Here is a 71,809-nt window from a genome sequence, read left to right as displayed (position 1 = left end):
GGGCCGACTATTGAACCTTCATACTGATAATGAGGATTGATACAAATGGGGAACTTTGGTTCTAATCACTGCATTGGCAGGAGGCCACACCTAGTGCAAACCACACACACACACACACACACACACACACACACACACACACACACACACACACACACACACACACACACACACACACACACACAGCTTAGTGTGAAGGGCATGGGGAGAGAGGATGAGAGAGAGGGAGAGAGAAAACTATAAATTGTGAAGAGAGATCCGTAAATAGTGATGAAATGTGTTTAAACCCTAAAACCTGTGTTTTTGAATATAGGGTCGACCCCCAATGAGAGGATACAATGCCTTGGCGATTGCTGCTACAGTGCAGTGACAGACCAAGAAGATACTATGGCCAAAAGAAACTATTCAGGACCAATTTTGTGCTTAGAATAGCACAAAGACCCAAATAATGAAACTCGGCCTTAATATTGTATGGGATACAAGGAATAATACTCAACCAATGTCAATGGAACCATATGCCATGTAGCTGTTGCGCTATCATGAACAGCCAACAGGAGGTAGAGAAACCGCTGAGTTTCCCTGATCATTTCTATTCATGCCCGTCACAACAGCAAAAACCAGAGGGTAAGAAAAGCACCTGTGATGGCTATACTATGTGGCAAGGCTTGCACGGAGACACCCACACCCACACACACACACACGGTTCATTCCAGGAAGTGTGCTCTGCTCACTTTAGGCAAAGACCATTTTACCATCACTGTCACCCTGTAACCCCGATTTGATCAGACAATTACCTGGAGACAGCGGATGTTATTATATAACTAGTCCTCATCTCCGGTTCCTCCCATTTCTAATTCCATTTTATGTCTATCCTTCGGATGCACACTCTTCTGCCTTCCACTTGCTCGCTCACTCACCCGCTCACTATGGCAAATATCCTTGCATTGAATTGCCTCTCCCATCATGTCCCCGCCTCCCTTTTATCTAATTTAAATCAATGTTTCCAGCTTAAACTTCTGCTTACCTTGATGTGCCTCTCCTGGTACAGACTACCAGCCCAGGGGGCTCTGCCCTGCTCTCCACCACAAAGAGACATGTTCTGGTAGCCGATTAAAGCTGCGATAGGTAATTTGAAAAAAAAAAAAAACAGCCAGGGCAAACTAGATTTTACTTGAAGTATCCAACCAAAAAACCCACCCCTCGCTCCAGGCCTCCCTCAAAAGCCACTTCCCCAAAACATGTGACTAGCTCGCTAGCCCTAGCAATAGGCAAAGCTAGCGGATATTCAATAGGTAAGCCTTGTGAAGCCTTGATCCGACAGCTAAAGAGCATTCGACTATTTTGTTTGCTGTCAGGATGTAAATACAATTTCAACAAATATGATAAAAACTGGTGTTTGACTGGTGTTTGGATAGTGTCCATTGTTCTTCAGCATCAGAGAGCCAAATGGACCATCAGCCCTCAGTAGAGAAACATGGCCCACAAACTGATTCCGGTCTCCTTGAGAATGCATTAACACGCACGCACAAACTCATGTGTGCTTAGTTGACTGGTGCACACACCCTTTGTGTGTGTTACTGCTCGTCAATCGTGAGGAACAAAGAACAAGCAAAATCAACGGGGGATGGAGGGGGGGGGGGGGGGGGGGGCGGATGTGTGTCAACATGGCAGAAACAAACCAGGACAACGCCTCCTGCTGCCATCATCATCCATCCAATAATGAGCACTGCTGATCACAGGGACTCGGATCAAAGAGCAGCTCCTCTCCCTTCTCCTCACCCTTACCCCATGCCTCTCACTGTTTTATTGTGTCATGGACAGGCACACAGACAGACAGACAGACAGACAGATAATCTGCAGGACTCCTATATAACATGCCGGGGCTTGCCACAGATTTTTTTGCAATTCGCCATATGAATAAATATTTAGAAAATAAAATGTTTTTTTACAAAAAATGACCACAAGCTACACTTAAGTGTGAATACAGGCTAATTGATATTGCTCATTCATTCATCATATTGGGATTATGATAATGAAATGAACCATTATTTTCTTCATTTTTTTTCAGCTTGGACTATAGTTTCATTCGTACTCATTGTCAGCTCCAGGAGTGTTCCTATATAATACCATAACTGGTTATCCTACCGAATAAACTCTTTCTACAGTAGCCAGTCTACACAGTGTTGATTTGAAACATTTATAGACATGTTTTTACGGTACTGCTGGCCAGATTTGTGTTAGCCAATTACGCGACTAGAGATCCTTGCCTCCAGCAACATGATTGGTCGAAACAATATGAAGGGAAACAAAGGTAAACGACCCGTTCCCCTGACATCAGAATCAAGATATTGATCTAAAGTCTGATTTCTGAGAATACATCTCTATAAGCCCATTCCTTGCTACAGCAGTGCGATCAGAAAGCACTCGAATGTTTCGCTCTATATCATATCGCTTTGCTGTGCCTTTTATATTTGAGTTTTCTTTATTGACAGTGGATATGGCTCAGAGGAGCTGGGCATGTTTCAGCACTGCACTGCTTCTGCAACACTTCAGTGGCTACGCCTCTGAGCTGAGGCGAAGGCTGAGAGAGAGAGAGAGAGAGAGAGAGAGAGAGAGAGAGAGAGAGAGAGAGAGAGAGAGAGAGAGAGAGAGAGAGAGAGAGAGAGAGAGAGAGAGAGAGAGAGAGACTCAACTCCAGCTCAGCCGCAGCGGGGGGCAGGGCGAGAGAAGCCCAGTCTCACTGCTCTCTCCCCCTCCACCTCTCTCGCGGGTCTGTCATCAGCCCATGTATTCCATCTTTCACACTTTGTATCTTGATGCTTTTGCACCATTCTCTTATCTCTTTCTCCCCACATCCACCTCTATATTCATCTCTCTTGCCAGATAACAAAAGCCCACTCGACGACGACACAGTGTGTGGAGTGTATAAATAAACTTTGTGCAGCAGGTTGTGACCGTGTACAATCAGTGCCGTATGTTTAACCACAGCACACACCGTATGACATGGCTGGATGCAGCGTATGTGTGTGCATGCCTGCATGTGTGATCAGTGTGTGTGTATTTGTTGCTGAGTGTTTGTGCTCATGCGTGCATGTGTCCCTGCGTGTGTGCTCATTCGTGTGCATGTGTGTGTGTGTGTGTGTGTGTGTGCGTGCATGTATGCATGTGTGTGCGGAGGAGGGGGCTGGAGGCTCCACGGTGACAGGCTGTTGCTCAGAGAGACGGCAGCAGACGGACTGTTAATTACGCGGGCTAATAGAGCAGCTACTGATTCACAGCAGGGGGTGGGGGGGGCCCAGACAGCACTCAGCGATGTAGAACGACAGACACAGACCAGACCCTTGCGGGAGAGCTCAGAAATATAAGTAAAATGGAGGACAAAAGTAACTAAATGTGTATTTTGGCTGCAATGTCTGATCTGCAGCTGCAGGATTGTGGTCACCCTCACTCTATCCCCCTTTTCAAGAAGTTTGATGACATTTTTTTCAAACATATTGGCATTTTAATTACAAAACGCATGACGACACATGAAAATAGTCATTGAAAAAATTCCAACTCATGGCATAGGTATCTTGGAGTACCTATCCAGTTAGAGACAAAGCATAGTTGCATTGTGAGTGATTTGTGTGTGACCCCAGGTACAGGCTGGACATCCAGACCATGGGGCCCTTCTTCGCTCCTATGTCAATAGCAATGCTGTATGCTGCATGGCCCCAGCGGTTGTGCAATAGATTGTATGTTTTTCTGTGTATATTAGTCCCTGGGGGTACAGTAAAGTATGATACCTACATGATATCACCATTGTTTTTGACGTGGCCCACATGACACATTGTGTAGACTTAAATTTAAGACAGTTAATCAAGTGAGACTTTATATACACAAAACACATTGTGCTGAAGAGTGAGGGTTCCCATTTTGCCTTTGCGTGTACGCCAGCTCTACAAATCACAGGGTGGGTAAAACAGCCATAGAGGCCGATAAAGAGGACAGTGATATATTCAGAGCCTGCAACATCGTTTTGTACCCCATTTTGAAAGCTGGAGCTGAAGGTGGTGTTATTTCTTCTTACAACGTTCGGTTTTCATAAAGGAAAAAGCTACTTTAGATACTGAATCTGTCATGAAAAATTAATTTGGACGATTACTACTCTAAGAACTGTAATCGGTTCCTTCTTGAAGTAACAACGTGATTTCAACTGCACAGGGCCTATAAAGCTCTGGTGATGGAAAGAAAAGTACGGCAAGTATTTTAAGCCCTACAGTACCCCGTCACAAGTTGTTCTTAGGGCTGTATGCATTTGTTTATTTCTTGTTTCTTTTATATCACATGACACAATGGGATGACAACAGGACACTGTATAAACATGGTTTCATTCTGCCTGACATAAATTAACACTATTTCAAAAAACAGCATTTCCACCTGGTGACAGATTTCTTGCTGATCTCAGATTATACCAACTTCTAATGGCTGTTTTCTGTATTTCTGCTGAGTCACACTTTAGAAAGGATTACATAAACGGTTGTAATTAAGAACTGTGTTACTGTGCACTGTCAGCTACAAAGCAGTGTGCACCAACTTACGTAGTTGATGCAATAAAGGGAATTCCCGCATGTACGAACCACGTGAATACCAGTTCTATGCATTACAAACAGGGTCACCAAGCTTCGTGCTGCTGGCAATTCAACTGAAAGCTAGGATTGCACAGCAGCAGGTAACAACAAAACAAGCTATGTATGTGTATGTAATAAAGTGGGTGGGTGAGTGAGTGGGGTCTGAACATGTGGTTGTTTGCATGGATGTTTGTACATATGAATTCAAGCTTGTGTGTAGTTCTTTGCATGTGTGCATATTTGCTTGTGTATGTGTGTTTGTGTGTGTGTTTTCGGAATGCATGCGAGCTAGAGAGGTTCAGCCACATGCTGTCTGTCCTATGGCAATGATGCATCCCCCCTCGTCCCCCTACTACAACACACTATAGGGCCTTCTCTTTCTGACATGATGCACAAAGCCAAGATACAACAATAAGTTGCACGAATGAAAGGATCATTTGGAAGATTGGCAGAGATAAACATAAGCATTTAGAGTGGCGAATGTAGATTCATTTGGAGTAGAAGAAGAATACGGGCAAATAATACAGCGAGTTCAACAATCCCAGTCACTGTGTAGAGGGTCTCCTCCCAGCGGATGAGCATGTGTAAAGAAAAACGATGTTCAGTGTGTGAGAGGGCGAGAGCGGAAATGTGGCCAGCAGAGGGCGCTCCTTGCTCAGTCGACTGGCGCTTAACACAACCAAACCCAAATTGAAGCACACACACACACACACACACACGCACGCACGCACGCACGCGCGGTGATCGTATCACAGCAGAGACTATCTTGATTTGTATTTGTCACACTCCATTCATAACTATCTGCCTCAGACTCTCTCTACTTTTAGCGACGGTACTGTTATCTCTGTCTTAGATTCGTGTGTTAAACAGTACATCTCGACGCTCCGCTCCTTACCAACGAGCCGCCATGTCCGATACTGCTGAGGAACTAGGCCATCTGTTTATAAATGCAAATACAGCCCCACGTCTTCCAATCAGGCCCATCGTGATTAAAACAACGGGAGAACATAGACTTCCAAATCACCTCACCCAGCATGGCGGGCACTTGTTGTCAGGGCAACAGGATGCCAAGGCAGTCATTGCAAAATTCAGAATTGTGGGGGCACCAAGGCCGTGCGTTCCAGAACAGCAGCTCGGATAGAAGGCGAGGCAGCGAGATACGGGCTGAAGCGCAGCACAAGGGTGGCCCTGCTGACTGCGACTGGGCCCGGTGACCGGTGATGGATGGAGCGACTGGTAGCAGTTGTTTGGTTTATGGAGTCAGTGGGCTGGTTCACACACTGAGGCTCCAGTACTGAAGAGAGGCGTCACAGTGATGTGTCTTCCTGACAGCACCATCTATCAGCGGAACGCAGGCAGACATTTTTTTGGGCGGGAGGGGGCAGGGAAAATAAAATGTTATCCTGAAGCGAGTGCATGGACGACCAAGGTTGTCATCGCAACATGCTGGTGGGCTCAGAAGTCCGGACAAAGAAGTTAAGTCCATTTGGGCACGCACACACACGCACGCGCACACACAAAAATCACAGAAAAGTTTACGATGCATCCTTCCGTCGTCTCACATCCATTTTCATAAGGTCGCTGTTTTGTGTGTGTCCTTTTAATATCTGTCTACTCTCCAATTCTGTTCCTATTCCGAGACCCCCCTCAGGCCCGCTACATCACAGCACACCATTTAACTAAGCCCACACAACCCTCAATCAATCCTGCACGTCATCGGTCACCTTATTTAGCACCGTGGCCTCGTTTAATGATCTGTACTGACCCAAAACAAGGGACGCCAATTTGAAAGTGGATTACAATACGGCACAAAGACCCCTCGACACTAAACCTAAATGTATTGACGTCGCTTATTTTCCCCTCCTACACGCACCGTATCTGGCCTTCACACTTCACACACCTTCACCCCGTCAAGCATCAAGCTCACAGCGGGTGGTGCCTCGCAGCCATCACTTCGATGACTGGGAGTTTCCTCCCCCCCCTGCTTCAGATGGACAAAGCTCATTACAAGTTTCTGCTCGGCCGTAGCCCCCGCAAGGTCGCCACGGCCTTGCTGATCTCCAGACTGGAGTGTCCAGATGGAACGCAGACAGCGCGCCTCGCCCGCCACACGCCACGACCGGCCCAAGGACAGACTTGTATGAAATGCTGTTTATTTTATTTCATGTGCACCAATAAAATCATATTGTGGAGGGGGGCCGGGTCGGGGGTCGAAGGATTGTGTTCTTGTGACAGAAGTGGATTTATTACTAAACGGATGATTTGTTTGAAAAGCAAGAGCCTGGGCCGGTGTATAATGCAGCCAATGCTGAGTAGGAGACGTTAGTGGAGGGATGGATGGTGGTTTCAGCCTGCATGCATGGCCTCTCATTGAAACTAAAAAAAAAGGTGGGCTCGCCTCAAGTTTGACGCGGCGCAGAATGGAAAGGAGGACGAAAGAGACGACCGAAAGGATTCTCAGTATTTGCAGTGATTACGGTCGGGTACCTGAGTATATCTCTCTGCTCTTCAATTTCATCAGCCACCTCTTGACACCTGCAATGACGTAAGGAAGCCCATCAACGTCACACTCACACCGCGCCCCGCACGGAGCACCCCGTCCGTCCGTCTGACGCGTCGAGGCGGCCACAGATGCAGGGGACAGATGCACACGCACTGCGCTATGATCGCCTCATGCTAAAATATGGTGTCATAAAACGTTGTGGCACGATTGCATGCAAAATCAAAAGCACACATGCTCATTTAAAGAAGAAGAAGCCCGCATGTCCGAGTGGTAACAAAGGCCGCCACCACCACACCATACCACCCATCCGCCTTTTCTATGAGCCTAACGAATGGGCCTCCTGCCTCACTTTTTCAGCAGTCCTTTGGCTGTGGTTGGCCCCTCTGCTGGGCTGAAAGCAGCTCACTTACCTGTGTTCCTGTCTGGTATGATACAGCAATGCTTCTGCAGTATGCCTGGCAACACCTTGGAAGAGGGAGAACGAGCAGGAGGGAAAGAGAGACATTGAGACAGGGACAGAGAGAGACATGATGACAGTGAGAGACAATGAGAGAGAGAGAGAGAGAGAGAGAGAGAGAGAGAGAGAGAGAGAGAGAGACACACAGAGTGAGAGAGAGAGAGAGAGAGAGAGACACAGAGTGAGAAAGAGTGTGAAAGAGTGAGAGAAATTGAGACAGAAACAGAGATTAAGGGAGAAAGGGATCAGGGAGAGGCAAACAGAGAGAGAAAGAGAAAGACATTAACATTAGGGACAGCATGACAGAAAGAAAAATAAGCTGGAGCTCACGGGAGAAGCATCGAGCCAAGCAGTGCGGCCCGCAACCACAGAGCAGCGGTCACACACACACACACACCCAAGCCAAATGTTAATCTTGAATCAACAGAATCAACCTTGTCTCCATGTCTCTCTCTCACACACACACACACACACACACACACACACACACACACACACACACACACACACACACACACACACACACACACACACACACACACACACACACACACACACACACACACACACACACACACTTGTATCAAGCATATTAGCCATCCAGCAGAGCACTTTCTCCTACACCCTTGAGATGACTCTATGATGGTCTTGGTCCGGACATGAATGTGAGTGCAGTGTGAGCGAGGTGAAGTGTTGAGCTGCGTCTCTCAGATAGCAAGGCACTCAGTGTGTGTGTGTGTGTGTGTGTGTGTGTGTGCACGTGCACGCCTGTGTATGTGTGCGCGTGCATGTGCGTGTCTGTGTGTGTGTGTGTGCCTGTGTGTGTGTGCGTGCGTGCGTGTACCGACTAACTTCTCAGACTACACGCCGCCCCGCCGCCCCGCCACTCCGTCGGCGCGTGACCAGGGTTGTGTCGACACGGCAGTAAAGTTCTACTTGGCAGAGGATCTGCTGTGAGCGGGACATTTCAGCGCCTGCTCTCCAGTGCTCAATCAGTGGCCCAGGGTCTCTGCCGGGAAGTTGAGGCAGTGCGGGCAACAGCCAATTAGTGCCGCCGCCAAATCCCCCCGGTTCGGAAACGATAATCATTAGCTAATGCACGGTCATGGTATCAGCTGGTAGGGGAGGCTCTCTCTGAAGACCGTGGAGCCACGAGAGAGCCGGGCAGAGTGCGATTGGCTGTGTTGATGATTACATGACCTCATCTGACTCGTGATGTTGTTCCGATTGCTCATTGCTCTTCCCGTAAGCGCGCATTCATTGTTCCACAGGAAGTACGGCGATCGCTGAGATGGTTCCTGGATCGCTTCCAAACCTTTGTTTGACTACTACCGCTCCAAGGGAAACTCTTTACAGGTAACCACATGCACAAGTGCAGGACATTTCTGTGTCCAATAAGAAGCCCCCTGGAAGGCTCACTAAAGAGGAAGGTGGGGAGTGAGGAGCAGGGATACAGAGGTTGCTCAGTGGGTGCCATCTGCAGTCTGACTGATGCAGACTGCATGGACAAACAGGCTAACCTATGGCAAACCAAGAGGATTATGCTGATCCATCCAATGTTGAACACAGTGATAATCAGCTCCTCCCTCTTGGAGGAGATTCAGAGTCACTTGTTGCAGATTAATTAGATACAAAAATGTATGTATCCCTGTGTTGATAAAACCTATAAAATGCGGCAGGTTGGACACTGGAGGACGTTTGTTTTTGCAGATTCAGTATTTTTATTTGTTTTAACATTTTGTTTTTCTTCCTGTTTGTATGTAGTTGCTTTTAGGAACCTTGGTTTTAGGAATGTATTTATTCCCTTAAATCTTTGTTTTTTTTTCTCTATGTGGAATTTGGAATCTTTTACAGCTGCAGCATTGGTGAAAGCCCAAGCCAAATGTTAATCTTGAATCAACAGAATCAACCTTGTCTCCATGTCTCTCTCTCACACACACACACACACACACACACACACACACACACACACACACACACACACACACACACACACACACACACACACACACACACACACACACACACACACACACACACACACACACACACACTCGCGTGTGCATCTTCAAAGTGACTGGACACACTCCCGTTTGCTTTGTTTGACCCTTCGACATTTTTACCTTCCATCTGGTCTCCCCAGTTATTTTTAAACTCCTAATTTCAACATCTCATGGACTGATAAGGTCTCTCTGATACACATCTTTTTAATTACAGCCTAGGGGGGAGGTATATCAATTAACTGGGGCTCGTATTTCACTCCTGTTAATATGTTAATTGGCCTAACTCTGTATTTTACTGTTTCTGCAAAGAAGGACAATGTTTGGTTTCAGTCATTGAATATTGGTCCGTCATGAAACATTAACATTAATATTATAATGAATAATAATATTTATTTATAATAGATACATTGATAAAATTGCCCTGGAAAGTATCCAAATTGCCCCAGAAACATGCTACATGGCGGCAAATAAAAAAGTAATTGTTCAAAAAGTGTATTTCCACACCAGGTATGTGTGTATAGGTTTTAAAAGGTAATCATCACCCTGGTATGTGTGTATAAGTCGAAAAAAGTGATCATTGGTTTTTATGTTTGAGAAAATGAATTCTCTGGTATCTGAAATCCTGGTGACTAACCAAAAATTAGTAAAAAAATGGTGATGATGGATGAAAACTTGACCAGGGCATAGTCATACTGACAAGAATCCCTTAACAGCGACCAATCATCGCAGTCTTTCCTTTATACACTTCATGGACGTCACTTATTTACGAGGTCTCCCAACGCCAGTAGCTTCTGAAACACTTGAATGAGTCAATACTTAAAACTACATGCTTACAGTGCATTAACAACACACCATAACCTTCATACCACTGAAGAAGTAATGCTCTTGTTTGAACCAAACAACCTTTTGTCCTGGTAAATCATTAAACAGTAATTTACCCGCATCATGAGCTCATCAGTGTGGCCCTGCCATGCGTCATCGCCTCCGGGTGTATTTGTCAATCGTTGTCAACGGAGGTGTACCCACCCGACACCTACAATAAGCAAACACCCACTCACTATGGAACACAATGGCCAGAGATAGCCGGTTAGTGCTGGACATGGAGCTGAGAATGATGGACAGAGTTTGATTGACATTGCCGGGGCAGTTGCCTCATTGGCAGACAGGAGTATGTCAAGAGTAAAAGGTCAGAAAAAAATGACTACTTTGAAAACGTTTATCGAACATAAAAAAGTGATTTGGGGGATGCAAGTTTGGGATTTAGTGCATCGGTGAACTGGTCTTGGTTTTGTCATTTCAGGCACTATCTCTAAGATAAGAATAAGAGGGGATAGATGTCCTCGTGTTTGGCTGGGAAACACTTACTCAGCGTCAGTGCGGTGAGCGATGATGCGTATACACACACCGATACACTTTGATTAAATGAGACGGACGGAAAAAACGTGACAGGTTAGATATTTAGTTCCCGGGGGAGTGGATTACAATTTTGGATGCCGGATTTGGGCTGCTTGCTGTCGCAAGCTTCAATAGGACAGAGTAATTTAAAATCTGCCTTTGAATCAATCAAATGAATCTTGTCCCAACTATACATCCACTATATATCAGCAATATCTAAATTGAATCAGCTTCATCAAAACCACAAGCCAAGAATACATTTAAATTAGTTACTATGTTACTTTAGTTACTATGCAACAAATAGCTGGAATAAACTCCCTGAGGATTTAAGACTTGCCCCAACTCCGACAGCTTTTAAAACAAGACTGAAGACTTTTATGTTTGCTTTAGCTTTCTGCTAAATCTTAAATCTACAATGCTTCTATTTTTTATTTTATTACTAACTTTGCCTTTATTTTCTCACTTTCTAAAATGTTTTTTTTTAACTTTGCCTTTCTAAAATGTTTCTAAAATGTTATTTTTCTTTTATTGTATGACAATGTTTATATGTGAAGCACTTTGAGTCTGCCTTGTGTATGAAAAGTGCTATATAAATAAAGTTGCCTTGCCTTGCCTTAAATCCCTAATAAGTGGCATAAGATCCCAGTCTATTTCACTCTGGAAAGTGGTATCCATAAAACCTAATGAAATGAGTTCCACCAGAGGGGTTGCTTAAAAGGGGATTCTCTGGAGACCTCCAGAGCAATCTCCCAATCCTGTGACTGAGACTCCCAATCCATGCTAAACTGACACAGCAGATAGATAGGCTCTATTTAGCACAAGTATTATTCAAAACCGACTGGTCTTACTTTGACCTGAGGGATATCAATGTTGAGAATGTAGAGAATCTGGGGAGATGTGAGTGCATCGTCTTTGCTTCCTTTCCCATAATGCCTCGCTCAACTAAAAGCTACTAACAGCTACCACCATCTACAACCTTCAATGAGGGTGGGCCTCATTAGGGGGAAATGAGCCCGCAGGGCCTATGGGTTTTGAATAGACCACAGATTAAGATAATGACTCCATTAGGAATGGCTCAATGTCGCCGCAATGACGGTGTGCACATCTCTGTGTCAGATCACAACATTTTAATGATCGTTTAATACAAGACGTCCGTCATCATTATGCATGGTGTGGTACAAACAGGAGAATAAACGAATGACACAACTAGAAAACACTGCATCATTTCTTTTTGATCAAGTGAAGTTGCCATTTCTATCTTTCCGTAGCATTAAGCAGGTTGAATTGCTTACGTTCAGCTGAGGTGTTAATAAGTAAGTAATAATGTGGCCTCAAACAAGTTTACATCTTTATAAAACATCTATTGCTGTTGTACAACGCACCATAGGTCCTATTTTTCCGATGTGTATAATATTTTACTTATTCATTATTTGCAATTTGTCACTGGCTGTTGTCTCACTGCTCCTGCCATCTGTGTTTTTTTCCTACTGCCCACTCTCAACATCAGGAGGCAACATTCTCTAAATTGAACATTTATAAATTGAATAAAATTAATCAACTGTATTATAATGCTATGACGTATAAGAGAATTAATACAATTAATACAATTAATATTAATATAAAAGAGCCTTTTATATTAATTGTGACAGCTAGCTAGACAGTATGGTATGATACAAAATGCCACACGGGCAATCAAATTTTAACCATGCTTTAGAGATCAGCGTCCCGTGGGTTAGAGAGCTGATGACTTGGCTGTGAGAGCTAGGCTGGCAATGCTAACTATAACTCTAACTTTAACTAGCGGTGCATTCTAAAACACTCAATGGCAGTTTTTTCGCTGCTGGATTTCAATCCGGTAACCCTTGCTTTTGGGGGAAAAGTTTATACTAAATGACAGCATGGTGAAACTTTGATGCATCGGCCATGATCTGGACATCTTCGAAAGAGGCCATGCCCCAAGCCCCCCCAAGTGCATTCTGGATTCAAGAGGCTGCTGGTGCATCAACAATGTGTGTCCACTTACTAAATCACTGATTACACGACATCGGAACATTGCAAAAATGTAATATGCAGTGATTCTGAGATTCTGACAGTTCTGGTCATATGGGAACTAATGTCTGATACTTTTGGTTGATGCTGCAGCGAGTTGAAGACATACTGGATTAAACCCCACCGAAATCGAGTTTAGCTGTGGCAAGGTAAAATACTACATAAAACAGTCAAATGTGGCATGGGGTGCATTGTGTATCACAAATAGACGTTTTATTATGATGAAGTCTTAAGTGTTTTATGCTGCATTATTCCTCTAGAGAACCACAACCACACTCACAACCCACAAAAAAAAACACAATAAAACTGTCAAAATAGAGCGGCCTAAAAAGTCGAATAATAAAAGGGTCTCACAAACGTCTATTAGAACTATTAGAGTGAGTAGTTTGACAGGAGAGAGCAGAGGTTTAAATACTTGATTCCAGCGGTCAGGCTGTGTAGCGGAGTGTCAACCACAAACTGGTTTTAACTGACAAGAGAGAAAGATTTAGAGAGATTTAGAGAAGGGGGGGATAAGGAGAGGGGAGGATAAAAGATGCATCCCAAATGCACACCCATTAGTTAAAGTGAAACAGCAAATGGCCCACCATAGTTGGGCCACCCGCCCACCCACACACACACACACACACACGCACACTTCAGGCGTTGGGCAGAAAGGAATTGGAACTGATAACGGTTCTCTGAAAATGACTGCTTGGATACAAAGTACTGATTACTCAAACCCTGAAAGTCCATTTGTCAGGGAGATTGCTTTTATCCACCAGCGGAGAAGGAAACCCTGCCTCGGGAGATGAATGCAACGGCCTCGCAAACAAACAGAGAGTTTGCGCAGCGCCTACCAACCGGGGCCCATTAACGTGCACAGCAACGCCTCGGCATCAAAGGCTCTCCTGAACCAAATCAGTATTCATTCAAGTGGTTCTCATCATGGGAACTTCTAATGTATGAGCCAGACCCCGGTGGTGGTGGTGTTGTCCTCCATCCCCCACCTCCACCCCACTCCCTGGTGTAATGAGTTCACACATCACACCATGTCCTGCTAGTTTAGCTGCTGCTCAGCCCCCCCCACCCCCCACCGGGCCCCAGCGCACTGCGCCTCATTTAACGCTTGGCTGCCGTTGTCTGTGGTCAGGGGGGTCGGGGGCAGTCGAGGGGAACGTGTCTCGTCCCGGTGAACTCCAGAGATACGAATACATGAAGTCACACACACACACACACACACCGCCCAAATGTACAGGTATGTACAATTGCAAATATTTGTTTTCTTTCATAACGTTAATCAATATAAAATGAGAACATTTCTATTTTTGCGTTGCTGAAACACTTCACATATAATAAAATTAGCTTAAGCTCCCTCCTGAATTTCACACAGACAAAACACTAACACATTATAGAGGAAAGGGACTGGAATATATTGCAATTCTGTCAATATCGCGATTCTGAAAATACTGTGGTACGAAATTCAGGTCTTTCGTGTGGTTTTATGTTTTATGTGGTTTAATGTTTAGGTTTAACTCTTATGTTCTGGTTCTACAGGTCTGTCGGAGTCCGTGGCTGAACATTTGACACATGTTGACCATTGGAAAATGCTCTATAGCGCCATCTGAAGGAATGTAGCTGTAGCTACTCACAGTAGCTGTGAGTGGAGCTGTTTTGGGTTGCACTGGCAGCCTCCATCAGTACACTGTGCAGCCCCTCTGTTATATATTATTGATTTATTTTTTGGCCCAGTCAGCTTTTCAAATACAATGGTGTGCAGACTGAATGGGAAATGAGCTGTAACATGCCCTGGCTGTAACACTTGCCAAGGCAGCGGTTAGGGTACAAACACAGCACAGTAAGGACATCGGACCCTCCGGGTAAACATACTTGTACACGTTCACAGTGAATGGCAGTGAACAGTTGGGATTTATGGATTAGAAATGTTAGTTGTTTTTTTGTATGCGTGTGTCAGCAGAGCCCAAAGGTGCCGTGCAATGCATTGCGGACCGAGAGGCAGTCGGCGCATCAGATCAGCACCATGGAGAGCAGCCATTAGTCAAGTTTCAACACTCCAGTGGTGGTCAGCCTCTAAAACGCAGTATGCTTTAGCACAGTGATGGACGACAGGATCTTAAAGCGTGAAATAACCATCGCAGAGAGATGTATCCACTAAACACCCACTGACCATCTTAAAAAGTATATTGTCAAAAAGTATATGAATGTACAATTCAAATCCATCAGCCGGGTGCGCGTGTGTGTGTGTGTGTGTGTTTCATTAACAGAATGCAGTGTTACCCATACTGTGTCCTCTATTATTATGCAAGTACATCAAAGCGAAATTCCCACAATCATAATTGAGGCACCAACTATAGAACGGAGCGATGAAAAGTAATCAAATAGCAGTCAGCTTGATTCCCTACCCCTCCCACCCCCCTCTCACCCCCACTTTCTCGAGCGGATAGGAAGCCTTTTCGGTCTACTGCGCCAATCAAGCTCCCAGTCCATAAAATACACTTCCCACGGCAGAGACAAGGGCAGTTTTCTCACGCCGCTCTATTAATCTCTCTACTGAGTGTTCTCTGGCCAGCCCGCCAGACTCGTAAGCCAGGGAACGGATCTTTATGTAGGAAAACTACACACTGCCGCAATCCCATTTTACATCACGTGGAGGCTGTCGGATGTCGGGTTGGATGGCAGGAACATGCGCGCTATTAGAGCTTTTAGTGCTGGAACAATGGAGACAGGAAGAAATTAGGCTGCCTTGGATACAGAGCAGTCGCTTCCAACAGGCTTCAGGAAACGAGGGTGATCGAAGAACAAAGAAAGAAAACGTGACAAAATGTAAAAGACTTTATGAGTGATTCATTGAAGTGGTCTATTTTAGGAAGACTGTATACAGAGGCTCACTGGTTGTTGGTTTGACAAACAAGGAGGAGATTAGAACAGGATTGGGCCCATTTCTCCGGGAAGATTTAGAAAGGACATCATGAACCGATGTGACGTTTTCACAGTGCTCATGAGAATCACATTTTGTAGCCGGCTACTTCTAACTTCTAACAGCTCAGCTAACAGCTCCTCAAATGCAAAGCCAATGTGATTTCACCTCGACTCCTTCCCCTGAGTCAGAGAAACAGGCCGCCGAAACCGCTCAGCGTATACCGGTACGTTGCATTGTGAAACCGTGACCTGGCGGGCTGAAGTAGACGGGTCGCTGCTGATTTCCAACAGTGCGGCGTTGTGATCAAAGCCCTCATATTAATGGCTGTGCAATTAGGAATTAATAGATTGCCACAGATGGAGGCAGCAGCTTGCTAATTGAGCCTGTAATGAGTCAGATTAAACCTGAGGCTAGGTGGCAGCTAGCGCTGCTAATGCATAAGGCCAGAAGGAGACGTGAAGTTTGCCTGCCGGAAGCATGTGCCCTACCTCAACGGATGAATGAATGAGCTGGGCAAACACTCCGATCTCACCACACCCAGCCCACACCCGCCTGTTTTAACAAAGACACATGCACACACACACACTCATTGAATGATAACATGCATAATAGAAGACCACTCTATCTATCTGCTCAATTTCGTCCACAGGCCTGTGATGAAGGGAAATTATTTTAGAGGCAGAATGGTTTCGGAAAGTATGATAAGTATGAAAGTCAGGAGCGATAGGAATAGCGGGAACCAAGCAAGAAGGTGTGTTATACTGGAGGATTACGGGGAAAATGAATGACCAGGAAGCATCAGAAACACATTTTATCTACACCATGCTTGATTTGTTTAAACAGTGTGGGCGCGTCGGTGTAGAAATAAAGCAAGTCTCCCAGAAAGAGGGGGGTATGGAGGGTAACATTTCACACTGCTTGTGCTAAATGCATCTTCACAGATGTGGCGTTTGACAATGTTTTATCAAACCAATGATGAAAAGCTGCAACATGTAAAAGGATGGCAGGATTTGTTATGTTGTATGAGGCAAAACCTAGAAAGATTACATTTTAATTGTACTTACTATATGATCCTATAAAGACTTGGATGGATAGATGGTCTAGATTAGAAGTTATCTAGTCAGACCGCAGTTAACTTCATGTTCACAGTCTATATAACCAATGGCCAATAGGTCTATATACTGTTGGTTATTACTATAAAGCTATGAATAATAGGATAAAAATTAAATGACCATTAATCATCATACCTTATCCCCTAATATTAATCAGTATAATTAGGGGGAAAGCCTAAAACATATTTCTAACAAAGGTTTATGGAGGATTTCATTGTGAGGAAGGGCCTTGTGCATATGTAGGGCTTCGTTCTGCTCCTCTGCATCGCTGCTGTTTAATAAAGCTGATTCAGGAAAGGCTGAACAAGCTGCAGCACATCGTAGATGGCTGTAGAGACGCAGCGGCACAGTGACTGGATTTGATGAATTGTTGGACAAAGATGGAAGTTTACAGCAAGAGTAAATAAAAGTTAAGTGTTGGTTTGCTGACATGTCATGTCAAGTGTGTGTGTGTGTGTGTGTGTGTGTGTGTGTGTGTGTGTGTGTGTGTGTGTGTGTGTGTGTGTGTGTGTGTGTGTGGCCTTCCATCCATAGACAGTTATTGCCCACATTTATCAAACAAAACCAACCCATTTTCAACTCATTGAAGATTTTAAGAAAATCACCATCTAGCAAGAATCATCAACCATCATATGCGGCTTAATCAGCCATCTGGTTAGAGGCGGCGGGTAGGCGTGAGGCATCGCTTAAGGCCGAGAAAGAGCACACCCGTCACCGGCCCACATACAATACCAGACCTATTTGACCAGACCAGTCAAATATGATCTGTTCGTTGGTAATAATTTGATCGTGTAATCAACTAGGAATTCAAAATAGCTTTAGTAGGGTAAAAGCCACCGGAATGACGATGGAAGGAAAAAAAATTCAAGAATTATTTCCAGGAATTTGAAATCACGCCGGACTTCTATTCACTTCTATTATATGAAAAGATGCTGATATACACAATTTATAATTTGAACAAACATGAAACTGGAACATGCCCACACCACCACTACTCACAAACTCTCTGACCCAAGAAGCACTTCTTCACCTCCATTTGACCAGCGTTCCACAGTAGGAAAAACACAGATGTAGCTCATTAATAATGTGTCCATTCTCTAAACGCTGAAAGTGCACCAGTGCACCATGGACTCAACTCAATATGTCAACAATGTATTTCTAACAGGAATTTCCTTTACCCTACTATTTCTAATCACTGAAAAGTGTCCATTGTGATACTGCCTTGCGATTACCTAGCCCAACTGCCACCATGCTATGGCTCAGCTCAAAGCACCTACATAATAAATGAACAGGAAATCCTGGCCACTAAACTAAGTCCCATGGCTAGGAAATGCAGTTTTCATGTTTGGTTTTCTGTACTGCAGCAAAGCACTCGCTGATCCAGAGTCGCGATGAAGGCACTAGAAAACTCACCCACGCAGCTGGTTGTCATTTAAGAAAACGACGGGCTCTCTCAGTGACAAGAGACTAAAAATAGGCCTTTTATGTTGTTATTGGCTTTATTCTTCAAGATTACGTCTAGGAGGATACAGGCACAAGCTAGAGATGTTTTGGAGGGAGGAGGGGGGTGGAGCGTATATCTGTGTTTATATGTAAACGGAGGAAGGGGGGGGGGGGGGGGGGGGGTGTTTGAGTGTGTGAATGTTTTGGGGGGGAGGGGGGGGGCCCAGAAATAACTAAATTGATCTTTTCAGACATCACAATGAAAGTTATATTTTTAGCACCTCTGCAATTTTGATTTTGATGTTCCACCATGTGAAAGCTGGCAGCCGGCACTTTGTCATTCATTCTGTGTACGCTTTGGAGAGCTGTGTGTTTGTGGGTGAAGTAGCTAGGCGTTTGATTTCACACAACTTCTATTCTGCTTTTTGTTCCTACTCAATCAGAACCACTAAGGGACGACATCAACACTTCATGCATATTGCCGTTTACAATGGGACAACAGCAATGACAACCGCACTAGTCACCCCAGATACGCATATATAATCATGCATCATGCCTGATTGCTGTGCAGTGTTAATCAACCCCTCGCAGGAACAGAAACTCACAGCTTAATTAATCAACCAACTCTAATTATCGGCCTTTAGGATAGGATTTGTGTTGTTGATATGTGTCATCAACCAAGGAGATTACTGTCAGCTGCCAAACTGCACATGGACGTTCACTTGCAGTGGACTGAGCCACTGCAAGTAAGGAGTTGACAATGGGCTTTGTCAGACAATACAATAATAGATCATAAGTCTAGCTTTTGTGTGACAACCTACCCCAAGAACAATCAAGGAGAAGTCAGACCAAGCACGCAAATTCATTGAGATATTAACCTCTTTGAAATATTTTTCAGTCCGAAAAGTTATGTTTATTTTCTACACTATTTAGGCAAGGTAAGGGGAGCGTCAGCCGGTGAATTTGCTATGCATGCAAGTGTGCAACATATTCTATATGTTTTTGTAGTTGTATGTGCTTACTAGAACATTTGAAGAGATGCATTGTTATTGCAACTCATACTAAGAAGTGAACCGGTATGGCTGAATCCTAAAAGCTAGCTCTGAAAACCCACCCATAGTCCCCCTGACGTCAAATAATTCACAAATATTAATAAATTCACACAATTAAGACAAAAATGTCGGGATGCTCAAGATCCACATTTGTTAACAAAAATAACATCTATTTATACAGGTGAGAGAAGGGAGGGTGGGTTTTTACCTTTTTCAGAGCTGACATTCTAGGCAGTTCCTCCACCTTCAAAGCCCGTTCGTACGCTGAGGTCCCAGGCTAAGTTTGGAGAGTGCGCAAATGTGAACTCAGTCCGGCGCTGGTGCTGAGGCTGAGCCATGGGGTGGCACCTACTTGATATTCTCATCGCGCTTCCCATGCGCTACTGTCAGAGCAGCCTTTGGAGCTGGCTCGGTGTGCGCATGGCCAACAGCGCTGTAGTAACGTGTTTTGGACGCAGAGGGAGTGCCTGTTCCCTTGTCTTTGAGTCATATAGTGTAGCTCGTTAGCTTGCAGGACAAATGGGCATTGCGCTATGAAGTCTCCAGGAAGTCTCGGAATTTATCAAACGAAGCGGACTTGTTTAACACAGCTTCCCCTTATGTTACATGCTTTTACATTGTCATGCCCTATAACCTAATGTTTTATTCAACATGTATTGTTTAGCCTTTGATGCGATGAATTTGGATTCTGGCTAGTTCACCACGCTTTGCTAGCTTGTTAGCTAGGCACCCAACCAACCACCTTCCTTGTCCTCGTATCACTGTGCATATCACATTGCATTCGACTACATTTGTTGAAATGGCACAAAGGAAAGACGGTGAGTGCTGTTAATTCACCAGCAACCTTCTCATCCAGTGAGTAGATAGCCTATGCTGTTTGTCGCGGCTGGTGAGCTAATAATCTGTAGTCTCGCGATCTTACGTTGTAAACAAATACACGTGCTACCTGCCGAAGTCGGCAAATCGTACACTCCCACTAGGACATGAATAGTTTATAGTTGTTGATTTGCTAGTCATTTTTTTAATGATCTATAATATGTGTTGCCAAGATAACCTAATGTATTTGAAAAAATAACGTTAAATACATTTAGCTGACCACGTTATATCAGGTAAGCTTGATAAAGAAAGTATTGCATTTTTTCACGTGTTTTCTCTCCTTCTTTCAGTATTTCAATCAAAAGTCCTCAACAAGCTTTACCATAAAGCTCCAACTGAGGAAAATAAGCCTAACCCTATTAATGTTGTCGAGAAATTAGCCAATAAACCTGCTCTGAAAAGAAAAACATTTCAGAATTCAGTCAAAGGTAAACCCAACATTGCACTGTATACGCTTTGCATGTAACTGCCATGTTAAGATTGTTTCACCCCTAGACATCACACACTACACTGAAATAATTTATCGAAAATTCTTTCAATATTCATTTTATGCATAACACTTTCCAATTTCAAGCGACTTTCAAGTCTGATATAGTCTGCACAAACATCCCCCTTATTTAACCCTTTACACACAAGCACCACTAAAGCTTAGGTTCTCCCTCCTCCTTCAGTATGTGCTTCATAACCCTCCCCTGTACGTTGTTCTGTGTCATAGATGATGGAGAGTCATTAACCAGCAGCACTGATCCAGGCCTGCGGGTTTACACGGCCCTGCCTCCTCCTGCAGACTACCAGGCCGGTGCCCAGGGGGAATCCGTCACACAACCCCAGCCGGAGAGGATAAATAGCGGTGGGGAAGCAGCTGGTAAGAGCGTCGTTATCTTTACATTTATGATGTGGAGTTAAGACGCCATTTACCATGTCAGAGATTCTCCACCTCAACCCAAGGGTGCTAGTAAGGCTTGTAGGGAGGATCTTTACCAACCTCACCTAAGCAGGAGGGATAAACTGCTGAAATATACCTCCAACCGTTACCCAGTTGAAATACCCCAGCCCCTTGTACCCCCCCTGTCTACAATGAAGCTGATATTGACTCACTAAACCTTGGTCACATTAAATTCATGGTGACTTAAAGCTCAATGTCCTTAATATTTTTGATTCAATATGCTTTTTAACACTGATGCAATATGCTTGTACTGAGTTGGGATTTTTGTTGTTGATTTATGTTCGGGGGGAATGATTTTGTGGGTGGCGCGTGCTATATAAGAAATTCATTTGAATGTTGTGAGCTGTATTCTGTATTTACTCCCTCCATTAGTTCCACTGGTTTAGCAGAGGGAATTGACGTCATCAAACATTCAAGCTGAGTGTACCTACTTAGGATATGCATTAGCAGAAAATACCTCAAATGACATCCATGTGCATTATTATTGTTTATAATACTCCCCAGATTCAAACTCTCTGTGGGCTCTTTTTGGCGTACTTATTTCTCTCATTATGAGAACCTTTTTGCCCTTAAACTAGAAGTTTATCTTCTTTTGGACTCCAATAATGTTCTCTTGCCTTCGTCAACAGCTGATGGTGATTACAGCAATCCCCTGAGTAGCCCAATATGAGCACACTACAATCACAGACACTAACTTTTAAAGACGCCACACCACGATGTGGAGCCAGCTCTATTTTTGGCTCACATAGAATGTATGTGTATAAAATAGCTCAAAGCCCATGCTATTTGCACTACTGTAGAACAGATGTAGCTGTCTTAAGTGGTACGCCCAGCCGCAAATATCTTATCCCCCTTTTGGATACTAAACAAGGACATGGACATGCATTACTCCTCTACATATTTTATTGAATCCACTGCATTTTAATGACTGAATTCACTATAAATAATACATATTTTCTAAATGCTCTGGCAAATAAAACATCTCCATCATCCATGGGAATACTAGATAGTGTTTCAACTCACAGCCATCTATCAGTGTGCCAGTATTCCTTGGAAAACACTGTTGCTAAGTTGTGATCTATACAGACTGGAAGTTAATATCAACGAGTTTGCACTGAAACAAGCAATCCCTACCCACAGAACTGCAGTTTGTAAATTTTTTCAGCTCACGTTTTGTTCTGATATGTCTTGGTGCAAGCCTGCCACTAAAGATTACACTCAGTCCGGTTGCCTTGTAGCCCTCAGGGGCTCTGAGGTCTTACAGAGAGGCGCTGGAGATGTGAGAAGGTAGAAAACAGAGCGTCTAAGTGGACAAGAGTGTTGTATCCGCAAAGCACCCATTTTAATTCATTAATTCAATTGTATACACTTTTTTAACACCCTGTATGCTTTTTTTTATATGTAGTTGATTGATTTTTTTTTTTACAATATTTCATAACTGAGTTGTTTACACTTGCCACTTTACATATGGATTTTGCGTTAGTCTTATGACAAATGTCAAAGCTATCTCCCTTGGGTTCAAAGATGTACCCTCATACATCCTATAGTGTACAGACAATGCACCCGTTTTAAGTCAAGACAATTGGAGAACTGAAAGTAATGACCAAAATCTCACTTTCTTTCTTTTTGCTACCTACAGCAGAGAGCAGCGATGACACTGATCAAGACGGACAGTGCGAAGAACACAGGAGACGCAGAAGAAGAAGGTGGAAAAAGAGGCGTGCCCCCCAAGAACATTCCTCCCTCAATGGAGAAACTGGGGCAGGTGAACCAAGAGCCAGACACCTCACACGAGACTCCAATGTCTCAGCTGAGGGTGGTGGAGATGGTGGTGGTGATGGCGGTGGCGGAGGGGAGCCCCTGAGCAAAAACAGACGGAGAAAGCTGAAGAAGAAACGTCACAAAGAGAAGCTGCACTCGCTGGGCCTGGTGCCTCGGGCCTCTGCTGTGGAGTTCACCTATCAGAAAGAAGGAGACGAGGAGGAGGAGGAGGAGGAGGAGGAGGAGGGAAAGAGCATAGACGAGGTGTCAAGGTTCCTCAGGAGCACCATGGAGATCTACGTGTCGGACGGTGAGCATTTGGTTGCACTGTCTTTGTAGGATGGCTTATCCTTGTGAAGATAAATCTTTTATTGTACTGAAGTGACAATCTTTGACATTGATATATTCAACAAAATATGACTATTTATATCAATTGATTGCCGTGCCATCAGAGCTAACTTGAAATGGCTTTTTGGACGTGATTGGGTTGCAAATCTGTCTGACGGCACCCTGAGCTTGGCTGCTTCTTGCTGTCCCTTGGTTACAGGGATCTAAATGTAACCATGGTAATGGGCCGGTCTGACCGCACACAAAGTTTGTTCTGTCTCATTCACAGAACAATTTGGCTTTAATGCCGCACTTGCCCAATTGTCATTTCTACAGAAAATGTAAATCAGCTTTTTGTAGATAGGCTGAAAATGCTTTCCTACAAGTGATGATGTTTCATGTGGGTATTTATTGTTATGAATTCCCAGCCCATAAATTTGTCTATGCGTCCGATTAATGAATGAATTTTCTTCCTATATTAGCTATGATATTTATAAAAATGCAACATTTACCGTACTACTTCACATCCTATGCCCTGTACCGTTCCTTCTCTCGTTCCAGGCTCAGTACATCCAGAGTGGCCTACTCTGCCAACCGCAGCAGTGCAGAAACTGCTGAGCAACGTCATCGAGGGAAGCGCTCCTCCATCCGTCCTGAGGCAGCTCACCCGACTCATGGGGCTTGTGCGGCGCAAAGAGGCTGGCAGGCTGGCCCAGGCCCTGGAGGATCTCAGCGCCTCGCCCCTGGCTCCAGGTCTGTTGCTACAGATGGCTTGACCCTGCCTGTACTTGGCAGCAGTCAGTAATATACAGTTGTAACATATTACCTTGCGTATGCTCATCACCTGTGCTGCTTACATGCCTCCATGATGCTAACATCCACTTCCACAGACCTGCCTTTTAAATAACTTGTCTCGACTTGACACAAACTTGCCTTTACCTGCCAATTGGAACGCTATGCATGCCCTGACTTGCCAATATTGGATCCATACATGCCCTAACTTGCCAATATTGGATATGTACCTGCCTTTACTTGCCATTATTAGCAACACACTTGTCCTGACTTGCCAATAGTAGCTGGATACATGCTGTTACCTGCCAATAGGCTAGTAAGAGGCATACCTGCCCTGACTTGCCAATATGAACCAGTCCCGGCTTGTTAACATCAGCTACATACCTGCCCTTATTTGTAAATAGTTGCTACACTCACAGCTGAGCTCTTTTATAGAAACATTGCGTGTCTCAGCTTGCCCTCCTTTCCCTGGCTTCATACACAGCTGTACAAATAGTTATGTTGGCATGGTTACTCACCTGGGGACTCGTACCTCTGGTGAAACCTGATCGTTTGAAATTATGGAAGAAATTCTGTGTGTGTGTGTGTGTGTGTGTGTGTGTGTGTGTGTGTGTGTGTGTGTGTGTGTGTGTGGTTGACTTTTTATTCAGTTGGCTGACTAGATATCGGGCTATTACAGTAATAAAGAGCCCACACTAGAGCTGGCTCTAGTTTTGCCCCTTGATTGTTGCTAGAGTATCCAAATAAGGTCCTGAAAATGGAAATGGCGGTGGATTTTAAATGTTAACCACTGGGCCATGACATTTAATGGATAATGGTATAAGTGTTATAGTCATTTAGAAAAAGGTATCAAAGATCTTTCTTTAAAGAAATATTCTGAATAGATCAAACTCTGCCAAAGCATCCTTCCTTCTGCTGGATACCATGTTGTATATGTGCTGGGAAAGGCAGTTAAAAAAAAAAGCAGTGGAAATAATCAAACTGGTCGAATTGCTAAAAACATTCAAGCAACTAAATTTTTTTATAGTATATTGCATATGATAAGCTTAGATATTTAACATTTCAACCTCTGTATGTAAATGTTAAACAGACTGAATGCCTTTGTAGCTAATCCTATTCAGGATTCAATGAATTTAGCTTAAAATATACTGACCTATTTCTTGTCTACCTTACCGGCATGCTAAGAGAAGGCTGTAGATAATCATTTGTCTCTGTCATCCAATAGCAGGTTTGAATAACTGCAATGCAGCACAGCAAAATAGTTTCCTATTGCAGACATACACAAGTGGCAGTAAAGGGTTTGTAGTGCGGCCAAAACGGCACATGAGCAACCAACCCTTTGGGTGAACAAAATGTATATTCTATTCCATACCAAAGCACCCCTCACCCATTCCCCTGTGACCGTCCCTGTCAGTTGCCCACAGTGTAGCACAGATAAGCTACGCTTATATAAAGGTTTACTTTTTCACTCCAGTTCAACCCATAAAGTTTCCTTCATGCAACTGTTTGACTGCTTCTTCCTTTTCATGAAATGTATTGGGGGGGGGGGGGGGGGAACATAAAAAATGGATTCTGACCATATTGGATTCTTTTGATGTATTCTTTTGAAGAGTAAGTCTGCCTTGGGCCGACACTAGAGAGATGGAGAAACATTAATGATCGTATTTGTACACATGCATAACTAGGAGGTGGGCGTGAATATTTGTAGATTAAACCACATGAGTGGTTGTGAATTTGGCAGTGAAAAGGTTCATAAGGGAGTTATTGTGATAAGCAAGACCCCCCCCACACTGGCTTCAGAGAATGGGATGCTTGCTGACGGCTATGTAACATTTTAGTCTGATTCTGGCTCGTCCTTGCTTGTCTCTTTTTCTTTCTCCTTGGATTTCCCTCAGAAGAAACTGCTGCAGTTGTGCCGCTGTTCAGATATTGGATCACAGACATTCTCCCCATGCAGAGAGATGCAAAGGAGTGACCGTCTGAGAACACAGCCACAAGAATGAGACCCAGAGGCTTCTGAAGGACTTCAAGTGTAGCCATGCCAAGCCGTAGGAAACACAGAACAAAATGTATTGGCCAAGTCAAGTCAGCTGCCAATGCCAATTTGAGCCATCAGAAATTCAAGCAATACAAATACACTGTTGTTAATGAGGAGAACCTGCTAACCCTGTTTTTTTTGTATAAAAGTATCTCTTGAGTCTCTGTAAGATGTATTCAGCAACACCTAAACAAACTCCGGCTTAATAAACAGCTGCATTTTGGTACCATTCATACATGTCTCACTTTTACTGAAAAAACAGGTTCCCCACAGCTTGGCCCAATTCAATCTTTTCTCCCGCAACAATTGAACTGTGGTCTTTATCGACCAAAGCTGTCACCGCAAGTCATTACGCTTTCTCTTTATTACCAAGTGGTTGATGCAGTCTAAATTGGATGCCTAATTGTTATTAGCATCACACTTGTCCTCCAACTATCTGCTTTTAATTGCCAGAAAACCAAATGTCAGTTGTGCTTGAAGAGCCACCCAGACTGCAGATGTCATGACATTTAAAACCAACTGGCTAACTGGGTAGCTTGTCATTTAGATCGACGCTTCACAAGGGCCATTCCCATTTAAGAGGGTGAATCATCATGAAGCCTTTTCATCCCCACTGGAAAGTGTTCATGTCCTGTGTGAAAGACAACTTTGATTATGCTATGAGTCATTCGGGACATCCACATGAGAAATAACCGAGCGAGTGACGTAACTGCTATCGTACCCTTTTGAACCGCGCGTACACCAACAAGCAATGTGTCCAGAACCAACACCTTACAAGATTGACCAGTAAACAACTCCCCGGGCGATCACAGCTCAGACGGCTGACCTGTCGGTCTGCACAGTAGTCTGTCCTAATAGGGCTGATGGTGCGTGAGAGCCCCGCTTGCCAAGCGAAGAGGTCGGTAAAAGGGGAGAGAGGATTAGCCAGGGTTGGCAGTGCCATTAGACGCCTGAATGATGCCTGTATTGCACAAAACCGGTTTGACAGGAAAAGTCTTCTGGGTTATACCGCTTGTTCGTTTAAGGCACCTGTAGCAATTAACTCAGGCTTTTGTCAACATCGCAGCATTGCTGCATCCTTACAGCACATTACTTTGGGGGCCGCCATTTGTGACCTCCGTTGAAAAGCCACCCACCGCCAGATGCTAGGCAGCTGGCAAAGGGGCTAATGGTCTCATTCTGGATGCATTATCCGACAGGGACTACAAGGACGCAACCCACATTAACCTAAAATGCTTTGTTTGTATGTATTTCTTTTGTACACCACACGTATTTGTAGTGATTGGCACACACTTTACTTTTTGTTCGTTTTCGGTGGTTTAAGGGCAGTTATATTATTTTTATTTCTTGACATTAATCTACATTCCATGGTTTTCACCACAGTGTTTAGATTGTATGGTGAAGCATTGAATCTGTTGCTGCAGCCTCACAGATTTCCGTGTCGTATGAATCAGTGAGGGTACGAGGTCAGCTCGGTTTCTCCGCTCACAGAGTTGAGATGAAGGTCCGGTTGGCAGTTGTTCTTCCTGGGCTGACTCTCTTTCCGGCGTACCGAGGGAGGCGTCCTCAGCATAACCTCCTCGTTATAAGGACTCCGCTCAAGTGCTCACAACCCCGAGGCTACCCCCGTCTATAAGGACGTTAAAGCCTCCAAATGTGTGCTGATGCTGCGAACATACGGAAAAGAAATGGCCAAATCAGCTGACACTGCAGATTCAAGCAATCTTTTTTGTTTGTACTGTTCAACCAAAACATGTTGAACCTTTTACCTTGGAATCCCTTTAGTTCCAGTAGCCCTGCTTTTCGTCATGCTTCTTCTTCGTAAAGATTCTGAGGACTTAAGACCCATCAGTGACATTTAGACTTTGGTGACCAAAACAAAGTAGGTATTATAAAAGCATCAATAGGACTTGTACGTATGTTTTTGGTCATTATTTAGTAATTACGAATAGAAAAAGAAACAAAAGCTAACACTTGGATGTTCTTTCCTTATTTACTGTTATGTTTATCTCCTCTGACCTTCCAGTGCAGTCACCTATACTGCTTATTTCATCATGGTCTTTAATTTGCGTTCAAATTGGCATTAAAAGTCATATTTAAACTTTGCCCTACCTCAAGTCACAATAACATCTGTTCACAGCTAATAGCTAGATTTTACTGCAGCCTCAATGAATCAGATGCACACAAAGTCACACAGACAGACATGTAAACAGACAACACACGCACACACTCAAAGTAGCGTGTTGCCTTCTGACTTCCCTGTCTGCTTATACTGTTGTCGTTGTGTGCCTGCCAACCTCCTGTAATCCACTTACCCCCTGCTGTCTGTGCATTTATGTCTTATGTAAGAGGCCAGAGGGCGATGTTAAAAGGCCGGCCTACCAAGGCTGTCCTGCACTAGGTACATGCTACAGGTAGTGGTGTCCACACCAACAAATAATCACACAGACACACACAAAGGCCAGTGAAGCGCCTCTGTCAGTGGATTTCCTGATCCCAGGGATCCAGACAGGGGAACTCAGAAAGGGGCTGAATAACTCAGATAACCATCTTGAGAGACGTACCCGAGCGTCCTCACGGACTCCATCAGCATGTTTTTCAGAGTGCCACGACTCACTCCAGGTTACCTCCGGTTTCTGCAGGTAAGATTGGGCCAGTGCTGAACTGAATTCTCTTCAAATATTTGTTACTGCACTCGATTTTACATGTTCATAAAATAACTGAAATGTTTCTGGTATTGCTACAATGTCCCCAACCCTTACTTATCTGTATTAACAAGGAACAGCCCTGAAATGATGCCATGGCATGCAGTGCCTAGATAAAATGGTCAGCTGCTTGTGTCTCGTGTGGCAGTTCCTCAGCCTACCTGCTCTCCCCATGTTAAGCAGCAGCGATGGACTGCTGAGTCAGAAATGGCTTGCCCTTAAAGAGGGAACGAAGAAAGCGATTGCCACCTAATAGCACCACATTTGCACTTTAGACTTTGTTTTGATTTAGTAGTAGCCTTTCGAACGGATGTCTCTGTGATATTGACATGCCAAGGACCAAGTCCAGGTGACTGACAGATGCTCTTTGCCCATTGCTGGTATGCGCTTGTCTGTTGGCCTCCAGCTCGCAGTCGCTGAAAAACGGGAGGATCATTAGAGTGGTGCATTGATGGAGTGTTGCTGGCAAGGCTTTAATAGAGGGGAGTGCATAGTGATCAGTCCTTATGAGTACGGCATGCCTCACACAGAGTGGTTGTTTCGCTTGGTCTAACGCTGCCGTATTTCAATGTCAATTTCTAAGCCATTCATTATGTCCATAATATACAGACATGACACCAGGGGCCCTTAGACATACACACCCATGGGTATGGCTTGGCTAAAGTATCAGGTTGCCTTTGCTTCTTGATATGTCAATTAAATTAGGTGTAATTATAAATAAACCTCTGACTTGAGTTATCTCAAGCATAGAACAATAGTTTATTTGTTGATAAAGGGTGAACACAGCAAAATTGGGTTGTGTGCTGCCCATTATATTACCTTTTTTATTTTATATATTTTGAATTTTAACAACTAAACAACTAAAGTGACTTAGCATTAAACAATATTGTGGTTATTGAATACCCAATTTGCTGTGTGTGTGTGTGTGTGTGTGTGTGTGTGTATAATAAACATCCAGGACTCACCACCACTAATAGTCTGCATCACTATAATCGACATGGGTAAGAAAGACGAATGACCATGCAGTTTCAGACAGTTTTTTGGGCCAGAACAGGTCTAAAAAACCCACATTGTGGGATCTAATCATAACCCATAACTTTATGATTGGCGGTTGTTTAGATGACTTGGCCACTTTCTCTATAACTCAGTCTGGTGGGGTCGCTCTGCTGGAGCCTCTGTGGTGGAGCCCTGGTATGCATGATACATTGTTACTGCTGCTATTCTATCAGCTCATTATTCTTTCCGCTTGAGCTACTTCACAGCATAATTGCAGCATCTCCCTGGTCTCGGTTCACAAAAAGCAGTCACATTTATACTGCAGGTTATTTTCCTCAACAATGCACTGTTTTGGAACGGTCCATTGAATCCTTAAATTACAACTATGGTTTTCAGCTAACTGTCTGTGGCGTAGCGCCATTAGAACAATATAGAGCTTGTATTATTTTCACCTCTCTGCATTTTATTCTCTTCAAGGGGCCAAGTGAGGAGCAGCCCTTTGTCTCAAATTGGATGAGGCATCTTTGTTTGTTATTTATCCCAAGAGAAAAGAGGGCTTTTATATATGTTTGAAGGGAACGTGAGGGTTGGTTAAATGGGATTTGGTTACTTTGTTAAAGAATGCTTTGGGGAAAATCTCAAAATACAATTCATTACAGTTTGGTCGGGGGACAAATGTATCATTTTTGACACTTTTACTTTGGACTTAAACATACTGAATCTTGCCAAATGTACTGACAGATGATGAAAGCAAGGGTGTGAATACAATCATGAGATATTTACAGAATCAGAGATAATGAGATAAGATAGATAAGGCCTGTATGAGTAAGTGTAACACATACCGAGAAAAAGAGATCTGCTTCCTGCAATAATATGTGTAATAATAATAATGAACAAAACACCAGGCAGTTTATTCTGGCCTGTCACTCAGTCCCACTCAGTGATGAAAGTACAGTGAACACGATGTTACCTTACAAACAGTAAATATGTTCTTATTAAGGTAACAAAACACGAAGGGGTGGATTATTGACATTTCAATCTCAAAGCACTCACCTTCACAAACAGCAATTTTCCACCACCTAGGACATTTTCATTCCCACATTGTAATGACTAAATCTGGGCTTGCTCTCTCTCTCTCTCTCTCTCTCTCTCTCTCTCTCTCTCTCTCTCTCTCTCTCTCTCTCTCTCTCTCTCTCACACACACAATCTCTCTCTCTTTCTCTCACTCTCTCTCTCATTCTCTATCTCTCGCTCTCGCTCTCTCTCTCTCTCTCTCTCGCTCTCTCTCTCTCTCTCTCTCTCTCTCTCTTTCTCTCACACTCTCACACAATATCTCTCTCCCTCCAGACCCAGGCCTGCAGACCAGTGTCTGTGCGGCCCCCGGTTGAGAGGACCCTACCGGGCGTAGCGATGCTGATGGGGGCCCTGGGGATCGGTATGTGTGGTTACAGCTCCCAGCAGCTGGCCCTCCACCACCGGCCCTCCGCCCGCGTGCTCCAGTGGGCCGGTGCGCACAACAGCGTCCCCTCTGCCGCCATGATGGGAGGAGCCAGCCAGAGGACCCCCTTCCTGGATGTGAGCCGCCAGACCAGCGCCTGCATGGAGGTTCCGCCGCCGTCCTACGCTGGAGACAAAGTGGCCATGAAATAGCCTGGGTCCCATACCAAGATGGCCATGCCTCGTAGGTTTCTGTTCAGGTAATAGTGCACGTGCACATCTCATATCGGAGCGGCGCCGGCCCGTGGACGCACGCGGCCCACGCTCCCTCGAGATGTGTCTGTGTGGACCTACGTGAACTGGACCTGTGTGTTGGCGTGGAGAATGTGTGCGCGTTAGCTCAATGATCCCATAGTGTCAGTTCCGGTGACCGGTGTAAACTAGTACCAACCCTTCATCATCTAGAGCCAGTTTGGAGTTTGTTCACAAACACTTAGATTGGATTGTGTTAAGGGTTAAGAGTTGATCTTAAATAAGCTCACGTGTTTCATCTGCTGTCTGTGGCGTGTGTCTTCGCGAAGGCTGAGTGGAGAAAAAAGGAAAAAGGGACGTGATGCTTGGCACGGCTCTCATGCACGCAGATGGTGGTTGGCAGCATGTCTCCTGTATACCCTCCCTCCCCTCCTCTCACACACACACACACACACACGCACACACACACACACACACACACGCACACATGCACACGCGTGCACACACACACACACACACACACACACACACACATGGCAGATATCCCTGTGCAACTGGGTTGGCCGGTGGCTCCAATTGATTTCAATGGAGTAGAACCAGGTGCCGCTCATCAGCGGGCCTTGGCATTTAGCATGAACTGGCATGGGTCTGCCATCAGCACTCATTCACACATCATGGTGGAAGACAGTGGTTCCAGAAGACTAGGGACAAATCACATTTTGTGGGAGCATAAGAGAGTCTGATGATGGGGCTGTGGTACTTCAATCCAGTACCAGTAACAGTGTACAGAGTGTAGGCTTTGTCTTCTCAAGCCAGTATCTACTCTGTGTGTGTATTGATTCCATATCTATCTGGAGAGCAGCTTTGTACTTGACCCCGGTAAACAACAGCGCTGTATAAATACACCTCTGTGGATTATGGGTCCTAATTCACCTGGGTAAGACAGTGAATGGCGGCATGCACGGCAGTCTCTTCCTGCCTGAGCCTGGCAGCCTAAGCCAATTTCCTCATTAAGTATTAGCCCTGGTGGAAAATCATCACCTTGGCACACACACACACACACACACACAACCACCTGATCTTGTACTTAGACTAAGTAGCAACAAGACAGAGCCAGGACAGGACCTGACAGTTCCTGTGCATCCCCACTTCTGTGCCGTTCTCCCTGCAGTGTCCACCACTAATAAGCCCCCCACCCTGCCATCGGACACCCTGGTCCTGATCGGTTCTGCCCTTTGCAGAGCCAGCAGGTGGGCTTGTGGCGAGACCACTGAGTGTGGTTGAGAACGCGTGCTGTGCCTTATGGGGATAGCACAGATGCGGTCTTGTTGTTGTTGTTGTGCTTGTGGCACGGTTAATGGCCTGAAACTCAATTTGTACTCATGGGAGAGATTGAGCGACATTTGAGGATGAGCTTTCGTGGTTGCTGGTTGTTCTTTTTGGACTAGTCTGCATAGCCACACCTTTCTAACTCAGAGCCGGGAAATCATTCCTATATTTATAGTCTATCTATATTATAGTTTCATAACGTTGAGGTCAGAAAGACCCAGTGATCCATTTCCCCCCGCTGCCATGAAGAGTATCCCGTGTATCCCGGTGTGGCTGTGAAATGTGAGGATTTTTGCAGGTTGGGAGACGGTAACATCTCGACAAGGGCCTGGCTGGAAATCGGTTTTGGAGTAGCGCCCCAATAATGGAATAAACTTCTGATCCTACTAACACAGTGGAGCTGTAGGCTACTGCCACCCAGGTTCTATATCTAGTGGGTGCTGGTGTGTTTAAATAGTGTCACATATGCATATTGGTACAGTTTATTGCTTCACCACAGGCCTCATCGGGACATGGGTGAGAGGGGGGTTGACAGGGTTTAACAGACACTCTTGATGCTGCCATGGTCTGCAGAAGGTGTACAGAGCATTAAATAAATGCATTGATCTCAATCAGAGGGTGGGTAGAAGGCTTCAACCACTGCACCAAAACAGCTGCTTCTCTGCATTTCCCCAACTTGTGTTAGAGAACTGCTGACATGACATGAGACTGCATGAGATACATGTTCTTATTTTAATTATTTAAGAAAAGAGTGTTTTGCACAAACAGGATGCATAATGATTAATGCGACTGAGTGAAATTGTTTGGAGAATGTTATGTTTACGACTGTTGCACTTTTTGTCACCCCCTGGCTTTTGCTGGGCCTAAATACATATATTTTGAACAGTATGTTGTATTGTATTCACCGAAAAAAATCAATAAAACGATCAAAACTGCTTGTGTTATTTGAGAATTGAAATGTCAACACTTTAGGTCCATAGTGAAATTATTTTCACTAATGTCACTGTGTCATCAATGACAAAAGTAGGCGTTCTCATCATGTAGATGAATGGCCTCTCTCATAAAATACTGTACATATTGTACAGGAGACCCCATCCTCGTCATAAATGCATGACAAAGTTGTATGTGCACATAGTGATTGTTTTCTTTATTAGATCTTTTATTGTGATCTTTCTTCGTGATCTTTAATGCCACTTTGGTAGCCTAGACATTGTGATAAACCAGAATCGCACTTGCACTACACACTAACTACTAATGTGTTTTATCCCTCATCTGATCAGTTTCCAATAAGAAAATTTAATAAAAAAATATTCTGCACGATCATCTGAGATAAGAAAACAAATACATTTGTCATTGAGCAACACAAGTAACCATAAAAAAAAAAAAAATACTAGCACTTGCATAAACATGCAGACTCGTCTCGGAAACCAGCAGCAAATCAGACTTGAGATGTAATGGGAAGAGGGGTACAATATCATTTGGCGACTATTCCCCCTAGTGGATAGAAAGAAAAAACATCTAACATCGATGCAAAGTTTTCTTTAGTTTTTAGTATGTCGGGTGCGGATTTAAAGGATTTACCCATGTGATTTTCCCCCATCGTGTGGAAATAACATGTTTGCCTTAAAAACGAGAAGAACATGTTCTTGTGTGTTCCCTGCCATCTACCGCACACCCCTCCTCATAAGCTGAAGACAGCGAGGGGAAGTTGTGGATGAGTGGCGCGGCGGACGGTGCACACAACAACGGGACTCGGCGATTAAGACATAAATAAAGTGAGTTTGAACCTTCTTTATTTTGACCTTTAACGGGTTGGTGTACAACGCTTTCCCCGAAATAGTTTAGTTTTTAGATTTGTTTTGTGGCGCGCAAACAATGACGTATTTATTTCATTATACGGGGCATGTTATTGATGTACATCAACGCATCCATCGGTGCATGGAAGTTTTGCAAATTGCTCATCGAGTATACTCAATGCGTTATGATTGTTTTACATGCTAATATTTGTCTTCTGACAAATGTAAGTTTATTTAAGGGAGGAACTTTGTGAATAACTAACGCTGTTCGCTGAAGAAGAGACGCCTCTACTGCGACCATGCGTGTCCCCAGATTATGTCTTATCTTGCAATGAGGTTCATGGTCTTCTAGATGTGTTGCAAAGGCAATTCGACTATTTCGAAGTCGAGTGTTTATTTTGAGAGTTTAAAAGAAATACCTTCCAGAGTTATGTGTGTTATAGCCCGATAAAAGCATAATGCATCTAACCAGGCAGGGCACATCAACACCAGACAATGAGCACATGATCGTTGTCTGGTGTTGATGCGCCCTGTCTGGTTTGATGCACTATGATTTTGTCGGGCTACCAATTCCAGATACCTTGTTATTTGTTTGCAACACCCAAATGGGAATTCAAATAAGCACTTGTGCACACCAATGACTGTTTTGTAAACTTCACTCCGCCTAGCCGGGCTCTGGGCTCATGATAACTCTGGAGAGGATAACCTATTATTTCACTTATGTCAAGATGAAAGCTATAATCAGTGTGTGAGATGAGACCCTGATGTCACTGTCTCAAAAATAACCTGTTCACTCGCCCAAAAAGTGAAGGTGCTGCATAACATGATTCCTATGGTGAACAATGTATTTAAAATAATATATATTAACCCATATATTCTGATCGTTTGTGTGTACGTGTTGGTAGGCCCCAGGAAGAAACAACTGCAGGGTGCCCATCAGAGTGCATCATGGGTCACTTCTCCAGCAAGGAAAACCACGGGGCCTCAGGTTGGTCAACACAAAAGGCTAACACTGTAGTTACACTGTGTGTGTGTGTGTGTGTGTGTGTGTGTGTGTGTGTGTGTGTGTGTGTGTGTGTGTGTGTGTGTGTGTGTGTGTGTGTGTCACTCTGGATGTTGCCCCTTCAGTACTCCCTCTCCCCTAATTCTGGTAAACCACTTTTAGAAGCTCCATCATGTTTTCTAAAAGGATTTTCAATTATATAATACACAAAAGTGCACGCACACACACACTGCTAGTCTGCTAGTGAGAACAAAGCCAGCCGACTGCCAAGCCTCAAATACATATTCTCTTCTTCAGAGAAGAGGGGGAACTAATAAGAAGGGAAAGAAAGGAAGAAAGGAAAATAACAGCGAGGGGGGGAGTGCGAGCAGACGTGGAGGGCAGTGTAGAGAGAGGAACAGACCTGAGGGACAGACCGGGGAAAGGACCACACATGCATTATAAAGGAGAGGACAAACAAAGAGAGAACCGGACGCCTGTGTGTATTTTGTCTTTGTTATTTTTTAAACAACTTACAATCTTGGCTCGCCTCCGTTTTGGAGCTGCTCATAGAGTGGTCACTCGTCTTGACGTCCCGATCGCTGTAACGAACCCAATGCTGTAATGCTCACCCCGTGACCCACCTGCCCCCCCCCACCCCCCCCCCCCCCCAGTGCCCAGCTGTGATGAATCGGCAGAATTCCCCGGCTCAGCACAAGTGCAATGGATTAATCATAGGAATCCTCATTTTGTCCCACACGCACGCAAACACACGGAAACACACGCACATTTTTGCAGCGCATCCGCCTACGGACAGATGTGTACAAAGACAAACACACACAGGCATACAAAACCTTTCCTTTTAAAGGCGTCGTTCTGGGATTCTTTTCACTCGTACACAATGACTAGTGCGTTAAGGTCTGCAATGTGAAGATGTGCAAATAAAGTTGAATGCAAAGTTTGCAGTTCAGATGTAAACCAGGGGATCTTGAGGTATTTTCCTATTCCTGGGCGGGGGTCTGGAAAGAGACAGCCCAGCCTAAAACAAAGTTCACTTGTCTCATGGTCTTGCTATGCGATAGATGACTATGAGTTTGAGTACGGTTCAAGGCCAATTTACTGCGCTCCCTTCGGTGTGTATCTCACCCACTCTTGGGAGCATGAGTGACGCAGCAGTTAAAACATAAAAGGGGGGGAAAAGAAGGGTTATAGGAGGAATGCCCATATATAGACGTATTGGATCGTGGTTTCCCCCCCTCTTCTGCCACCTAAAACCTTGGCTATTTCATCTAGACGTGCCAGATTCTCTAAAACCTGGTCAACATTCTAGACTGGTTACCGCCAGGCAAATTATTTTGTACTTGAGATTTTCTTTCTGTATTTTCTTTCTTCCCCTATTTATTATTTTTTTTATTTTTCCCCCTATATATGTCTTGTGAGCAATCCATTCCCTCTGTGTATAAGCATCTACTTTTTTTCTGTTTCCGTTCTAGGCGGCCATCCAGATATCTTCCACACACCTCCTACATCTCCCACCAACGACGGGCCTACCACACTCCAAGTCAAATGCCCCAGTTCAGCCCTGTCCCCGCTCGTAGCCCAGGTGTCCTGTCCACCCCCTGTCCCAGCCAAAACCCCCCTCCCACAATGCACCGGGAAGAAATCGGTCAGCGCCCCCACCACACCTATACCACCCCCCGATTGGAAGCCTCCGATCCCGCCCTCCACTCCTACGAGTGTCGCGATTGGTGGATCTGGGGAAAGCCTCCCGACCTCACCTAAAGTGCAGGTGGCCCCACCTGGGTGTAACGGGGGTCCCTCCACTTCCACCCCGGCCCCCAGGGCCCAGGGCACCCAGCGGTGGGGAGGCGCATCGAGCCCAAACAATAGCCCCGTGGCGCCGGACGCCCCTGCTTCTCCTGATGCCAGCCGACCCGAGCGCCACTGGAGGGAGATGGACAGTGGGCTGAGCCAGTCCCTCAGCAAGGAGGCCCCGAGGGAGGAGATGGAGACGATGCTGGAGCAGTGTCGGACCACCCTGGGTCTCACTCAAGACGGAGCGCCTAGCACCACAGGTGAGACCGTCAGGACTGTGTCCCAGTGTTTGAGGACTACCTCCACTGGTTTTATTCACTCAAAATTATTTTTTGGATTAATCCAATCATAATTTAGTCTATAAAATGTAAAATAGTTACCAGAGTCCAAAGTGATGAAGGTGCTTGCTTTATCAGACAAGAAAAACTAAACTATTCCTATTACTGTGATCCACAAACCAAATATTTTAATTGAATTGCAACATTCTGCAGTAATAGCTTATTTGTTCTTAATAAATTACACGATTCATGGATTATCTAAATTAGATTTGGTACATTTTCTGTACATAGACTAATTGACTAATCTTAGTTTTTAGTGCTTGTTTCTTATCAAGATTTATCTACTGTTTATCAATAATAGCGCTTGGGTTGCAAGATTTTGAACTAACCTGCCCTGCAGAAAAAGATACAGGTTGAAAACAGGAAATAGAAAACCAAAATAATATAGATTTAACTGTTAGTTAAGGTTTTATTGCGGCTACATTTTTCAATGCCATGAATGGCTGAATGTTTACCATGGATACATTTATCCATTAGACATTGACTGTCCACTTTTTGCATTCTCTCCTCAGAGTTGCTGAAGTGTCTTTTGACAGAGATCAACAGTCTGAGGACTAACTTGCAGGTAGGAGCAGCAAAGTCTGTGTGCATTCCTTGGTTGTGTTGTGAAACTATCCGTACACATTTTTCCTCCTATATGGAAAATATCACCCTTCCCATTCTCCACTGAATTGAATTCCTACAGATACATGTAGCCCTGGAATTTTCAACACATGCCTTTGGCATATGTCGCAGGGTCTTTGGGATGAATATAGAACTGTAAACAGGAAACGTTGCACACGCCAATCTGACGCATCGACACTGTGTGTGTGTGTGTGTGTGTGTGTGTGTGTGTGTGTGTGTGTGTGTGTGTGTGTGTGTGTGTGTGTGTGTGTGTGTGTGTGTGTGTGTGTGTGTGTGTGTGTGTGTGTGTGTGTGTGTGTCCCTCTGATGATAACATCCCACCAACACGCATCCACGTCCATTTTCCAGCAGTGGGAAAACTGGAATGCACCCCTCCCCTCCCCCAGGCTAATGGAGATCTTCCTGTCCTCTGCTCCTCCTCGGAGGCCCAGGGGAAGGAAGGAAGGAAGGAAACCCCTTTCATATTCTACATAGGGCTTTATTATCTCTCCTATTGCTCCCTCTCTAGTCTCTCTCTAGCTCGCTGGCTGGCTGGCTGGCCGCCCACCTCCCGAGCATCAAGGTTTTATTTTATTTTTAGCGATAGAGTTTAGAGTAAGCACAGTGTGTAAACTGTAAACCGCTGCACCAAATTCTCCCAGGTTACTCTGAAGCACTTATTTTCCCCCTAATTTAACTCTCACTAAACACATCCTTGGCATTTTGACACGGAGGTCAACACGTTTTGTTTTGAAAACGATATGCCCGTATCGAATGCAACCATCACACCCATGACTTGCATCACCCCCGGGCTCTCTAGTCCCTCAGTGCCTTTCGTCCACGGAGGCAACAGAAAGGCCGGTAGATCTGAGCTGATCCGTGTGTCAGAGCGCAGATGGAAGTGATGACGTTTTGAGTCATCAGTTTGAAGGAAGCGGCGGTTTGTGTAATGAAAGTAATGTTGTGCAGGTTTTGAAACACGTTTGTCACGCCACGTGTTAACGGAGCCTGCATGGGCTGACCCCTAACGTCTGGCCCCACACCCGGCTCTGTCTGAATCTGACATCCTGCCTGCGCTCATTGGGTCCCCTGGTGCTTATGTTCATTTGTGTAGAAGAGATATTGGAGAGGGGAGGGAGTGGGAGAGAGGCAGGGGGTGCTGCTTTTGAGGGTAATTTCCTGTCTGCTGTGTGTTCCACTTCCTGGCCCACCCTTATGAGGATTCTGGCCGGGGGATCCAACCTTCCTCCAGATCTGTCCCAGATCCCAGCAGCATGCAGCAGCTGCAACACAAGTCTGCCCCCCCCCACCCCCCTCCCCAATAGATTGAGAGATTTAGAGTTAACCCCCACTTACCCAGTACACGTGTGTGTGTGTGTGTGTGTGTGTGTGTGTGTGTGTGTGTGTGTGTGTGTGTGTGTGTGTGTGTGTGTGTGTGTGTGTGTGTGTGTGTGTGTGTGTGTGTGTGTGTGTGTGTTGTCAAAGAGAGGTAGCCTGGTTTGTCTGTAACCCAGTCACAAAAAATAAACCCCCGAAAGGGTGTTTACGTTGGGCCCCCCCCCCACCCATTTGGCTGATCTCTGCTGCTGCTCTGCGAGTTTGTTTCGACTGTATGAATCACCCTACCTCCCCTCCCCCCAGCCCCCTCCGCTCTGTGTTCCTTTCCTGGGAACCTTTTTGTGGAGAGGGATGGAGAGTGGGTGGTGCCGGTGCGCGGGTGGGTGGGGGAGCGGTGGGCCTCATTTGTTAAGAAGACAAAACTTGTTTTATTTAGTTGTGATGAAAGAGGCTTTGGCCTCGCTGGCAGTATTTATGCCTATGTGCGTTTGTTGGCCATGAAAGAAAGACACACACACACACACACACTCACACTCTGACGTACACACGGACATGCAGTCACTCTTAGTAACACAAATAGTGCACTGATCTATGGAGGGGTGTTGGCGGCTGGAGAATCACTGGTTCTAGTTTGGTCGGTTTACCCCCACTTCCTCCTTGGCTCTCCTTTTTTCCCCCTCCCTCCGCCGCAGAGCTCCCCTGGCCCCTCCCGAAAAGACAGGAACTTTAAAGGAAGAAAAATAAATGAGCCGGCAACTTCTTCCCTGCTTTGCTTCTTATTTCCTTCTCATCATCCCTTTCATCCATGATCACATCCCCTATTTCGCAACGCTTCCTTGGACCAAACATGCCTTCTTGGTGTTTATGTTTATCGTCAAACGCTGCTCATTTCCATATTCTCCCACATTATGCCTCTTGTCTGTTCTCAACACTCCTACGCTATCATTATAATACCTGGTCTTTAGCCTCCATTTTTATGTTAGTTTTTTTTCATTCGCCCTTAAAACCTGACTACTATCTACCATTTAGTGTTTTGGGAAGCATAAAGCATGGCAATGTCAAGGGGCTTTGCTGCAGACGTCATGATGAAGCAGGAATATTTTATTTGGTCAATAAATTATTCTTTAAAAGTGTCACACGTATTTGTGGCAACATTGCTGACACAATTGTGCTGTCATTTATGAAATTATTTCCTTCATATTAATCGGCTATAAGGACATGACAATACAATATTGTGATGATAATGATGAGGGTTTCAAATGTCCAAATTAGCAAATGTTCAGCATTTGCTCCAAAGGAACTTTATTCCTCCCTCGCTCTGTCTCTTGTCACTCATTAAATGAGTGAATGGACATACCTAATCTTGCATACATTTATTATGAAGGCACGTGAAATTTGCATTCAAGGGGGTCTGTGTGGATGTGCTCGGTCGCTGTTTCAAATTTGCAATGCAGTGCAAATGGACAATTGGACTCGTGGTCCGTGTAATGCTCATTTGCGATGTGTCTCGGATAGTTTTTTGGTACGAACAGGGATCTTGTAGATCATGAGAACGGGCTGAGGACGAGTGAGAGGAGATGTTTTATGTCTTGGTGATCGGGGGATTGGAGAGATTGGGGAACGCATGACGAAACTGGGATGTTTCCCCATGTATACGTCCAGAGAACAGGGTGTGGGTATTAATTCCGGGACAGATGTTACACACACACACACACACTCACACACACTCTAAATCTCCTTGTGTGTTGGTTTCCAGCAATTGGGGCGTGTTTGCACGTCCAATTTGTGCACATGTGGGCTGGCTGCAGTGTGACACTAGGTCATGGCTTAGGTGTTTGTGTGTATATGTATGAGGGAGAATAAACAGAGCCTTATCTCTGTGATAATGTGGGGGGGGGGGGGGGGGGGTGGTGTGTGTGTGTGTGTGTGTACCAATTTAAACAATTCACCCAACTAAGTAGTGAGTCCTCTTTTTGCTCCCCACTTTCCAACCTCTCCACCCACTGTGACAGCATTTATTTTCTGTTGCCTGGGAAAGTGTGTTCCAACTTTTAATTTGAAACTGAGGATCTGTGCGAGCAAGCCTGACTGTGCACTCGGCTGAAAAGAGTGTGTGTGTGATAGAAATGGAAATATGATATGTGTGTGTGAGAGCGAGGGAGGCTGGGAGAGACTGCGTCCAGTATAATCGGGCCCAGCTGTGGTCTTGTGAGTCTCGCCGGTCAGATAAGGGGAGCGACTTGGCAAGGGTCCTCTCTCTCCTCCTCCTCACTATCCATTCTTCATCTAATTGCCTGCCTGCCTGCCTCACGCCTCTACTCCTCTGCTGCGCTCGCTCAATTTCTCTGTGCCTCAACGTTTGCAGCAAGTCTGTGCAGGCCTTAAACCACTATATTATTAATTCTCTCCCTCAATCTCTCTCTCTTCTTTGTTCTTTTTTTTTTCTCCCTCTTCCCCTACTCATGCACGTGATTGCGTCAAGTTTGTGTGCGATTTCACAAACGGCCTGTTCTTGCTTACCTCCTGGTTCCCGTGGCTCAGAGAGCTCTTTGTGGTTGTGTGTTGTAGCGTATCTGCGAAGGCAAGGTTTGTGCACGTCCAGGGCATGGCAGAGTCTGAAGGAATTCACCGGAACTGCACATGACTACACGCCCCCACAGACTCCACTTCCACTTCTTCGAATCCAACCGCTCCTTATTTCCACAGAAAGGCGATGCAGGTTTTTATTTTTTTATGAAGGCAGCCACTTCGGATGATGAAATACTGATGAGTGGTATTTGCATGGAACTATGTGAGGCTTTATTTGTATGATGAAAGAAGTGAATAAATACACCTTCATCTTTGGCTGTGGCAGTAAACAAACGATTATGTCAAACCACACAACCTCAGGATTTAAAAACAGGAACGGTTACTGGGGACAGAATCGCGGGCCGGATAGCCTAGTGGTTCAGTCTAGGTCGTACCACAAGCAGCGTGGCTCGTAGTTCGATCCCCAATGGCCATAATCTACCTGTTGCAAGAATCCCTGAGAAAGATGCCTAACCCCTACCTGCTCCTTAATGACATGCATCTACAAAAAGAAAAGCTCTCACTATTGATAAGTGTCTGAAATGGCTGTTTTTATTATTGTTTTTATTTTATTATTTATTATATGATATTGATTTAGATTGTTCCAAATGTGTGGTCACTTGTCATAACAAACGTAACATAAGTGACCTCACCCGACAGCTAATACTGATTGTCTTTGCGACTGTATTGGCTGCTGACTTTTCAATGTTCAGTTTTGCTTAGCCCTACTTTAGAGTATGACCTCATCAGAGGTCACTGTCCTCCCCCACTGCTTCTCTTGACTCTTGTTGGTTATTGCTGTTGATTCGCTCCGACCATCCCCTCCGCTGGTGGCCAAAAGGCTGATCATTCAAGAATATATCGCTGCAGGATTTAATCACCGAAATGCCCTAAATGTAAATGATCAGCTAAAATCCTTGTAAAAATATATAGATTTTGCTTCAATCAAGTAGAAGTAACAATGGCTTTATTAAATTACGAACTGAAGGCTGTCTCAGGAAAATGAAAAACAACATCCTAAGTTTAACTCAACGTTGTATAATTTTGTTCCCCCCCCCCCCCCGCAATGCAGACGGAGCGCATCGAGTGGCTGCAGTTCCAGACTGACCTCCAGGTGGCGGTGGCGGTGGCGGACCGTTTGAGGGCCGAGGCCGAGGAGGACCTGTTGGCGCTGAGGGGGGCCCACAAGGAGGTGGAGAGGGAGCTGGCCGCCGCTCACCAGAGGCAGAGGGAGGCCGACGCGCAGCTGGAGTCTCTGAGGGGGGAGCTGAGTGAAAGTCGGCAGAAATTGGCCACCGCCTCCCAGGCGCATGGCAAAACACAGGCCCAGGCTTCGACGGAGGCCCGGGATAGGCCCGACTCGTGCGCTAACAGCCGGGGTGGCCCCGGGGGAACGGACAGGGGCCGGACGAGGAGCCTGCACGGACCAGGGCGAGAAGGCACTGCGAACGGGGGTCTGAACGGAACGGCGGTGCCCAACGCTGTCACTAAGGGGGAGGAGACGAAAACAGAAACTCGGGGCGTGGCCAGGAGGTACATGAGGAATGTGACCGGTGAGGGCGGGAGCAAAGAGACGAGTCGAACCAATGAGACGCGAAGGACGGGAACCACAGAAAGGTCAAGGTGAGAGGTCAATGCTGTATGAAGGCGGTTTCTAATAACTTGTGACCTATTCACCTTTAACAGATTGTCTTAAGTTATGAGCAACCAAAAGTAGACCCCTAAGATTCTCAAATGCATGTTTGAATTAGCTGGAAAGAAGCCACATCATCAGTCTGATACAGAAGAACTGAAATACGGCACCAGTCAACCCCTGTCAGAAGTTACAGAAACCTGACCTGATTTTATTAAGACTGCTATATCCATCCATAGGTGCCATAGAGCCTAGCATTGGTGCGGAGGCTGAAACAAGTGTGTGTGTGTGTGTGTGTGTGTGTGTGTGTGTGTGTGTGTGTGTGTGTGTGTGTGTGTGTGTGTGTGTGTGTGTGTGTGTGTGTGTGTGTGTGTGTGTGTGTGTGTGTGTGTGTTTCACTCGTCGTCGTGCACCAATCATCACCCATTTCTCTCGCTGGACACCATTTTCCTGGCTATTATAATGGAAAACCGATACCCCATTCAGTCGACCGATGTCGCCATGTTTGTGGTCGCTGGTGAATGCACTCCATTTTCTCCTGGCTCGGCGGGGACACTTGAGTTTAAGGATTTTTGTTAGAATCACCCGATTGACTGCAGTTGTGGAACCAGGGTTCCAAAAAATCCTATCAAAATGGTTTGCCTGGCTGCCCAAGCATGTCCACTATAAAGTGTGTGTGTGTGTGTGTGTGTGTGTGTGTGTGTGTGTGTGTGTGTGTGTGTGTGTGTGTGTGTGTGTGTGTGTGTGTGTGTGTGTGTGTGTGTGTGTGTGTGTGTGTGTGTGTGTGTGTGTGTGTGTGTGTGTGTGTGTGTGTCACACAGAAGTCTCTCCAGAATAGCGCTCTCCTTGGATTCCCACACGGTGCACAACGGAACCCCCCAGTCCAACACTGGCACCACGGCCTCCTGTACAAACAAGGTGACCCATACCAGCTCCAGGAGTATCCCCTCTATCAGAGCATTGCACTGGGTCCAGTGGCTAACAACATGCTAACGGGATAGCCACATGTTGATCAATGTCATTTTCTCTCTTCAGAACTCGAACCAACCCAGAGGGCAGAGAGGCTTGGACTGGCCAGAGAGCTCCTCTGCGAACGCCGGTGTGTACATTCACTTATACAAAAACACCAGGTATCGTGTTGGTAAGCTGCTGCTGTCGTGGCGGTGAACAGTTTGGGTGTGTTTTGTAGGGAAACGGGAGGAGCTTCTGAACAAGTATAACTCCGCCCTCAGCGAACTGCCTCCCACCAAGTGAGTGCATGCACGCACACGCACGCCATGCATGCACGCACACACACACACACACAGGCTACATTCTTCTCTGAGCCCTCCAGATGTAAATCTTGAATATTCAATAATGATCCAACCTACACGGTGCACCGTAGATGGGCATAATTGTTCCATGTTGGTGGGCTTGGAAGACAATCGCCGATTGTGGGCCTTTTTTTTTTTTTTTTTTTTGCGGTCGCTTTCGCTGTGTAAGGCGGGAAGCCGTTCTCACTTCCTGTGTGTTGTCGTGGCCAGGTCCCAGGACGGCTTCAACATGCTGCTGCGTCGCCACGGGGGATCCAAGCGCAACTCGCTGCTGCGTTGGTGCCAGAACCGAACGCTGGGATACAAGGTCACCACCGACGCTCATGACCATCCCTGGAATCGGGGGGGGGGGGGATCCCCCACTCCCTGCATTCCTTCTCACGATCTCTTCCTTGCTAATTAAGGGTGTTTCTTTCTTTCCCTCTGGGGGGGGCTAAGGCCAGGGAGGTGTCAGACTCATAAATATATGGCCTGTTAAGCCCTTTGAGACTGTAACTGTGATTAAGGGCTGTACGGATACAATTGAATTAATGCTGGGGTTGGAGTTTCGCTTGAATTGATATGTCATTTTAGTTTATTTTGTTAACCCGTTTATTGAGGGGCTCCACCTCTAGTGGCTGGTCCGGACCGGTTTAGTGGGGGGGAGATACTCTTAATTTCCGTTTTTTTTGTTAAACGACTGACCCATGCTGTTTCCTGTCGACCGCAGAACATCGACCTCACCAACTTCAGCAGCAGCTGGGCGGACGGCCTGGCGTTCTGCGCCGTCTACCACACGTACCTCCCCTCGCACGTCCCCTACCCCAGCCTCAACCCGGAGAACAAGGTCTGGACCCGGGGCGCAGCGGCCGGCTCACCGCTGTCCAGTCGAGGTTCTGTTCTCCAACATGAGTTATTCCTTGATTGATTTTTCTTTATCCCCGACAGAGGGAGAACCTCAACCTGGCGTTCAAGACGGGCGAGAACGTCGGGATCACGCGCTCACTGGTGCGTCCTTTTTTGAAATTGCAAATAATCCGGTGGGAACGCCGCGGCAAACGCCACGCATGCTTTGTTTTCGTTACATAACAGGCTTCTTCCAATATCTAATCGATACATACATGGGTGTTTGTGCGTCTTGTGTTCCCCTCCCCTCCCCCCCCCCACCTCAGACGGCGGACGAGATGCTGCGGGCCGGGGGTCCGGACTGGCAGCGGGTGCTGAGCTACGTGGAGAGCATGTACCGCCACTTTGAGATGTGACCCCACAGCTCCCACCCGCCATGTGGACGGACGGACGGACGGACGTTCGGACATCCAGACTGACGGACCAATGACCACACGTGTGCCTCAGAGACCGGTAAAAGGCGGACGAAGCAAATGTCTGCCGCGTCCACGTCAACCGGTAACGGAACACCTCTCTCAAGAGACGGGACACACCGACCAAACCCTCAGTATTGGTTGTTGGCGACGCCATTGTTTAACGAGGACGGGACGCCATTGGCTGTTTGACGAGCAAGGGGCCAGTCCTTTCGACCTATCAGCCCTTTTCACAGAGCTGTCATCGTCAAACACGGGTGTCGCTCATGAAGCCAATTAAGGGTTGGCTCCTTTTGGATATAACAGGGCAGGGGTACTCGACTAATCCCTAGTTGGGCCTACCACCCCCGGGGCCTGGTACTATAAAGGAGCTGACCCATCATTAGTGTAATGAGCACACCCGTGCTTGTCCCGCGAGGACACCTCTAGGAAAAGGATCAATTGCCCCATCGGCCCACCTATCAGGGATAGACTGTACCATCAGTTCTTTCTACATACTGTTGTCACAGCCTCATGAGACGGTACTGCACCACAGTCAGGTCAAACACTAGATCAGCAGTTCTCGCCTCATCGCCGTGCCTTTTTTAACTGATCCGTGATCTGTGGACGTGGTGTCATATGTTCATGCCTGGTGATTCTATGCACACTCTGTTAATATGCACTTTTGTCCGCACTTTTTATGTGAGATTCTTCTGCCTGCCATTGGCACATGAGGGATATGTTTGGTGATGAGTTGTGTCTAATAAATGTATCTTGAATAATGTAAAAATAAATATATATGTATATGTGAATTTGAATTCCCTTAACCCAATTAGCTACAATTACAGCTGTTTGACTTCAGTCTTTCTAATGGAAGCTGCACACCACAGACCAGAGGCTATAATGGAAAATGATCCTTATACGCTTGCATGTTTTTTTTTTATATATACATCTTGCTATATTTTCTTCTTCGGTGGCCAAAGTTCTGTATTGAAGAGGAAAGAAACATTGCATAATTAACTTTTTGAAATACAAAACTTTTGGGAAAATAAAGTGATGCCAAAGAAATAAACACAGAAATGAATTGAGCACTGCTTATTTGATTGTTTTATTTTGGCAATGTTTTCTTGTAAGTTATTTTGCGTACTAAGAAATTCAAAACAAATGTTCACTTTATTAGGCTCTTAAACAGAAAGATGAGCTGTTCGACCTGGCCTCCAAGAGTCGATAATTATTATCCTATTAGTGCTCCCCAAGAAGGTTGGCTTTGACAGGGCTATATCGGCACTTGTAACCAGGCCAGGAATTTCAATAATTGGATCAGTTGCTGCCTTCTCTAGACTTATCTTCTTAAAAATCAGAAGATGATGCAGATCTTTAAAGAGAAAAATAGATCACACAGAGTTGTGGTATAATATGCCTAGTTGGTAATGAACGTTCAGAATCCATAGGTTTTGTATGCATAACAGAAAATGATGATGCTGCCCCCTGGTGGAGTTTCCTTAGAATGCAGCAAGACCCTGTACTCGCAGAGAGAGCCTTTTAAATACAACACCGTAGTGCGAATACACAGAAGAGGCAGGGACAACTATTGGACTACCCCATGATAAAATATACAAAAAAACAACTTTGACTTGTATATACTACCATCTGCTGGTTCAAAACAGGAGATGCATAATTTCCTCATCTCAAGATTGTGTTGACCATCATTTCAAACCAACTACTTGATGGGTGCAAGGCATGGCATTCTGTGCCTTCCACCACACGTACCTCTCCTCTCATTTCCCCTACTCTAACCCTATTCAAATGTGTGTATAGTGTTACGGCCACAGGGTTGCCTTTGTTGTTGCTGTTGGTGTATTCTGTGCAGGGAGCTGGTGGGCGGAGCCACACCAATTGCTGAGATGCGGCGCACCTGAGCAGGCTTGGCTTGGGAGGCTATAAAGCAGTCCTGCCCAATTGGCTCACTCTCCTGGCGTTCAGATCGACAATTTGTATTTGCTGTAGCACATTTTCATGATTATTTGATTAAAGATCATGTAGTTACTCATAGTATTTCGTGGCCTCCCTCTGTTGTTGCACACCCTTGAGCCAGGTTGTAACAAATGGGGGCTCGTCCAACTCATTTGTTAAGTTAGTGACTTATTAGTCTTGGTTTCTCAGTTCTCAGGCTTGTTAGTCTTGATATGTGTGCTTAGGTTAGTATTTTGGGTCAGTAGTGCATGATTAGGAATTGAGCTGAGGGAGCCCATGGTGAGCTGTTTAGTAATCTGCTGAGGCCAGGCCAACAGAGTTGATTGTCTGGATTTGAACTTTCCCTGTTAGGCTTCAGTTGTGTTTCCCCTTTGAGTTGTCTGTCCGTGTCTGGTGGTTAAAGTAGAGTGCCTGTAAGAATTTTGAGAGATACAGGAGCAAGGGACTCGTTAATATTGTCTTCTGCTTTGCCCTTTTCTCAGGACACTGACACAGGTGACTGTGTGCCGGTGCAGGGAATGGGGTTAGATACACTCTGTGTTCCTTTGCACAAAGTCAATTTGGCTTGTGGCTTTGTAAATGGTGATGTCCTCATCAGGGTTTGTCCTGCTTTGCCAATCAATGGAGTCCATGTCATTCTGGGGAATGATTTAGCTGGCAATCGTGTCTGGGTTGATGGTTCACCACCTGGTAAATATAAGCCGTTGCTGAATAATTCAACTGAGGGTAAAAAATAATTCCCTGAGGTCTTTACAGCTAGTGATACTCAACACCTAGCAAGTATGGAGCTAGCACCACCCAGACCGTGGGATGATTTCTTCCCCGGGACTGACCATTTTGCTAAACCTGACTTCAGAGATTTAAACAAATGGAAAAAGAGAGTGATCAGCAACTTGCTTTACTACCCGGCCAACTATTTCGCTGTGGCGATAGTTGTGTTCATAATTGTGGGATTTCTTAACCCCTTCGGCATGTTTCTGAGCGGAGCTGTGGTGTCCCTGGTCTTCATGGGAGCGGTCCGGGCCGGAGAGAACAAGACCATCATCATGAACTTCAAGAAGAAGAACCCAACTCTGTTTATGGCTGCGGCGATGGGCACCAGCTACTTCCTGCTCCCTCTGTGTGGCGGAGTCGTGGTCTTTATCTTCAGAATCACCTTTCCCTAGTTATTGATTCTGATCCATGGCTTGCTGAGACTTCACAACATGAAGAACCGGATGGAGAACAAGATTGAGATTTTGGACCCAAGAGAAGATGAACTAAATCCAGGTTTCATCAAGGGAAAGCTGAAGGATTAGCGAATGACGACTGGAGCTAAGGATGGGTTGTTGTTGTAGTTCGATGCCATGATTTGGTTGTTATGGAGATGAGTTGGTTGGTAGGGTGATGAGGTGGTTGGTAGGGAGATGAGTTGGTTGGTATGATAAGGTTGGTGGTTGGGTAATGAGTTTTTTAAAACATGCACATGAATATATTTAATACAACTTGGTCATCAGTCAAGGGCAATCACAATGTCATGGCAGATGCTTGGTATTGTTCACCTTTGTAACTAACATCATCTATGCTATCCTCTGCAGTCTATTTCTCCTCCTCTTAAATTGCTCCTGGGTGCAAAGGTTGCTGGGGGTGGAGTTGCTGAGACCGCAGGGAAGGTGGGGCATGTTGTTTAAAGGTGTTTGACTCAATTTAACTGAAAACCTTAAAATGGATTTACAAGTACATAAGTTTATGCCCTTTAGTAATTAACAGGATAGAGATCCTGTCTTATGGGGCGTGTTATATTTTCAGGGTTGCCTTTGTTGTTGCTGTTGGTGTATTCTGTGCAGGGAGCTGGTGGGCGGAGCCACACCAATTGTTGAGATGCGGTGCACCTGAGCAGGCTTGGCTTGGGAGGCTATAAAGCAGTCCTGCCCAATTGGCTCACTCTCCTGGCGTTCAGATGGACATTTTGTATTTGCTGTAGCACATTTTCATGATTCCTTGATTAAAGATCATGTAGTTACTCATAGTATTTCGTGGCCTCCCTGAGTCTGTCTGTCTGTCTGTCTGTCTGTCGGTCACTATGTGAAAGAAGAGGTCATACTTTCCCGGTTCCATTATGGAGCTGACCTTTGGCCTCTGAATCTCCTAAAACATATACAATATACTGTAGGATCGAATAACAAAGAAACTTGTATAGGATAAAACACTTACACATCAGTGTTTGGTATATGGCGATGCTCAGAGTAATCTGCATAGTGTTGTGCACATGTTGTGTCCCCCAGAGTAAATGTCAGGACACTGGTGCCTAAGCGTCCCAGTATTTAGTGGACTGCGTAGGGGGAATTGTCATTATTCTGTGAATGGGCTCAAGTGAAACACGCCCAAGGCGCAAGGTATTGTGTGTGGGAGGGGGGGATGAGACACAACAATGTCTGACTAAAGACAGCACTGTGTTTGTGTTGTTTTTGCTCATATCTCTTTCTCCCCACGGGATCCACCTTAGTCATTGACCGCGGGAAAGAAGAACTGGGTCCTGTATGCCAGTCATACAGAGTATGACTGCATGTGAGGGAGTTGGAGCAGGTTAGAAGAAATCTGCACCAGCCACTCGCTGTTAGAGTTAGTGAGGGTTAGGTTGTGTTAGTTGTACGGCCACAGACACCAGCTAAAGCAACACTGGGGAATATGGATGCATTTGGTATCCTGGGACTGTGGCTTGTAAAATTGTTGTGTTTTTCGGGACCAGCTTTGGCTCAACTTCCATTCAGGTAAAAAGGGCCTACCTATTATCTTTAAGGAGGAAGAAACATTTATTGTCTTGGTTGTTAGTAATGATCATAAGCATATAGGTCTCTTACAGTATTATTACTGTAAGAGACCTATATGCTTATGATCATATGATCAAAGTACATTAATATCAATATTATTTGATAAATGAATATTATGTATTATACTGTAATTAACGATACGTCTCTAAAGCATGTTTTTTTTTGAGGAGATGGATTGTGTAGCCATCTCAACGAGTGTGCAACAGATTCTTAACCATGTCTCACATCTCATATCCCTATCCCACCACCACCACCACCACTCTGATTTCTCTCACTCTAATCTCCTCTAGCCAGAAGCCCCTGTATCTGCTCTCGTTTCCACATCAACTGTACACGTCCAGAGCCACTAATCTATCTGTCACCATCCTCACCGAGTCCCCCGTCGACGTGGTGGCCCGTCTAACCCAGGGAGACGGGCTGCACCTGTCCAGTGCAACCGTCACAATCCCTGGAGGTTGGTTGTGTTATTTAGCCTTTCAATTGTAATCTTGGGAACGGTCGTCTATTGTGATGGTGAGTTTTGGTTTGTTTGTGTTTTATAGGTTTAACTAGAATTATTACTCTTCCTCCAGTAAGTATGTGTTTTTTGTATTCACATGTATGGCTTAAATCACAGCATAAAGATGGTCTGATATTATTAGGGGTACAAGTTATCACACACACAGACACACAGACACCTAGTCACACACACACACCTACACACGCACGCGCGCCTACACACACACCTCAGCACACCTAAACACAAATACACACAATTTACACATACTGTATAGTCATGCACTATTCACTCATTGATGACGTGCCACGAATGACCGCTCCATCCTCAGCTGGACGGCGACTCCCTCAGCCCAAGCGGCCGGGTGAGGCTGACGCTAAGCGGCTACCAGGAAGAGCAGCTGATCTTCTCCAACTCCACCTGGCTGAACGTCAGCCGCAGGAACTTCTCCAGCTCGGTGCAGACGGACAGGGCGCTCTACGGCCCCGGGCAGAGGGTGCTGATCTGGATGGCGTCCCTGCAGCTGGACAACCGGCCCTACAGGGGACCCCTGGAGATCAGCGTCTTGGTGAGGGTCCTCCCCTGTGTATTACGGAGAAAAAAACAAACACGATATACGTGTGGAGGAGTTGATTCCTGATCTTACTCGACCGTATTACAGTTAACAGTCAGTCAACTTTCCATCACAAAGTTTAAGGGAAAACACTTGATCTGTACAGGAAAGCTTTGCTGGACTCGAGGTTTAGAATATACAGCCGAACAGGCAGGACTTCAGCACTTTGAACTCGAATATTTATTCTATCACTTCTATCTGTGTCTTTAGAAGTGAAGAACGCCACTGGGTATAGGACATCAAACACAGCTGTGATTTGATTGGACGCATTTCAAGTGGTCAGTGTCCACCGGGGTCAAAGTTGAGTTCTTTTGAACTTTGAGTGCCGGAGAATCCAAACAGTCGGCTTCAACTAGGGTAGCGTCAATGCTAGGTCGGGCTTCAGTGCACAGCTCCTTAGGGATACATTGGCAACACCGGCAACTCTGACAAATAAAACTGCTCATGTGTTCACGGTGTAAACGTCTCTCCCTTTTAGACTCCAACAGACTATCAGTGTTCCATTCCCATGAGAATATTTGTGTAATGACTTGGTTTTCCCCCATGTACCACTAAAGAACCATTCCTCTTTGAGAACCTCAGAGGAGTAAACTTCTCTGCATGTTCCAATTAAACCTAAAGAACCGTTCCCCTCTGAGAACATCAGAGAGGAATGTACTTCTCTCTGTATATTACGATTAAACCCAGCGATGGCTGATCTTCGGTCTATTCACTTATTCTGAAAAAATATATATTATTCCTGGACAGAATAAACAAGGTTAATGTGCGGCTCTTTTTGCCTTGTACAGGATCCCGGAGGAAATATCATCCAAAGGTGGTACTCCCAGGGAAGTTATCTGGGAATTGTCTCCCAGGAATTCTATCTGTCTCCAAGCCCAGCCGTCGGACAGTGGACCGTCGTCACCACAATAAACGTAAGTTTGTTACTTTCAATCAATTTTTACCCTTTTTGAAAGGGTGTGTTAGATAATAATAACGTCCAGAAGGCTGTATCAGAATATTGTTGTTTTTTGTCAGACATTATTGAAGAAGGAAACAATACACCTTTGTTTAAAAAAAAAACATTTTTGTAAAAAGCATATTTTTGCTGTATTTGCAGGTAGATAATGTTAAAGTACAAAATCATATTTCTGTTCTAACCCATTCCAGCCATAAATATAGCTAAAAAAAAAATATATATATATATATATATTTATTTATTTTAAGGATTTGTACAATTATTTTATTGGTTTATACAATTATATAATTGCTTCCGCAAAAATGCACCAATACCAATAAATAAAAACGTTTTATTGATTTATTTAGTAAGTAGCCATGTAGCCAACGTAAGGGGATGCAAGGCCATTCCGCTATGCCTTGTGGTCCTTCAGCAGCCTAGAGGCTTTATTTTGCTGTAAATTAGCAGAAACTACAATATCAGTGACAAGCTGGTAGGCCTATATCTGCCTCTAAACAACAGCCAGGACGTACCCTGCTTTGGGAACAGAGTAGGTGTCCATATACCATTCCATTCACCTATTGATAATGGGTTAACATGTTTTGGCTAATATTAAATTACATTAGAAACACCTTCACATTTTACTTCCATGTGTTTATCCACAGGGCCTTACCGATGAGAGAGTATTTATGGTGGAAAACCTGGGTAACTTAAGTTAAATTAAAACTGCGCGCAGTGATGAACGGGACCTCGCGCCGGCTTGCGGCCGCGTCACGTGCCGTCCTAACATGTGTGCTGGCAAGATGTGCACATGTTAGGACCGCACGTGACGCAGCCGCAAGCCGGTAAGAGGTCCCGTTCATCACTGCGCGCAGTTTAAAAAAAAATTTGCGCCGGCTTGCGGCCGCGTCACGTGCCGTCGTAACGTGTGCTGGCAAGATGTGCACATGTTAGGACCGCACGTGACGCACGAGGTCCCGTTCATCACTAAGCGCAGTTTTAAAAAAGCGCGAATTTATGTAATCTGTAGAAGCAGAGGTGCCCTGTGGTGTCCTACTGATTGTTTTGACATTAACATGTAAGACCACATTTAACTGAATTACATGTTCATTAACCCTAAATAAATGATCCGATAAATTCCCTAGGAGGAGTTAGTTGAAATACAAGGCGACGGAATTCAAAAATGGCCAACTTTGACGGCATGCCACGGCCACGCCCTTCAACGTACAGTCACAAATAGCACGATTTTGTTTCAGCACCACTTCATGACTGTACTGACCAATTTTGAAGCAGATCCGATAAATATCCTAGGAGGAGTTCGTTCAAATACAAGGGGAAAAAAGCGAAAATAAGACCACGGAATTCAAAACGGCCAACTTTGACGGCACGCCACGGCCACGCCCTTCAACGTACAATCACAAATAGCACGATTTTGGTTCAGCACCACTTCATGACTGTACTGGCCAATTGTGGAGCAGATCCGATAAATTCCCTAGGAGGAGTTAGTTCAAATACAAGGCGACGGAATTCAAAAATGGCCAACTTTGACGGCACGCCACGGACACGCCCTTCAACGTACAGTCACAAATAGCACGGCGTTGGTTCGGCACCATTTATTGACTGTACTGACCAATTTTGAAGCAGATCCGATAAATTCCCTAGGAGGAGTTCATTCAAATACAAGGCAAAAATGTGAAATTTTTTCAAAATGGCCGCCGAGAGTGAAAATGAAGAAATTAAGATTTCCGACTTCCCGTGGGGTTTGGAGCATGGGTCCAAGAGGCTTTTCTGTAGGTATTGGCACGTTATACGTGCCTACCGATTTTCATACATATTGGTGAAACGTGGCGCAGGGGCTGCTTTTTAAAGTTCCTGTAGGGGGCGCTACACACATGAGAAACACAAATTTTGGTATGTGAGCTATCGGCACCAGTCTACACGTGTCCAGTGAATTTCATATTCATAACTATTACGGTGTCTGCAGAGTGATCGACCCTCCTCTGGCGGCCATGTTGTTTTTTAAATCGACTTAATTTTTGGTGAGCAGTTAGAACTTTGGTACCTAACGGCCATTGAATTGGTCCCGCTCAAATCAAACATTGCGTCTATGAACTGTGGCTATTTTAGTAACGGGCCACGCCCACTTCGATGCCACGCCCCATTTGAAAAATTGTTGACTTATTCTTGTTCAGAATTTGATTATGAACAACTTTAGTAGAGAGGTCCAACACCATAGGAGTCCAATTAATGTAGATATGTGCAATTTACTATTTTTGGGGTGAAAAACACACCCCTTTTTGAACTCAATGGCTCATGGGTACTTTGAAATTTATCCTACAGACTAATCCTTATGTCAGATTGAAGATAACGGGCCATAGATGATATGTGCCAAAGGAATTCTGTCAAAGTCGAAAAACCTGGGATCCTTGGGGAATTTACTGTTTTTAACTAAATTCAAAATGGCGGGAAATCTGGCTACCGGAAGTGCTAAGTTAGTATCTGCAAATTTCTTCATTATGAGGATTTGCATATGTGTGCAAAGTTTCATGAGTTTAGGTCCAACCGGTGACGAGTTATGCTTGTGCAAACGTTGAAATTTTGGCATAGTTGGTATAGCGCCACCTAGGGGCGAATGTGAATTTGAGGGCTAGAATATCAAATTTTACAGCAGTCCCACAAAATGCACCAAAAAAAAATGAGTTTTCGAATATGTGCAGGGGGGGAAAAATGCAGTCGAAGTGGCCTAAAAATAAGAAGAAGAAGAATAAACACGAGGGTTTCAATAGGGACATGTGTTCATTGGTCATGGATATACACCCGATTCCTGCTCCCCGTGTTGAACGTTTCTTGCCTGGTAGTTGCAGACCCCTCGAGGTTTAACCTGCAGCTGGAGACGGCACCAGAAATCCTGGCGGGAGAGGACATCTCAGGCACAGTGAGAACTAAGTGGTAACCGATGGTTTTCTCATACTTAGTGGTCACATTTGACGTTTCGCTAATGCCTAATGATCCCAAAGCCTTATGCCAACCAGTCTTTAACAAATCCATATGTTCTTGATTTGGGGAGCTGGTCACATTACGACGTTTAAGTTGAGAATTAAATCAAAATGGAATCAAGACGGCGAGTCGTGTCGTTGGGAAATATGGCTGCTGGCAATGTTGAATGATTTAACTATTGCTGTATTTCTAGGGCTCCTTCTGCTATGACATATGCGACTTTATCGGTGAATGTCACCCGTATTTCCCCTGCAGCAGCTCCTGTCCAACCAGTCGTCATCTATAAAGATGTGAGCCTGAACTAATTAAATTATTATGAACAAATTCTTACTAATTATAATAATGGAAAGTGTCCTGCAGTTTTCTCATACGCTGATATGCTGCATAAGAGAGGTATGCTGCCAGTATATAGTGCAGTATAACCTGTCTGGGTTGATGGGTTGATTTTAACCTGTGTTTCTGAAGTTCCATGGAGCAGAGGCGTTTTTCTTGAGCAAAGTTGCACTTGCAAGACTGTATGGGCCTGGTGACGTGGACATCACACTGAACATCACTGCCTCTATCACTGAAACCTCTACAGGTTTGTTGGCTGTATATGTATGTTTATGAAATGTGATCATTATTCCTTTCAGGAATAATGATCACATTTCATCACTTTTAATATTGTTTTAATATTTTGCTGTTATATACTTTTTGCTGATAATATAATATAATTATCTTTTTGTGTCATGGTTGGTATTTTTGTGTGAAACTAGTGCTTGTTTCTCAGGATTCACAGAGAAGAGAGTGGTTGCAGTGCGGGTACTGCAAAACGCATTCAAACTCAAATTCCGGGATTTTCCCCAAGTGCTGAAGCCCTCTTTAAGCTTCTTCGCCAAAGTAAGGACCTATAAGTGGACAGTTTCATTTTTTCAGCTGAACCACGGGTACGGTCATTGACTGAACCTAACCTTTGTCATCTGTGTGTGTTCCTCAGCTTGAAATCTCCATGTTTGACGGCATGCCTCTCACCCAGCCCGTCCTGCTGAACTCTGCGTCGGTCGTGATCGTGCAGAAAACCTCCCACGCCGACGACCAAACAGAAACCACCACTCTTCCAGTGGTCGAAGGAGGATTTGTCCTCATACGGTTTACCTTGCAGGCTAACATACAGGAGCTCATCATCAATGTACGGCTTCTATGTTGGAAATAATAATAATGATGAATAATGCATGTTGAACAGCAACATGGAATGGATGTGATCTTTAGACCATGCTTACCCTTACCGTCAAGGTATTATCTGAACACATCATCCTGTATGATGCTAATCCTGAATATGCACCATCCATCATTGGAAAGCAGCTTTAAATTTGAGGAGAGCTCATGTTTTTGACTTGCTGTACTACATGCAGGCTACGTTCATGTCCAGCAAGAAGACTTTGAACCTCTTCTCAAAGTTCCCGTCTGCTAGAGGCTCATATGTTCAGATCGAGCCCTCCAGCTTTCTGCCCGCACAGGTACTGGTATTGATCCACATTTCACCAAAAAATATTGAATATACTGATAAGGCATTAAAGACATATGTTTTTATTGCACTCTTGATAATATTATTCTAGATTGGATCGTCTCATGAAATGAACGTGGAGGCTACGTTCCAACTGGCTGAACTTCACTATGTGGTAAGTTTTGCTCACAGCTTATTACAAAAAAGTCTTGACCCATATTTGGGGTGGATTCTTATTCCATTTGATAATACCAATATTGGATTCTTGGCATTTGGGGTTTGTCTGTAGAGTTGAAACAGTTAAGCTCGAGACCAAGGTTGGGCAGTGTAACAGGTTGGGCAGTGTAACAGGTGGGGCAGTGTAACATTCACCTGCATTCTTGAGTCCGCTCTTGTACTTCCAGGTCAGTGCCAGGGGTCAGGTGTTTACTGCGGGGACAAAGGTAGCCTCTTCTTCCCTTTGGCTCACTCCCACGGTGCCCTGGTTCCCTGAGGTCTGCGTCACCGTCTACTGTGTCCTCCCAGATGGGGAGGTGATCAGCGACACGCTGCTCGTCCCCATCCAGCAGCCCAACCACGTAACTGCCTCCTTTACACTGGCTCCTCCCCTTTTATGTAGACTACTCCTCTTTTCCATGTGCTTCTCTGCTTTATCATAGGCCCCTCCTCTTTACCTTTATCTTACCTTTATCTCACCATAGGCTCCTCCTCTTTACCATGGGTCCCGCTTCTTTATCATAGGCTCCTCCTCTTTACCATAGGCTTATTGTCTTTATCAAAGGCCCTCTACTGTGTGTGTGTGTGTGTGTGTGTGTGTGTGTGTGTGTGTGTGTGTGTGTGACACCAACAGGTGTCTCTAAAGTGGAACGAGGACCTCACAGGGTCGCCAGGGCTCAACCAATCGGTGTCCTTCACTGTGACCGTACAGGACCCCCGGTCCCAGGTGCTCATCCTGGTCACCGCGGGAACCCCGGAGGCCCATCTTCCCCTGGAGGACTGGCTGTCCAACAGGGACACGGTAGTGCATGTTGCAGCATAACAACATTCCTATACCACAGTCTCTTATCGGCCAATAGAATACAACCCTCACAGAAAGCCTTGTCTCCAGCACGATTCTACTGTTGTAGTTAGGTATTTTCCATCACCTTTTTAATTGCAGTGTAGTGTCTTCTTTTGTGGTGACCATAAACCGGTAACCGGTGTACGGTGTGTCGTAACCATTGAGATAGTACACCAGCCGACAAATGGTGGTGCAAAATCAAAATCAATTTCACCTCTGCCTTGGCCATGAATGCTATGCCAGTCAACCTCTCCTTGAGTACAATGATGAAAATCACTTTGTCAAAATTAAGTCTTTGGCTAAATGATCCACATGTCACTCGTATCAAACGATAAATGTAAAGTACCACATTATGTACTGCGCACAATGTTCTTCTCGATAAGACATCTCCCTCGAGTCATCATGTATTGATTTTTGAAAAAGAACTCCTCATTCACTCCTCCTCACTCCTCATTTTCCCTTTCTGGTTCTTCTCCCCTTCCTCTGTTAATATTATAACTTATATTCCAAAGTGGTGATCACCCAGGCCTCAGACAGTGTTACCGGGGACAGGCAGTCCCCTTCGTCCTGTCCACACTCCCAGTCTTCCATCTAAACGGGTGGAACTGGGAGTAAACAATCTGCATCCTATTGTTCCTAAGTGACTCTGCCAAGTTGGCAGAGTCAAGTTGTACAAGTTGTAACTCTAGGGTCTCGGGTATCGCGGTGTGCATGTGTTTGTGTGATCTGACCCGGCGGTTTCTGCTGAGAAGGGCGAGGCTGATGTTGATGTTGACCCCGGTTATTATCATCGCTGGCACTACATTGTGTGTGATTGTTGAGGTGAGAAACTGAGACCCGTCCCCCGTCTACTTCACATCCCTCCCCAAGCACCATGGCCTTTATCTTTTATTTATGGCGATCGTGTGTCCCGATCGCGAGGCCTGATAATAGAGGGCGTGGCGTGAAAACTGACGTCCGCTCACGCTCATGGTCATAGTGATTTGTGGTTCCATGTCCAATGCATCAATGACTGTACTCACCCCAGATAGAACATGCTGACCCACTCACCACTGTCTTGCGGGGCGCTTTGTGTTTCGTCAGGAGTGCAACACTGTGGTGGTGAGCGATGGCCAGCTACCTGGAGCCGGGGCGGCAGGTCAGACTGTAATGGGTGGGGCAATAGGTTCTTATGCATTTACTGAACTCATTAAACTGCTTTATTATGTTTTGTCATGTTTTTAGTGTCGTTGGGTTTATGTTTAATGAACTTATCTGTGGATGTATATGGCAAGTGTTGCAAAATTTCCCACCTCGTGTTTACAATAAAGTTGTGTTGTATTGTAAAGTGTATAGCAACGTTTCGCTGGGTGTTAACTTTACTTTTGTTCTTTTCCGCCCTCTAGTGGACAATTGTACAATTGCAAGAACTCAACCCTACCTATTGCCAGTCCAGCTGGTCCAACTCGTAGCTGGATACTATAACTATATCTCTTACCTGATGCTATTCCTTGCTTTTGTCAATACAAGCAGGGCCAGGGTTATTCCAGAGAGGAGAGCAGTGGAGCCACTGGACTGATCAGGGAACTCCAGTGACCAGGATGTATGTGAGCGCTAACGTTAGGTGAGTGGGCTGATGCTATGCTTGCTTGCGTTGTCTCTTCAATCATCCATTAGTTTCTCTGAAACACAAAAACAAACAAATAAATTTAATTTTCTGAAGCTACCAGCCAAGTGTATTTTTACTTGATAACAAACACAACGCTCAACGAATGATCTGTCCACCCAGATAATTACTTGATTCCAAAAGCAATTCATACAAAAGGGCCCCATACAAGTGTCCCCGTTTTAGTTTTCTATGACAAAAACACTACATGTTTGGAGGTTTTTACACCTCTGAACCCAAAATGTCTGTGGATTTTGTCTCAGAAATCTGGTCACCTTACACTAAGGCCCTGTCCCAATTCTCCCCCTTCACCTAGATTTGAGCCCTAACCCTAGATTTTGCGTGTTCCCGCGAAAGGGTAGTTTTTCCCTTAAAATAAACCCTTGAATGCTGGCCAGCTCGGTAGCTGACTTGCAGCTAAGGGCACTCAAAGCAAGTGTTCTTGTTAAGGGGAGAGAAATGGGACTGGGCCTAAAACAATCCACTCCTGTGCTGTGCTTCCCTTCTCTAGCGATACGACATGGGTCAGTCCATCCTTTACCGTTCCCGAAAGCGTCCACTCCTGGAGAGTGGAAGCACTGGTGATGTCCGACCAGCTGGGCGTGGGTTTCTCAGGGTCTCTCACCTCCCCCCCACTGAGAGTCAGTACATAATCATTCCTTATGGGCTCTACTGTCATGATGATGTAAGTAGTTTGGTTTTCAGTTTTGTGACAGTGTCATTCTCTGTTGAAGGGGTCGTTGCCGAAGTTCTTTAACATGGAACTCCCAGAAAGTGTCATCAGAGGAGAGGAGATTGTGCTTGAGATACATTTCTACAACACCCTGCTGTGGGACTTAGAGGTACAAAAGCCTGGAATGTGGAGACTGGACAACACGACAGTACTGCCTCATATGTGGTGAAACAATGGCGGATTTCTACGTCAACTCTGTCTGGGGAAAAAAACGCAGGAAAGTTGGAACATCAAACATAATTTTTGAAACGGGACCCATCCTACAGCAAGTATTGCTGTAGGAAACACTTGGAGGAGTCTTATTATAAGCCAGCGGAGTTGTTTTTTATGCATGTAACTCTTGTAACTCTTCTGAAGATCCTGCCGGATCCCAAATGTTTTTGTGCTACTGATAACCTCGCTCCATTATCATCGTTTTTTATTGTTTGTTCATTAGTCTTCCTTCTGTTTTGCTATTCTTTAATGTATGTCTTGTTCTTGGTTTCACTCCCTCGTCTCTCTTTCCTCCCCGCCGCAGCTCATACTGCTGGTGGAGCACAACGAGGCCTTTGAGTTTGTTCTCGCCGTGGACGGGGACCTCGCTGTGGTGAACGCACGGAAAGTGACGGTGGGGCGCCGGAGCTCTGTCACGGCGCTCTTCCCCATAAGGCCCTTGGCTCTGGGCGAGATGGAAATATCGGCCGCCATGTTTTCGGCGGAGGATTCACACAGATTGGTCCAGACCGTGTTTGTGAAGGTGCGGCGTTTCATTGGATAATAAAGGGGCTGGGATGATGTGTTTAGAGCGCTGTTTAGTGGACTCCACATGGAACATGTCACCAATGTATCTCTTTTAAATAATACGCCTGCCCTGGTCAACTCTAAGTCCATTTTGATTGCATTTGTAAACAAATATGAATCTGCAATAGCATGAATAACATCCACAAATGTGAAATACAATTTGAGAGGATTTTTTTTGGAATGTAGTAAAGAAAATGATTATACGAACGTCTGCCCTTAAAGTTCCCCTAAGGTTCTTTGCGTGTCCCTTAACAATTTACACTTAGAGCCCAGTTCTCCTTCGGAAAAAGTGCCAGCTTAGAGCCCTGCTTACCCTCCAAAAAATTAAAGAAATCAATTGGATTAGGATCCAACAGCCCTGCAGTGAATGCTGCCGAGCTCACATGGTCGAGGACCGCTTCTTCATGACATCCGTGTTTTCCCTGCAGCCGGAGGGTGTCGCACGCTCCTTCTCCAAGACGCTCTTCCTGGAGCTGGCACCCAACACGATCAACAATTCAGGGACCACCTCCTTCTCTTTCCCCCCAGATGTGGTGCCGGGCAGCCAGAGGGTCCATGTGGCAGTGGTTGGTATGTCGTCCCCCCCCCCACCCCACCTCCCCTGGCCCAGTTCCGCTGCCATTGGCGGTTCCATGGAGCGGTCGTCCATGTTTTACGTTTTGCGACTTGGGGACATGGTCGAAATAAATGCGCCCATGTTTTTTCAATTACTATTGGAGAAGGGACGGCTCCTTGGTTTAGGTGCACGGTAGGAGTTGGAGCTGTTCTGAAGGGCATTTGGATTATTCAAATAAGAAAATCTAAATAAGGAGTTTAAGTTTATGGGGCCTTGATTGGGAACAGCTGTCTGGTGCGTTTGGCTGGACTCTTGTTATGACAGAGAGGAAAGGTTGTCTATTGTAACACAGCTTGATGTAAACGTTGTTCTTTTTAACATCATGCAAACGCTCTAAATCAAACTGTTTTATGCCTGTGAGTTTCTGTTATGTCGACTGTGATTAACTTGATTCTTCTTTCCGTTCCTTTCTTAAATCTTTTTTAATGTTGGACCATTCAACTAACTTTTTCAATGGCTTTAACGGTGGAATTGTTCTGTGTGGCTTTAACTCTACTTGTTTCCATCTGTAAAGTGTAAACAGATTCCATACCAGTATTAAATAAGGGATGCAGGGAAATCTTGTTAATATTAATTGTGTGATGATTAATGCCAAATGGTGCTTCCAACATCTCTGTGCCATGCTCCATCCCTCCAAAACGTCTGGTTCTCTACTTTAAACCGTCCAGTTCTCTGCTGACCCCGTCTCAAACACCCCACCCAGATTCTGTGGAGCACAAATTCTGAACACAAACTCCCAAGACCAGAAGACATTTTATTATTATTATTATTATTATTATTATTATTTTCACTTGTATGCCTTCTACTGTATCTTCATGCACATTTATTCTTCATTCTCCTCCTCTCCACTCTCCTCCCCCCTGCAGGTGACCTCCTAGCCCTGTCCATGGAGGGTCTGGAGTCCCTGGTGAGCCTCCCCCAGGGCTGTGGGGAGCAGAATCTGGTGCCCTTCGCATCCAGCGTCTCCATCCTCAAGTACCTGGAAGTCCTGGAGAACGACCACATCAGAGCTAGGGCGCTGGCCGTCCTGGAAGAAGGTACACTAGGCGCACACACGCACGCACGCACGCACATTCTGAATACTTTGTCTATTAGAGAATTGATCTGACCTGTAGACGCATGTTGTGTGTATGATATATGATTCAAATGTTGTCCATGACAAGGTTTCCAGAAGGAACGGTCCTACCAGCGAGGCGATGGCTCCTTCAGTGCCTTCGGGGTCAGAGACTCATCTGGCAACACATGGTAGTTTCCCCCCCCCACTAGATATATGTATGCATACATGCTGAGAGCTTTTTACATTAAGCAGAACATGTATAAATCCCAAACCTAAATTAACAGCCCCTCATCAAAACAATAAAAAATTATGCATATCTAGATTTCTATTTTATTGTAGATGTTTTTTTAGGTCTTTGTGTTGTATTTTAATTGTATGTATTGTAGGTCTTTGTTTTTTTTTGGATGGCTACCCTGTATTCTGGTTCATGTAGGATGTACACAGAATGGTTCAATACAGTGAACCTACCCCTCCCTGCCCCACTCCCTCCCTGGCCCCCCCCCCCGATAGGCTGACGGCGTTCGTGCTGCGGACCTTCCTCCGGGCGCAGCCCTACATGTCGGCGGAGCAGGGCGTGGTGCTGCGGGGCGTGGTGAGGAAGGCCGCCAGCTGGCTGCTCACAAACCAGCAGCCCGGCGGGAACTTTGTGGAGGCCGGACACATCATCCACACGGAGATGAGGCGTTGCCAGGACGACTGCCCCGCTGCACTCACGGCCTTCGTGGTCATGGCGCTGGTGGAGGACCCGGAGTACGCGGTCAGTGTTGGAGGAGGACCGGCTGGGTTGGGGTTAGGGGGGGGGGGGGGGGGGGGGGGGGGGGTTTGGTCAGTGATGGGCGGAGACATTTGAGACATTTTCTCAAATGAAGGACAAGGAAAAGTGCTGTGTCTGCTGTGGGAACAAAATGGAGCGGAGGGGGGTTAGATAGAAGAATGGAAGATTGGAGGCAGCAGACCATTAGATGTCGTTTTGAGGGTTGAGTGTTGGAGTGGTCAAAACGACAGAAGATGAACCAAATATCAATCATCAATATCAAAGACAATATCAAAAGTATGAATAAGGTTTCATTAGAACACGTCCTAAATAACCATTTGGGATGCACAGACACTTTTGTTGAGTTTATATCTCTTTCCCTCCCTCCCCCTCCTCTACTGTAGCGCATGTATGAACCCAATGTAACCCGGGCCCTTGCTTACCTGAAGAGCGTAGTGCCGACCACGACCGGTAACTACACCCTGTGTTTGATGGCGTACGCCCTGGCCCGGGTTGACCGGACTGCAGCTAGCCGTGTGCTGGCTGAGCTGCAGATGCGTGCCAACTACGAAGGTAACAGGTCTGATCTGTTATCCTTGGCTCAAAGCTATCGTCCCCTTGTCATCCTCCCGCCGTTCTTCCGTTGTCAGGACCAACCCGTGAATGTGCTCATTTAGGTCCGCCTCGTGGTTAGTGCTTCATCATGGCACGGTTTCTCTGGGTTCATTCTGTCTGTCTGTCTGTCTGTCTGTCTGTCTCTCTTGTAATAAGCATTAATGTAGATGATAAATAAGATGAAGGATTAATAGAGAGACCCTACTTGGCCACCTTGTGTGATGTTGACTAGCCATTGCGCAGCAAGGGGGGACAAGTGGGAGTGTCCACACAGAGGTCTCATGCACAGAGCAGCCTACCAGCGGGTGCAGTCCACTAGAGATAAATAGGCTGGCAGGCTGAGCAGCACTTATCTATCGTCTTCAAATGTATATTCATGTTTTGTCGACGATTAGCTCACTAACCAAGAGCTCACAGAGGACCGAACATTATTATGACGCGTTAACCCCGTTCTTTTGTCTGTTTAATCATTGCTTTCCCAGGCGACGAGCGGTGGATTTCGTCGGCGGCTCCGCAGGCGGAGGGGGAGTGGCGGGCCCGCTCGGCGGAGGTGGAGATGGTCTCCTACGTGCTGCTGGCCCTCTCCCGCATGGGCTGGTTCGACAGGGGCTTCCAACTGATGAGGTGGCTGAGCCAGCAGAGGAACCCCCTGGGGGGCTACGGTAGCACTCAGGTGGGGGCCGTGCTCATGTTGGTGCCTTGGCGCTTATGCAGGCACTGTGCTGTTGGTTTAGAGCAGGGGGTTCCCGACCGCCGGTGTGTTCATAAAGCGACGGTGAGGGCCGGGAGTTCATGTGAATGCGTCATTTTAAGATGCATCATTTTAAACAAAGGATGTGGCTGTTTTTCAAGATGGTTTATGTGTCATATTCACAACAATAACAGCAATGAAATGCTTGAGTCTCCGGCTCCCTTCAGTTATGCAATAATATATATTAATTATTATTATTATATTAATAATATTTTTTTTTATATTTTCTTTTTTCTAAGAAACACAAGAAAAGTCACCTGAGACTTTGCACAAGAGTAGTGCAAAGACAAAGACACAAAGCATTTACAGTTGTTAATTTACAGTTTAGTTACATTATGAACTAGGTGGCAACAAAGGCTAATTGTATGAATTTAACATACCAATATTTAAAATTTCTGAACAATTAACAAAATGTTTCCCTTCCCTACTCCACTACAAGTAAGTGTATGAGGTCTATTTGTGTTGGTGGAAATAACATGACTCGTATAGCCTAAGGTATTTTTTTATTTTTATTTTTTATTTTCTGGAAATATTTCAAGGCGGGTCTGGGGATTTGTTCTCGGTGAGTCGTCCGACCCAAAGTGTTGATATAACCGGTCTAGCTGCTTCACTTCTGTTTGCTGTCACAATCGTGGTTGCAGCCGGCCATTGGTACATGGAGCTGCCCATTCTTAAATTCACATTTAGGACGTTTAGCTGACGCTTTTATCTAAAAACGACTTGCAACCATTCACACACTGGAGCCAACCATGCAAGGCGACAGCCAGCTGATGGTCTGAGCCTTTAGGGTGGGGGCGTCTTGTCAGGGACTCCTTGACACTCTGAACTGCGCAACCTCCCGGTTACAACTCACCCGCTTGACCTCCTGAGCTGAGCCGTACAAATTGAATTGGATTGAATCGTTGCCTTCCTCCACTCCTCAGGACACGGTGGTGGCCATACAGGCGCTGGCGGCCTTTGCCGTCGTGGTCAGGGCTGAAGCCATCAACCTGACCGTCCAGCTGTCCTCCTCCAGCATGAGGGGCGTGTCCCGCTTCAGAATCAACTCCACCAACTACCAGCTGTACTACAGCAAGGAGGTAGTGGCCGCACTCCGCGCTCCGGCGCCGTTGACCTCCGTGTCTTTTGTCACGTCGTGTCTGCACTGGAGAATCGTGTGGTCTTCCCCTCTTGTGTTTATTTTTATTTTTTATCTAAGGCACCGGGGGAAAAAATGTCTACCGGCGATTCAAATTTAAATTTCATTAAATGATTGTATTAAAATTGAATAAATGTTATTTAATGTTATTTCATTTAATTAAATTCTGTTTAATTTAATTGTAGGGGTTTGGCACCGTAAAATGGCTCCTGTGTTCCATGTCCTGTGTCAAGGATCACAGTAATCTGTGTAACGTCAACGTGAAAGTCACACAATCAGTCACATTTATAGAATTTTATGGAGATGTGTTCTTGCTTGTGTTGGCTTTGGATGATGTTGCTTTTGTTAGCACAAGTCAACTATTGTTTATTTCCGTTTCAGATCCATGCCGATCAGAATGTATCCATAAATCTGTTCCTGGAAGGCAGAGGGTTTGCCCACCTTCAGGTACTCCCTTATCCTGCCAGCTGGTTCATTGAGCAGTGCTGCATAAATACATCAAATAAATAAATGCCTAAAAAAAAACCTGATGTTGCAGATTCAAAACTCTAAACAGCACCCCTCTATACTTCAGAGCCATTTCGTTTCCCATGCATCCAGCCTCCAGTCTCATACCACATCTTAATGGGTGGTTTGGACTCTGCTGAAATTGCACATTGATCTCTGCAGCTGCGCATGGCGGTTCTTGCCAAGCACAATGGGCTGTATTGTGAATGGCAAGGCAAAATAAGTCATCAATACAGAGGGTGCACGGAAAAGATTAATTCTGCCATTAGCCTCTGGAATGGCTGTTCCGTTTGGTCCTGTTTGCATTTAGTGCGTCTAGATCCTATCGTACAGGTTGACCTTTTCCTCCATTGGGGACTTGAAGCGTTCCGGGCCTTCAGCCTGACTTGATTGTGATTTTAAATATGACGCAATGTCTTTTATGTGTGTGAGTGTTTATTCAATTAAAGGAAGGCAGACTTATTCAGGTCAAACAGAAGAGCGGCACAAGTCTATAACGGGACATTTATTAAGTGGCTTTGCGTGTGCCCCATGTTCATCCTGTCCTTCTCACTGTGTGAACGCCCTCCAGATGAACGTCTTCTACAACGTTGAGAGTGCAAGGTATCCCACGGAGAAGCTCCAGGCTGGGACGGAGGCCTTCTCCCTGGACGTGGAGGTGCTGGAGGCGCTGGACGACCGGGGAGACCGACACCATACCATGGTGGTGTCCATATGCACCCGGTGAGTCTCCTTGGCCGTGCCAAGACTTGGAAGACCGGCTGCTTGAGTACACACTTTTACACACAGCTTTTTTAAGATGACATAAGATTATTAGGGGTCCTACGGAATCCGTAGGAAACCTATTGTATTCGTTAGTATTATTATTATTATTATTATTATTATTATTATTATTATTTTTATCCTGACTTTTTGGCTCCAAAAGTTATAAAAATTGGCAGGCTTGTAGAACTCGTAAAGTTAGTAAAGGAATCAAAAGATGGTCCAGAATAACACATAGGTGGCGCTATAATAAGGCCTTGAAGTTCAGGACTTCAACAGGCTGCCATTACCACTAGGAAGGTGCAATTTGTATGAAACTTGGTATACATGCACCATTTCTCATGATGAACAACTTTCACATTGCAACCCATATGGTCAGACCATTGGGATATAGTGCAGTGACCACAACTTGACCAAACACTCACACATTAACTGCTTTTGTGGTGAAAGTGGGAAAAGCTCCAAACTTGGCACACATGTACCAGGTCACTGTGGGACTATAGGCTGATTAAATAATAGCAATAAGGCAAAAGACGGCAGAGATATGCATTTTAAAGTGAAATACATGCACATGTATACAGCTCTACAACACGTTTAAACAGCTCCAACATTGAATCCAAAACACGTAGGCTCAGCTGTTGAATGTGGCTATTAAGAGGAGATTCCATAGTATACCCATGCCAAATTTGAAGACTATATCTGAAAAAACAATCAAAAAACATTCGTTTGAAGTTCTCCCTTCTGAACCATGGCCTCACTACAATGCAGGATGGGCCTTAAAGGGGTACACACGTTATTTTGCAAACATCCGTTTGACAGTGGATTTTGACACAGTAGGCTTTAGTAACATGGTTGGTGATTGTTTTGATATGTTAACTGCCGGAAAACCAGTTTTTAAGGCATACCAATGCATATTACCATACCAACCAAGCTCACCATACCTCCACATAGGAAAGACTTATATTTCTCAAAATATACTCCAATCTGCCCTTGGCAGTCTACAGTCATACTGTCGGTCATACTGTCATATTGTCGTTCATACAGTCATACGGTCATACTGTCATACTTTTGTTCATACAGTCATACGGTCATACTGTCAGTTATACAGTCATACTGTTGGTCATACTGTCATACAGTCATACTGTCATACTGTCATACTGTCGTCATAGTATTGGTCGTACTGTCATACTGTCGGTAATACAGTTGGTCATACAGTCATACAGTTGGTCATACAGTCATACAGTTGGTCATACTGTCATACTGTCTGTCATACTGTCATGTGAGTGTCAAAATCTCTTCTCACTGTCTCGCCCCTCACATCATATTTAATGTGGTATTTGGACTTCCGGAGCACTAGGGGGCAGAAGGTTAACCCCGCCTTGGCCAGGGAAGTTCCCCTTATTATTGGTATGGCCCAATCAGTCCACCTGGGACTCATTGGCTTATATAAGGGGAGTCTCATTTTGTGGTAGGTGCTTGCTTGACAAGAGGCCAGTACTAGAGCACATGGTATATGTGGCGGCTAGGCTGATGGCTAGGCTGATGGCTAGGCTGATGGCTAGGCTGATGGCTAGGCTGATGGCTAGGCTGATGGCTAGGCTGATGGCTAGGCTGATGGCTGTTATACCGTAGGACCCCGTTATTGTTGCTGGCAACTATATTTATTATTAATATTACTAATCCCAGGTTGTAGGTACAGGTTTTAATTCACTCGTAGCCTTTTGTTTCATTTTGTCTTCAATCTCCAGCATCTAAATATGTTGATTTGACATCCAAAGACATCAACTGGTAAAAGTAATAACAATAACGGGATTAGTTTTTAAATTCAATCATCGTCTGCTCAGTCTCCTCGGGACGGAGGGGTTAACCCAGACGGGCATGGTCCTGGTAGACGTGGGCCTGCTCAGCGGGTTCGTCCCAGTCGGTTTGGCTGCTGTTGACCCCATCAGGAAGGTGGAGACCCCACCCGGCAGGGTGATCCTCTACCTGGACTCGGTAAGCAGCTTTTCTGCCCAAAAGTCTTCCTAAACGTTACCTTGTGAGTTCTATGATGAATTCTATACATAGCTCTGCGATATTTATAATAGTCTCAATCGTAAACCCTGTCTCGTATTGTTTGGGGTAGATTTGTTGACAACGCTGTTGGCTCAACAGCTAAGGACGGGTATTTTATTTAGTCTTAAAAAAATCGTAATAAAGTGAACCCAATAAAAAAAAAGAAAAAAGAAAAATGATCGACCTCGTTAAATGTACCAGAATAAAGCAGGATGCATGTACGTGTGATCCGTGCAGCTCACCTTAGTTGAGGTGTGCGTCAACGTGACGCTCCGAAGGATATGGATGGTTGCCCGCGTGCAGGGCGCCATGGTGCACGTGTACGACTACTATGAGCCCGGTAAGTGAACAACCTCACTTCCTGTTCACTGCAACAGTGGTGCTAGGTAACTGAAGGCCTTAGAATCACATGGGTGTCCGTGAACAAGACTCTTCCACGTTAAAGACCTGCATATAGTAGCGAGGAAGCGCTGTGTAAATACAAGCCATTTATCATTTACATATTTATGATAATTATAACCGCAATGAGCCAATTTAATTTCAGTCGGGGTAACTTTTACCAAAGTATTCACTAACACCACATTCATAACAGAGAAGCACACTTTTATTAAGTGGTATGGCTTGGTTCTGGGAAAGCCGTTTTTCAAGTTTGAAAGGTGCTGTGTTCGATCCCCAATGTCCGATGCCTTGCTCCAAGCCTCCTTGATCCATCCAACACCTAGCACCTACCTGCTCTTTTATAAACTACCACTACCTCCACAGTGATCCACACGCTGCTTATATTCTTGTTATACATTTGTGTATTGTTCCAATACAGGTATATGTGTATGAGTGTGTTCTGGCCCACAGGGCGAGGAGCGATGAGGACGTATAACTCTGAGCGCATGGACTCCTGCGGCTTCTGTGGTAGGGACTGCAGTCGTTGTCGACCTGGGTTCTCCCTCGGTTTCTCCAACACCTTGTTGAATTCTGTCGGCAGCGCCCCCTGCAGCCTGGGCTGGTCATTTGCTCTAATATCCTTGTTATTTGTCTAGACTTGAATTGTATGGGATTCATGTAAATGTTTGTATTTGCACTGGTGCGAATGTAAAACTGTGAAGCCAAATTCTTTGCTAGAAAATATGTAAGTGTATGATTACAGACAACCATCCATCCTTCTCCTTCTATTGGGGTTTTTGATTGGTTGAGAATGGTTTGTGAACATTAACAGAAGTACTGTTTTCAGAATAGTAACAAATCAACCGCTGCTCCATAAGATACACAAATAAACCATATACCATGTTGCCATATACCTTGGCTGAACAATTTGACTTTCTTTCAACCTAAGTAAGGTCTCTGGACATATTTTCCATCTTTGATT

General features: G+C 45.2%; 5 protein-coding genes across 5 annotated transcripts in view; 4 read left to right on the top strand and 1 right to left on the bottom strand.

Moving 5' to 3' along the window:
- Positions 1–8,536, bottom strand: part of dlgap2a (discs, large homolog-associated protein 2a) — a gene marked incomplete at both ends in the record, with an annotated part of 135,105 nt that extends 126,569 nt beyond the window's left edge. The window contains 3 exons of the mRNA XM_084481702.1: positions 7,098–7,145; positions 7,524–7,578; positions 8,507–8,536. Of these exons, the coding sequence (XP_084337828.1) occupies positions 7,098–7,145; positions 7,524–7,578; positions 8,507–8,536 (133 nt within the window). The remainder of the gene's footprint in view (positions 1–7,097; positions 7,146–7,523; positions 7,579–8,506) is intronic.
- An 11,565-nt stretch (positions 8,537–20,101) lies between these two features.
- erich1 (glutamate rich 1) lies at positions 20,102–26,479 on the top strand. Its single transcript, XM_084482024.1, has 6 exons — positions 20,102–20,362; positions 20,711–20,848; positions 21,136–21,285; positions 23,006–23,437; positions 24,016–24,207; positions 26,142–26,479. The coding sequence occupies exons 1-6, from the start codon at positions 20,344–20,346 to the stop codon at positions 26,219–26,221; spliced, it is 1,011 nt and encodes a 336-aa protein (XP_084338150.1). The 5' UTR covers positions 20,102–20,343; the 3' UTR covers positions 26,222–26,479.
- Positions 26,480–28,875: 2,396 nt separating this feature from the next.
- On the top strand, positions 28,876–31,635 carry LOC311361903 (uncharacterized protein; the record flags this gene model as incomplete). The annotated part of the gene is made up of 2 exons (XM_084481701.1): positions 28,876–28,926; positions 31,333–31,635. 2 exons carry the CDS (start codon positions 28,876–28,878, stop codon positions 31,633–31,635), a joined length of 354 nt encoding a protein of 117 aa, XP_084337827.1.
- Positions 31,636–34,680: 3,045 nt separating this feature from the next.
- LOC311361818 (uncharacterized protein) lies at positions 34,681–47,637 on the top strand. Its single transcript, XM_084481639.1, has 12 exons — positions 34,681–34,778; positions 35,705–35,787; positions 37,275–37,856; positions 38,447–38,499; positions 43,516–44,066; positions 44,898–44,994; positions 45,112–45,175; positions 45,266–45,326; positions 45,600–45,696; positions 46,099–46,215; positions 46,317–46,376; positions 46,541–47,637. Exons 2-12 carry the CDS (start codon positions 35,748–35,750, stop codon positions 46,628–46,630), a joined length of 1,812 nt encoding a protein of 603 aa, XP_084337765.1. The 5' UTR covers positions 34,681–34,778; positions 35,705–35,747; the 3' UTR covers positions 46,631–47,637.
- A 12,979-nt stretch (positions 47,638–60,616) lies between these two features.
- On the top strand, positions 60,617–71,483 carry cd109 (CD109 molecule; the record flags this gene model as incomplete). The annotated part of the gene is made up of 16 exons (XM_084481700.1): positions 60,617–60,639; positions 61,193–61,322; positions 61,416–61,523; positions 61,932–62,150; positions 62,623–62,764; positions 63,677–63,847; positions 63,974–64,055; positions 64,378–64,624; positions 65,026–65,194; positions 65,719–65,909; positions 66,911–67,066; positions 67,507–67,572; positions 68,204–68,355; positions 70,239–70,389; positions 70,687–70,789; positions 71,299–71,483. 16 exons carry the CDS (start codon positions 60,617–60,619, stop codon positions 71,481–71,483), a joined length of 2,295 nt encoding a protein of 764 aa, XP_084337826.1.
- Between the last annotated feature and the right edge of the window lie 326 nt (positions 71,484–71,809).

This window comes from Micromesistius poutassou (genome assembly GCF_964030765.1).
Source record: "Micromesistius poutassou genome assembly, chromosome: 17".
In the NCBI taxonomy this organism is placed as follows: domain Eukaryota; kingdom Metazoa; phylum Chordata; class Actinopteri; order Gadiformes; family Gadidae; genus Micromesistius; species Micromesistius poutassou.
This window is presented reverse-complemented; position numbering and strand designations above follow the sequence as displayed.

Bases quoted from the DNA above. Each gene is read 5' to 3' on its own strand.
- erich1 (XM_084482024.1), top strand. The intron at 20,849-21,135 runs GTAAACCCAACA...TCTGTGTCATAG, and splicing joins ATTTCAGAATTCAGTCAAAG to ATGATGGAGAGTCATTAACC. The intron at 24,208-26,141 runs GTCTGTTGCTAC...GATTTCCCTCAG, and splicing joins CGCCTCGCCCCTGGCTCCAG to AAGAAACTGCTGCAGTTGTG.
- LOC311361818 (XM_084481639.1), top strand. From the start codon at position 35,748: ATGGGTCACTTCTCCAGCAAGGAAAACCACGGGGCCTCAG. The intron at 44,067-44,897 runs GTGAGAGGTCAA...TGTGTCACACAG, and splicing joins GGAACCACAGAAAGGTCAAG to AAGTCTCTCCAGAATAGCGC. The intron at 44,995-45,111 runs GTGACCCATACC...TTCTCTCTTCAG, and splicing joins CGGCCTCCTGTACAAACAAG to AACTCGAACCAACCCAGAGG.